This window comes from Oncorhynchus keta, chromosome 13, assembly GCF_023373465.1.
Source record: "Oncorhynchus keta strain PuntledgeMale-10-30-2019 chromosome 13, Oket_V2, whole genome shotgun sequence".
Lineage (NCBI taxonomy): Eukaryota > Metazoa > Chordata > Actinopteri > Salmoniformes > Salmonidae > Oncorhynchus > Oncorhynchus keta.
Window position 1 is genome coordinate 29451744 of NC_068433.1, and position 64026 is coordinate 29515769.

The 64026-nt window shown below is 42.2% G+C and overlaps 1 protein-coding gene and 13 non-coding genes across 15 annotated transcripts; 13 read left to right on the top strand and 1 right to left on the bottom strand.

Moving 5' to 3' along the window:
• Positions 1-23348: 23348 nt before the first annotated feature.
• On the top strand, positions 23349-23422 carry trnan-guu (transfer RNA asparagine (anticodon GUU)). Its single transcript has one exon. It is a non-coding gene; the product is annotated as a tRNA-Asn (tRNA).
• An 871-nt stretch (positions 23423-24293) lies between these two features.
• On the top strand, positions 24294-24367 carry trnan-guu (transfer RNA asparagine (anticodon GUU)). Its single transcript has one exon. It is a non-coding gene; the product is annotated as a tRNA-Asn (tRNA).
• An 872-nt stretch (positions 24368-25239) lies between these two features.
• Positions 25240-25313, top strand: trnan-guu (transfer RNA asparagine (anticodon GUU)). Its single transcript has one exon. It is a non-coding gene; the product is annotated as a tRNA-Asn (tRNA).
• A 1448-nt stretch (positions 25314-26761) lies between these two features.
• trnan-guu (transfer RNA asparagine (anticodon GUU)) lies at positions 26762-26835 on the top strand. Its single transcript has one exon. It is a non-coding gene; the product is annotated as a tRNA-Asn (tRNA).
• An 872-nt stretch (positions 26836-27707) lies between these two features.
• On the top strand, positions 27708-27781 carry trnan-guu (transfer RNA asparagine (anticodon GUU)). Its single transcript has one exon. It is a non-coding gene; the product is annotated as a tRNA-Asn (tRNA).
• Positions 27782-28653: 872 nt separating this feature from the next.
• trnan-guu (transfer RNA asparagine (anticodon GUU)) lies at positions 28654-28727 on the top strand. Its single transcript has one exon. It is a non-coding gene; the product is annotated as a tRNA-Asn (tRNA).
• An 872-nt stretch (positions 28728-29599) lies between these two features.
• Positions 29600-29673, top strand: trnan-guu (transfer RNA asparagine (anticodon GUU)). Its single transcript has one exon. It is a non-coding gene; the product is annotated as a tRNA-Asn (tRNA).
• A 3154-nt stretch (positions 29674-32827) lies between these two features.
• On the top strand, positions 32828-32901 carry trnan-guu (transfer RNA asparagine (anticodon GUU)). The gene has a single exon. It is a non-coding gene; the product is annotated as a tRNA-Asn (tRNA).
• Positions 32902-33773: 872 nt separating this feature from the next.
• Positions 33774-33847, top strand: trnan-guu (transfer RNA asparagine (anticodon GUU)). The gene has a single exon. It is a non-coding gene; the product is annotated as a tRNA-Asn (tRNA).
• An 872-nt stretch (positions 33848-34719) lies between these two features.
• On the top strand, positions 34720-34793 carry trnan-guu (transfer RNA asparagine (anticodon GUU)). The gene has a single exon. It is a non-coding gene; the product is annotated as a tRNA-Asn (tRNA).
• Positions 34794-35664: 871 nt separating this feature from the next.
• Positions 35665-35738, top strand: trnan-guu (transfer RNA asparagine (anticodon GUU)). The gene has a single exon. It is a non-coding gene; the product is annotated as a tRNA-Asn (tRNA).
• An 872-nt stretch (positions 35739-36610) lies between these two features.
• trnan-guu (transfer RNA asparagine (anticodon GUU)) lies at positions 36611-36684 on the top strand. The gene has a single exon. It is a non-coding gene; the product is annotated as a tRNA-Asn (tRNA).
• An 872-nt stretch (positions 36685-37556) lies between these two features.
• trnan-guu (transfer RNA asparagine (anticodon GUU)) lies at positions 37557-37630 on the top strand. Its single transcript has one exon. It is a non-coding gene; the product is annotated as a tRNA-Asn (tRNA).
• Positions 37631-51818: 14188 nt separating this feature from the next.
• Positions 51819-59293, bottom strand: LOC118375087 (SLAM family member 8-like). Of its 2 annotated transcripts, XM_035761579.2 has the most exons (8): positions 58863-59293; positions 58593-58728; positions 56412-56714; positions 55919-56188; positions 55639-55746; positions 55376-55434; positions 55195-55272; positions 51819-55065 (listed from the first exon to the last, which is right to left on the bottom strand). In XM_035761579.2, the coding sequence occupies exons 2-8, from the start codon at positions 58657-58659 to the stop codon at positions 54991-54993; spliced, it is 960 nt and encodes a 319-aa protein (XP_035617472.1). In that variant the 5' UTR covers positions 58660-58728; positions 58863-59293; the 3' UTR covers positions 51819-54990. The 2 variants fall into 2 exon arrangements, with proteins under 2 accessions (XP_035617472.1, XP_052315918.1); XM_052459958.1 differs by having other exon boundaries at positions 58593-59293.
• Positions 59294-64026: the final 4733 nt, after the last annotated feature.

Here is a 64026-nt window from a genome sequence, read left to right on the forward strand (position 1 = left end):
GCAAGGAGTCATCATGTCAGGTCGTCCTGGGGCACGGTCCTTGGGCTCAGGTCCTCCGAGAGAGAGAAAGAAAGAGAGAATTAGAGAGAGCATATGTGGGGTGGCTAGTCCTCTTCCTGCTTATCACAGCGAGTAATTAAAATGTTCCTTTTCATCATCATCGTTTTCTGTCCTCCTCTGACACCAAAGGCCGTCAGAGTGCCTTCCCAGGAGCGCCCCATAGCAGCCGACCGAACACCTGGATATTGGATGTGGGATTGATGTCTCTGGGAAAGAGGGAAATCCTCCACTCTCCTCGCCATTCACAATCTCTTGTTCTCTCCTCAAACTCCCCGAATTGACAATAAATTAAATATCTTCATGAGCTTTGCCGGAGAATGGAGATCAGACAGACAGGATTCTTGAAGATAAGTTATTCATGTCATTGCCCACGGAGACAGCATTTCACAGCGTCCCCGGCAAGTATTTAGGTATTCTTCTGATGGATTGGCATATTTACAATGGTCTCTGTATAATGATTCATGCAGGTGACTCAATGAGCTTTTGCCTATACATAATCTAAATCTGTGATATGAGACAAATGTTTAATCTTGTTTGCTTTTAAAATCTGTGTGCTTTTACTATTTTATTTTCCAACAATATGTAGCAGTTGACTGGGGAAACTATTTTGATGCAAAGGCAATCTTTGTACTGTACTCACGAGCTGTTATTTAATTCCTTGCACTCTTGCTGAGGCCTGTAAAGCTGCCTGACGGGTTATTAGAACGAGAGAGCCTGTCGAGTCCGTTTGAAACTCTAGCTCTTTGATTGAGCGCAGTGCTTTGACAGAGAACCTCTGTAAAACTTTTCCTCATGTAGACTATTGGGTCTGGTAATGTACACTGAACAAAAATAAACACAACGTGCAAAAATGTCAAAGATTTTACTGAGTTACAGTAAATTTTAATAAATGAATTAGCCCCTAATATATGAATTTCACATGACTGGGAATGCAGATATGCATATGTTGGTCACAGATACCTTTATAAAAGGGTAGGAGCTAGTGTCAGGAAACCATTCTGGTGTGACCACCATTTGCTTCGCAGTGCGACACATGCTCAATGGATGACAGTGTCTGGTGTGACAGTGTCTGGTGACTATGGTGACTATGTCTGGTGACTATGCAGGCCATGGAAGAACTGAGACATTTTCAGAATCCAGGAGTTGCGTACAGATCCTTGCGACATGGGGCTGTGCATTCTCATGCTGAAACATGAGGTGATGACGGTGGATGAATGGCGCATCAATGGGCCTCAGGATCTCGTCACGGTATCTCTGTGTGTTCATTGTCTGTAGCTTATGCCTGCCCATACCATAGCCCAACTGACACCATGAGTTCACAACATTGAAATCAGCAAACCGCTTGCCAATACAACTCCATACACGCTGTCTGCCATCTGTTCGGTACAGTTGAAACCGGGATTAATCTGTGAAGAGTACATTTCTCGAGCATGCCAGTCGCCATCGAAGGTGAGCATTTGCCCTCTGAAGTTGGTTACGACGCTAAAATGCAGTCAGGTCAAGACTCTGGTGAAGATGACGAGCAAGCAGATGAGTGTCCCTGAGATGGTTTATGACAGTTTGTGCAAAGATTATTTTGTTGTGAAAACCCATAGTTTCATCATCTGTCTGGGTGGCTGATCTCAGAGGATCCCACAGGTGAAGAAGCTGGATGTGGAGGTATTGGGCTAGCGTGGTTACATGTGGTCTGCAGTTGTGAAACCAGTTGAATGTACTGCCAAATTCTCTAAAACAATGTTGGAGACGGCTTATAGTAGAGAAATTAACATTATATTATCTAGAAACATCTCTGTTGGACATTCCTGCAGCCAGCATGCCAATTGCATGCTCCCTCAAAACTTGAGACATCTGTGTCAGTTTTGTTGTGTGACTGCACATTTTAGAATGGCCTTTTGTCCCCAGCACAAGGTGCACCGGTCTAATGATCATGCTGTTTAATCAGCTTCTTTATATACCCCACCTGTCAGATGAATGGATTATCTTAGAAAAGGAGAAATACTCACTTAAAGGGATGTAAACAAATTAGAGAGAAATAAGCTTGTTGTGCATATGGAACATTTCTGTGATATTTTATTTCAGCTCATGAAAGATCAACACTTTACCTGTGCAGTTATATTTTTGTTCAGTATAATTACTTGTGATGACTCAAATCAATTTGTACGTCTGGACTCTAGCTGTAGAGATGAAGGACAACGCAATGTTTCTATTGACGAGGAGTGCAGTATGCACTGCATGTGGTATCCCATAAGAGCTTCATCAAACCTCCTCTAGACCGCTTCAAATGATTCACAGTACTCTGGATTGCACTCTCTATTTGTCAGTTTGTATCTGAAGTTGGATTCATGGTGTAGTGTAGTGTATTTCTATCTATATTTTTCATTGTGTGGTTTTACTTTATTACAAAGCAAATGATGCAATGTTCAGCAAGGTCACTGGAAATATCTTCCAAAACGAACAAAATATAGTCATTCCCTTTGTTATCAAAGGGGTGTGTCACTTGCATTTCAATGTTTCACTTTAGACCATCTGCAGACCTGCTGCATTGTCTTCTGTTTCGTAAAGACACCACTTTCCTTTGTTGATTCAGTTAACCCCAGGGACACATGATCTCCTGACATAATGCCAGCATGTCCTCCTAACTAACCAGCAGCAGCCTGACTATATAAACCAAATTATATTGTGGCTATATGACTGTAGTGGAACAGAGGGCAGCTGTGGGTCCTCTCAGTGTAACTGACTAGCTGTTATATTTCCTGGCCAGGCCAGCGTGTTTACCAGAAGCTGAAGTGACGGCCAGCTGCAGTTCTGGCGTGTTTCCTGTTAGAGAGAGCACCGAGGCGGGAAGTTGCACCAGATCGCAGACATAAGAGACGTCAGTCATGATGATGCGCTTATTAAAGAGATAATCGTTTGATCCGTGGAAATCTCAGTCGTAATTACTTTGGTGGATTGCAGCTAGGTGGTCGTATGCCGAGTTTAGATCAATCCAATATATATTTATTTATATTAATGCGATGGAAATCTGTTGAGTGTTTCATGAGAAAAAGAAAAAGAAGTTATCAATGTTGTTTGAGGTAATTAATTGTTAGATTGTTTCATAACAATGATCATTAATTAACTTATGAAATCAATCACAAATTCACACCCTTACTAATAAGCATGGTTTAGAATAATTGTTGTTATTTCCCGTGCTTGACTTTAAGCTGATGAAAGCACTAGTCACCAAACATTGAGGGTAGACAGGTCCATGATGCTCCCTGTGCTGTGTTAAGTTGACAACCCATTCCATTCCACTGAGGGCCTCATAAAAGTTATTCATGTTTTGGAGTCCCTAAGCTACTGGCCTGGTTAACATGGTTCAAAAGCAGAAGAGAAAGTAGAGAGTGAAGAGAAAGTAGAAAATGACTAAGTTGTTGCAGCGAAATACATATTTCAGAGGGCAGCATTTTCTTGAGCATCAGAAAGCAGCAAGTGAGGTCCCTTCCATGTATAGACATGAGCTGGAACACATGGTACCAATTGTAATGAATAAAGTGTATGGTGCTATCCTGAACACAGTAGTACCTAGAGTTGCATATAATCTAATTCCTACTGTGTTAATATTTGCCTTCCTACATGTTTTGTTGTTACTGTCACGACTTCTGCCGAAGTCGATCGGTGCTCGGCGGTCGACTTCACCTGTCTTCTAGCCATCATTGATCCATTTTTCATTTTCCATTGGTTTTGTCCTGTCTTCCCATTCATTACCTGTTGTGTATTTAACCCTCTGTTTCCCCTCATATCCTTGTCAGAGATTGTTTGTTGTTCATTTATCGTGTTGTTTGTGTCGGTGCGCGACGGGTCCTCGTACCCACTTTGTTTTGATTATTGTCATGCTTTTGGAGCTATGTTTTTAAGGTATTAAACTACTCAATTTTACCAAGTTCGATTCTCCTGCGCCTGACTTCCCTGCCACTTATACACACGTTTATGACAGAATCTCTGACCCCGGGCATGGAGGTGGAGGAGCGAGTCCAGGAACATACGGAGAAGATTTACCACCTGAGCGCCGCCATGGATCGCGTTGTCCAGAATATGGACCGCTGGGAGAAACAGAGTTTTTCCAGCGCCTCCACCATCACAATCGGGGTCTATCCTGAGCGCACCTTTCCCGCCTGAACACAGTGGGATCCGTCTATCCATGCCACAAGGGTATGACGGAGGTGCTGCCAACTGCCAGGATTTCCTCCTCCAACTAAGCCTTTACCTGGCCACGGTCCACTCAGCTCCATCAGACCGAGGGAAGAGTTTCCCCCTTCTACTCGTGCCTCACCGGGAAAGCCCTGGAGTGGGCCAGCGCTGTGTATGGAGAGGGAGATGCTGCGTTGAGCGCCTCTACCATCTGAGGCAGGAGCCGAGGAGCGCCCAGGAGTTTGCGCTGGAATTTAGGACCCTGGCTGGATGGAGCAACAGGGCCCTGATCGACCATTACTGCTGTAGTCTACATGAGGACGTCCGTCGGGAGCTGGACTGCAGAGACACCACCCTCACCTTCGACCAGCTGGTGGACCTGTCCATCCGGCTGGACAACCTGCTGTTTACTCGCGGACGTCCAGATCGGAGTCTGGTTGTTTCATCCTCCCGCACCCCCTCTCCGATACCCATGGAGCTGGGATGGACAGTGCGCAGGGAGACCGGAAGGGGTTCCCGCTCGTGCACCATATGTGGTCGCAGAGGTCACACTGCTGGTCGGTGCCGGGTTGGTTCCTCCGGGAAACGAGGCAGCAGGCAGGCACTCTGGCGTCACCCCAGGTGAGTAGGCACCATTCTCACCCAGAGCCCTCTGTTGCACATATGTTTGTTTCTGTCACTTTTCCTGACCCCCCCCCACGTTCCCAGCATAAGGCACTAGTAGATTCAGGCGCGGCGGGGAATTTCATTAATAAAGTGTTAGCTCATAGTTTAGGGATCCCTATTGTTTTCCCGTGGATGTGCCTTTCCCTGTTCATGCCTTAGATTGTCGACCATTAGGGTCAGTGTTTATCAGGGAGGCCACCACTCCTTTGAGTATGGTGACGCAGGGGGGTCACACGGAAAAGATTAGTCTTTTTCTTATTGACTCTCCTGCATATCTCGTGGTGCTGGGCCTACCCTGGTTAGCTTGTCATAACCCCACTGCTTCTTGGCCATAGAGGGCTCTCACAGGGTGGTCGTGAAAGTGCTCAAGTAGGTGTTTAGGGGTTTCCGTAAGTGCTACTACGGTGGAAAGTCCAGACCACGTCTCCACCGATTTGGCTCTCGTTTTCTGTAAAAAGAAGGCGACTCAATTATCACTTCATCGACGGGGGGATTGTGCGATAAATCTCCTGGTAGACGCTGAACTTCCAAGGAGTCACGTGTATCACCTGTTGCAAGCGGAGACGGTGGCTATGGAGACATATGTCTCTGAATCCCTGCGTCAGGGGTACATCCGGTCCTCCACTTCACCCGTCATCTCGAGTTTCTTTTTTGTGAAGAAGAAGGATGGAGGTTTGTGCCCGTGCATTGATTATCGAGGTCTCAATCAAATCATGGTGAGGTACAGTTACCCGCTACCTCTTATCGATACGGCAATTGAGTCAATGCACGGGGCGCGCTTCTTCACTAAACTGGATCTCAGGAGTGTGTACAACCTGGTGCGTATCCGTAAGGGAGATGAGTGGAAGATGGCATTTAGTACCACTTCAGGGCATTATGAGTACCTCGTCATGCTGTATGGGTTGATGAATACTCCATCAGTCTTCCAATCATTTGGAGATGAGATTTTCAGAGACTTGCAGGGTGTAGTGATGTATATCGATGACATTCTGATATATTACGCTACACGTGCCGAGCATTTGTCCCTGGTGCACAAAGTACTCGGTCGCCTGTTGGAGCATGACCTGTAAATCAAGGCTGAGAAATGCCTGTTCTTCCAACAGTCCGTCTCCTTCCTAGGGCATCGTATTTCCACATCAGGAGTGGAGAGTGACCACATTGCAGCCGTGCGTAATTGGTCGACACCCACCACGGTGAAGGAGGTGCAGGGATTCTTAGGGTTTGCCAACTACTTCCAGAGGTTTATCCAGGGTTTTGGTCAGGTAGCTGCTCCCATTACCTCACTGCTAAAGGGGGGCCTGGTGCGCTTGCAGTGGTCAGCTGAGGCGAACAGGGCTTTTAGGCACCTGAAGACTCTGTTTACCTCGGCTCCCTCTTTGCCGTTCATAGTGGAGGTGGACCCATCCAAGGCTGGGATAGGAGCTGTGCTCTCTCAGCGCTCGGGTATGCCACTGAAGCTCCGCCCCTGTGCCTTCTTTTCGATGAAGCTCAGCCCAGCGGAGCGAATCTATGATGTGGGGTACCGGGAGCTGTTGGCTGTCATCAAGGATTTGAAGGTGTGGAGACATTGGCTTGAGGGGGCTAAACACCCTTTTCTCATCTGGACTGACCATCACAATCTGGAGTACATCCAGGAGGCGAGGAGACTGAATCCTCTACAGGCAAGGTGGGCCATGTTTTTCACCCGTTTTGTGTTTACCCTCTTACAGACTAGGCTCCCAGAACATTAAGGCAGACGCACTGTCATGGCTGTATGACACAGAGGAGCGGCCCATGGATCCCACTCCCATACACCCAGCCTCTAGTTTGGTGGCGCCAGGTAGGGTGGGAGCTGGACGCGGACATTGAGTGGGCATCACGTGGAGAGCCCGCTCCCCCTCAGTGTCCACGTGGGCGTCTGTACTTTCCGTCTGCTGTCCGCGACCGACTGATCTATTGAGCCCACACGTCACCCTCCTCTGGTCATCCTGGGATCGGTCGGACGGTGCGCTGTCTTGATGGGAGGTACTGGTGGCCCACTTTAGCTAAGGACGTGAGGGTTTGTTTCCTCCTACTCAGTGTGCGCCCAGTGCAAGGCTTCTAGATGTTCCATAACGGCCGTGGTCGCACCTGTCGGTGGATTTCCTTACCGATCTTCCACCTTCACAGGGTAACACCACGATCCTGGTCGTTGTGGATCATTTTTCTAAGTCCTGTCGTCTCCTCCCTTTGCCCGGTCTCCCTACAGCCCTACAAACTTTGGAGGCTCTGTTTACACACGTCTTCCGGCAACATGGGGTGCCTGAGGATAGTGTCTGATCGGGGTCACCAGTTCACGTCAATGGTCTGGAGGCATTCATGGAACGTCTGGGGGTCTCGGTCAGCCTTACCTCAGGTTTTCACCCCGAGAGTAATGGGCAGGTGGAAAGAGTTAACCAGGATGTGGGTAGGTTTCTGAGGTCTTATTGCCAGGACTGGCCGGGGGAGTGGACGGCATTCGTGCCCTGGGCAGAGATGGCCCAGAACTCGCTCCGCCACTCCACCACTCCTCCACTAACCTTTCTCCCTTTCAATGTGTATTAGGGTATCAGCCGGTTCTGGCTCCTTGGCATCAGAGTCAGACCGAGGCTCCTGCGGTGGACAATTGGTTCCGACGCACGGAGGAAACCTGGGAAGCCGCCCACGTCCACCTTCAGCGCGCCGTACTGCGGCAGAAAGTTGGTGCAGACCGTCACCTCAGTTTTGTGGGGCTCTCTGAGGAGAGTGAACGAGTTATGTTAAAGGTTACAGCTGCCCCTCCAATTACCGCATTAACCCCTCGTTCTATGTGTCTCTCCTCAGGCCGGTGGTGGCTGGCCCGCTCCAGGAGGCTGAGGTTGCGGGAGGTTCCTCCATCCCATTGAGGGGGCCCCGGTGTACTCCTGGATTCAAGACGTTGGGCGAGGGGCCTGCAGTGCCTCATGGACTTGGAGGGGTACGGGCCGGAGGAGAGATGCTGGGATCCGGTGGAGGACGTGTTAGATCCTTCACTGCTGCGAGGGGTGGTAATGGCACGGCATCCGCCGAAGTCAATGCCTCTCCTTGTTCGGGCTGTGCTTGGTGGTTGACACCACCAGTCTTCTAGCCATCATTGATCCATCTTTCATTTTCCATTGGTTTTGTCTTGTCTTCCTACACACCTGGTCCCATTCATTCCCTGTCGTGTATTTAATCCTCTGTTTCCCCTCATGTCCTTGTCAGAGATTGTTGTTCATTTATCGTGTTAGTTATTTGTGTGCAACGGGTCCTCGTACCAACTTTGTTTTGATTATTGTCATGGTTTTGGAGCTATGTTTTTAAGTTATTAAACTACTCCTATACACACGTTTATGACACTTACTTGCGGGCAGCCTACGGTTTTAAAAATAATTGACAGGAACGGTTTCACTGAGAGCACAGGATATGATAGGAAATGAAACAATACCAATCATATTAATACCAAAAGGAGGCACTTAATTTAGCATCTAAAGATCACACATGTAGGTTGCAGTCAATGGAAAATCTATTTATTGTTTTGATGGGTATTTGAGCATATGTAATGAAGTCTTAACTGTTCACAGCCGTGCTTTAGGAGAGTGGTTCTGGGGGTTTTGTTCCTTTTTGTGTTGCAACAATCTTTCAAAAATACTTCTATATGATTTCCACACTAATATGCAAATGTGTATTTACTTCCATAACATTTCAGCGCAGTAGCTCCCAGGTAGTGTGTGTGCAAATGTATGTGTATTTGTATATAGCAGTGTTCATCCTTTTGTTGATTATAGTGACAGGCAAATAACCAAAGATTATGTATGGATTCAACACCTTTTTGATTCCCAGGAACAGGAGGATTATGTATCCAAATTATGTTACTCTTCCTGTTTGAAAAGCATACTTCAAGAAGTAAGAGCCCATCTTGAAAGTCATGTATCTGGGGTGAGATCCCTTTTTGAAGTCAAATGGAAATATCTAATTCAGATGCGAAGAGATTAACCTGGTGTCTGTGCATTTGAAGTGTATAGGAGAGGAAGTGAACAACACCGATTTGTCTTTCATCCGTCACCACACACTGCCGTGCCAAAAGCTCTCACCCTTTCCATATCAAGGCTTTTGTGAATCAGTCCATCTCGGCTACACACACACACACACACACACACACACATTGTTGGTTCGCAAAATAATTATTGAATTCAGAATAAGTCATCAAGTCATTTTGTCACCATTTTCCATTGACCAAGGTATTATGTGTCAGATCTCTGTATCCGACCGTGTTATTTTACGTCTTCATTGCACTTCAGTGTTGAGACTTGAGAGCCTCGGTCAGTCTTAATCAATTATCATGGGACTATGATTCTGATGAGACCAACAGAGGGATCATTATTAATGTGCGGGTGAATGTATATAATGTACATCTATTTAAAGGCTTTAATTTTGAACTAATCGTTATTGGGCTAAATCTGAATGATCCTGCCTCATTAGACTAACTCCATATTTAGGGATCAGACATGGCTTTAATAAGGGAGTGTTTAAAAAAAACATATCTTCAGTCCTGATCTCTCCGTTTTTTTAGTTGAGAAGTGGTAGGCTCTCGGTTATTTCCACTTCTATGAGCATTGACATTTATTGAAGGTATGTAAGCCTGTTCAAGAAGATGGAGAGAGAGTAGCCTCTTAAGTTTGACACATCATTTTATCCCCATCTCACAGCATTTTCCACCAGGTGGTTACATGGGGAAACTGTGTGTGTGTGTGTGCTCATGCATGTGTAGCATAGATCTCTCCACTGGCCAGTTCTCTGATGGTTACCTGCCTGTCTTCCTGTCAATGTCTCTTCCTTCATGATGAGGTAAGATGCTAGAATCAATTGCATATCCTCACACACTTTTCCAGGTCCATGACTGATTGATCGAAACACAAGGATTACTTTTTACATCCTCATCCGTCCTCATAGACTGAGACACTAGAATCCGTAACACATTCTCACTTCCCACCAGACAGGGTTGGTCCCTGCCTCTTTCCGTCTCTGAGGTTAATAGGCTCACTGCACTGGTGCACCTACAGAGAATGAACCACTGTTGGTATTTTTACCACTACTTGAGAGATACAGGAAAGGTTTGTTGTGACTAAAGGCAGCCTCATACTTATTTATTACTGGTATAATTTGTTATTTTGCTCTGTAGCAGCATCACATGTTTGTCCCTGGTAGACATGGCTTATCTTTATTTTCCAAGGATCCCTTGGCAACTCATGGTATATGAGGGAGATGAGAAGCAAGAGGCAGCACTCTAGTTTGGGACTCCAATGAATATCATAATGCAGGAGAGGTAGAGCCGACTATTGAGATGGAGCAAATAATTATAGCTGAATGTTACAGAACCCAGAAAATAAACCCCCAACACTCACCATAATCACCCAAAGGTGAATAGGGTCTGTCTGTCTAGTATTCATATTTCCTATATTACCTCTTCTCTGTCCCTGTCTAGCCAACACTGCTACACGGTAACAATTCTCCTCTCCTGCTGCTTCCGTAAATGGGCGTTAGGTGACACTTCTCCCAACAAGGACTCCAACGTAGCTGAGGCCATTCCACAGGCTGAATTACAATATGAATTAGTAAGCAAACACAGCAGGAAAACAACAAAAGAATCAGCTGCTAGTTTTAGCGGCGGTTCACAAAGGAATTGTGGAATACAACTTAAAATGAGTTAAGAGCTATAGTGAAATGCAATCAAAACACTGCAGAGAGGTTTTCTACATGGCCTCCTCTGAAGCTGATCTTATTCTGTGTATACAACCACTCTGGGTAGGCCTCAGTGGGTCACATTAAAGAGCAGTAAGCATGATGTGTATTGCCATGGAAACAATAGAAGAACTGGAAGTTTTGTAACTGTTCACTCCAGGACAACAGGACTCCAACTGATTATAAGGGAGAGTGGGGGAAGTTGAGCCACCCTTATTTCTATGAAACCATACAAATGTACAGTTGAAGTCGGAAGTTTACATACACTTAGGTTGGAGTCATTAAAACTTGTTTTTCAACCACAATCGTTTTGGCAAGTCAGTTAGGACATCTACTTTGTGCATGACATAAAGTCATTTGTCCAACAATTATTTACAGACAGATTATTTCACTTATAATTCACTGTGTCACAATTCCAGTGGGTCAGAAGTTTACGTACACTACGTTGAATGTGCCTTTAAACAGCTTGGAAAATTCCAGAAATTATGTTTGGGTCTCCAAATTATGTCATGGCTTTAGAAGCTTCTGATACACTAGTTGACATAATTTGAGTCAATTGGAGGTGTACCTGTGGATGTATTTCAAGGCCAAGCTTAAAACTCAGTGCCTCTTTGCTTGACATCATGGGAAAATCAAAAGAAATCAGCCATCTGTAGACCTCCACAAGTCTGGTTCATCCTTGGGAGCAATTTCCAGATGCCTGAAGGTACCATATTCATCTGTACTAACAATAGGAAGCAAGTATAAACACCATGGGACCACACAGCCATCATACCGCTCAGGAAGGAGACGCATTCTGTCTCCTAGAGATGAACGTACTGCGGTGCGAAAAGTGACATGCTGGAGGAAACAGATACAAAAGTATCTATATCCACAGTAAAACGAGACCTATCTCGACATAACCTGAAAAGGTCGCTCTGCAAGGAAGAGGCCACTGCTCCAAAACCGCCATAAAAAAAGCCACACTACGGTTTGCAACTGCACATGGGGACAAAGATTGTACTTTTTGGAGAAATGTCCTCTGGTATGATGAAACAAAAATAGAAATGTTTGGCCATAATTACCATCGTTATGTTTAGAGGAAAAAGGGGGAGGCTTGCAAGCCGAAGAACATCATCCCAACCGTGAAGCACGGGGTAGCAGCATCATGTTGTGGGGGTGCTTTGCTGCAGGAGGGGCTGGTGCACTTCACAAAATAGATGGCATCATGAGGTAGGAAAATTATGTGGATAAATTGAAGCAACATCTCAAGACATCAGTCAGGAAGTTACAGCTTGGTCACAAATGGGTCTTCCTAATGGACAATGACCCGAAGCATACTCCCAAAGCTGTGGCAAAATGGCGGCTAGGGGTTCCGCTAGCGGAACGTTTTGACATCATCCGGTAAAATTGCAGAGCGCGAAATTCAAAATAAATTATTAGAAATATTTAACTTTCATACAATCACAAGTGCAATACACCAAAATACAGTTTAACTTCTTGTTAATCCAGATTTCAAAAAGGCTTTACGGCAAAAGAAAACCTTGTGAATATCTGAGGATAGCACCCCATCAAACAAACACATGACAATTATATTTCAACACGCCTGGCGCGACACAAAACTCAGAAATAACGATACAATTCATGCCTTACCTTTGAAGATCTCCTTCTGTTGACATTCCAATATGTCCATTAAACATCACAAATGGTCCTTTTGTTCGATTAATTCTGTCGTTATATCCCCAAAATGTCAATTTATTTGGCGCATTTGATTCAGAAAAACACCGGTTCCAACTCGCCTGACATGACTACACATTATCTAATAAATTATGTGTAATCTTGGTCCAAACATTTCAAACAACTTTCCTAATCCAACTTTAGGTATTTTAAAACGTAAATAATCAGTCATATTTCAGACGGAATAAACTGTATTCAATAGCAGATAAAATTAAAGTGGAGCGAGTGCCAGGTAGCGCGCCAAACACAACAGTACACTAGACTCGACACTCAGTCTGAACAGCTATACTTCTTCATTACTCAAAAGAAAAACATCAACCAATTTCTAAAGACTGTTGACATCTAGTGGAAGCCCTAGGAACTGCAACCAGATCGCTAGATTCCCATAGAAAAGTAATTGAAAACACAGTCACCTCAACAAAAATAGAATCCTGGATGGTTTGCCCTCGGGGTTTTGCCTGCCAAATAAGTTATGTTATACTCACAGACATAATTTTAACAGCTTTTGAAACTTTAGAGTGTTTTCAATCCGAATCTACAAATTATATGCATATCCTACTCATGACCTGAGTAGCAGGGAGTTTACTTTGGGCACGCTTTTCATCCGGAGGTGAAAATACCGCCCCCTATCCCAAACAGGTTAAGGACAACAAAGTCAACGTATGGGAGTGGCCATCACAAAGCCCTGATCTCAATCCCATAGAAAATTTGTGGGCAGAACTGAAAAAGCGTGTGCGAGCAAGGAGGCCTAAACTTCTGACCCACTGGGAATGTCATGAAAGAAATAAAAGCTGACATAAATCATTCTCTTGACTATTATTCTGACATTTCACATTCTTAAAATAAAGTGGTGATCCCAACTGACCTATGACAGCAATTGTGAAAAGTTGTGAAAATGTACTTGGCTAAGTTGTATGTAAACTTCCGGCTTCAACTGTATATATTTTTAAACCAAATATTTAGGAACAGATCATAATTTCATGGAGCCATGGAAAAAGTGGTAAGCAAGTTAGGTCCAAAAAAACAGATTCTCACCAAGTCAAATTTCCTTTGTCTTAGATGTTTCGTCATGTTTGTATCTAAACCAAAGTAGATCATGTTAAGATCGTTCTCTACATCAGTTTGGGTCTCTGTAAACTTCAGTATGAGGTCCTAAACCTAATATGAAAGTGCATCCTTGTAGCTGTGTGGGCTAATATAGTCAAAATGTTTCCCTTTGGTTAAATTGAGTCAATGTTTGAGCCAATGGCAAGTTGAGAAAATGTAAGTGTTTTCTTCCCAGGTGTAATGCAAGGCATTATCGCTGGGATATTTGTTTATTTGGATCCCCATTAGCTTTTTCAGAAGCAGCATCTACTCTTGAGGTAACAACATTATCACACCCTGGTCTGTTTCACCTTTCTTGTGCTTGTCTCCACACCCCACCAGGTGTCCCCCATTTGTCCCCATTATCCCTGGTGTATTTATACCAGTGTTTTATGTCTGTCTTTTGCCAGTTTGTCTTGTCCCGTCAAGTCTTACCAGCGTGTTTTCCCATTTTCGAGTCTTTCTAGTTACTGTTTTCTAGTCTTCCTGGTTCTGACAATTCTGCCTGCCCTGAGCCAGCCTGGCGTTCTGTACCTAATTGACTCTGCTCTGGATTACTGACCTCTGCCTGCCCTAGCCTGTCCCCTTGTATAATAAATATTATGAGAACTGTACTATCCACATATTGCGTCTGAATCTAGGTCATATCCTGAGTTGTGATAAACAGGGCCTGTAATATGTTAACAGTGTTTGTTTAGCCTGCGTTATAAGCTACTTAAATGACTAAAATACAAAAAAAGGTGATTGTGATTGTTGAATTGTGTTTAAGGTAATATTTAATTCAGTACAGAAATTAACTTAATTTACCCTTATCCCATTCCAGGGATAAGTTGTGCAGAGGGACCACTTTTTTGTGGTTTTCAACACAGTAATGTTTACATGAATTCTGATTATTTCCAGGGATACACAACATCCTAAAATATATGTAGATATCTTTGTGAGAAATAATACTATCTTTTTCTTGATGAAGTGATCCTGAATGTAAAACATTTTACCCCACTCTCCTTTTTATGGAACACAGCAAAACAGTGGCAGACAGTGTTAGGAGCCCTATCTACAGTTTAACTGTGTTTCAGACACATTCGTTTAAGCAATTGCCTGTGTGAGGGACATATGGTAAAACTATTGCCTTTTAATGGAGACAATTTTAGTCCTGGCTCAAGCATGTGCTCTTTCTTATTTCCTCTACTGCTACCAAGCTCTCTATAAACGCTACCAAGTGCTCTACAAATTCTGCTCGACTTGATTGATGTCAGTGTCATCATAACTGTATTGATCATAATAACCATCGTCATCATAGGGATTCATTTGCGTTCATTATAAAGATTGGACGCCGTCTATTCTCAGGATATGATGCCATATCCAGCTGACTCATCTCAATCTGGTTGATTGAGCTGCGGTGAGATACTAATAACATGCTCCAGGTCACATCCATCCATCTCAGCCTTTGTCTGGCATATTAACCTCGGCCAGGACAGGGTGAACCATCACTCACCACTGAAGGCTGGTCTCCCAGACCTGGGTCTGTCTCTGGCCAGGCTGACTCATCAGTCTTATTAGCCTGTATTAACATGTGAATGTCCATGATGATGAATGCCTCTATCTCTATAACTCACATACTGGCAGTGGAAAAAGGAAATGAATTGATCTCCCTCTGTGTGTGTCTGCTGTTACTGCAGTACAGTTGTACTAATGACCTACACTACAGCATACTGTAAGACCCTGGCGTGGGGATGAGGAGGGGGGAGTCAGAGCAGGCTCTGCTGTACTGCACTGTACTGGGCCTTGTCACTGTTAATGAAAAGGTCAATGTAGTATTAACTTAGAGTATAGGACCCTGTGGGGGAGCATGCTCTACTGTACTGCACTGTAGGCAGTGTTGAAGGAGAAAAAAAACAGGGAGCAAGAATATAGAAATTGGAATGGAATTTGAACAATTAGGTAAGTACAGTATGTGCTTACAGGTAATTATTTTTTGTCTTCACTTCTTCTTATATATTATTCTCGTAATCTCAAGCCCTACACACTGAGACATGCAAATAGCCCAAATAGACTGATTCACCTTGGACCCAGACAGAAGAAGAAAAACATTGAGAATAATTCCTCATTGATGTGTAACATGGCAAAATGAGTCTGACAGGATGCAGAAGGACTGGGGATGATATAAAGACGAATAGTCTTTCAAGCATATGTCACATTGAGTCATACATGTATGAAACCCCGGTGGACTTCAGAACTTGGCCTCAAAGGCCTGCTGAATATGTCTCTCTATGAAGATATAGCGAGATCAGTGACTGCTTTGCCATTCCATCCCACAGCTAATACACAGCTCTGTTTTAGTGTGGAGTCTGAGAAGTTGTTTAGAACAGGTCACAGGTATTCAAATATGTATTTATTTTAGTGTGAGAAAAACGGCTATCAGGTTGGTTACAGATCAGAGGGCCGCCAGACAGGATTTGGCTGAAATAGATATTGCGTGGCCTCCAGCTTCCCAGTCTTGTTAAATCTGTTACAAAGTATGCTTTCAGTCTCGCTCTTAATGTTATTCTATTCCATCTGTGAGGTTCTCCATTTTCCAAACTGGAGAGGATCACAGTCGGGATTCATCCCTAAAGGAGAATAAATGGAAAGAAAATAAACAAAGAAAATTATTCAGATTTGCCTGCTTAACAAGAAGGCAAGCAGTTGTTTAATATCAATTTGCCGTCAGTTGTTTATACTGACAGGAATCTAGATACATTCAGTCAACTCTTCTGAAACATATTCTCTTTGCTTGGACAAAATTATTACATATGAGATTACAGTGATGCAATTTCATTTTGTGAAGACAACTAAAGACAGGGTAGACCTTGATCTGCACACCAAATGTGCTGAGAAGACGATTCAATATGCAACTCGTAAGACTGCAACAAGGGCATCCTTGACAAAAATGGATATAAAGTTACAGAGTGTTTTCAATGATAAGAAAGAGATAGAATGGAGTATATAAAGCCCCAGTCAATATGGCATAATATTTTCACCATGACAGAGTTGATCAACTTTAACAATTCATTTGCTGTCTTGATATAAATAGGATTCATTTTATTTTCTGACTTCATAGTGTACTATGGGGGTAAACAAATTCTTAAACTTTATTGAAAGTTTATGAAAAATGTTTTAAAAAAGTTGTATTAAAATGTATTTATTATTGTACTTTTACCATCTTTTTCCAATAATGAACATTTCATAAAAATATATGTTTTCACATTGTCCAGTAAGTCCCACTAAATGTTATAGATAGTACCTCTCAATAGGCATGGGGGCCATTTATGCCCTATTTAAACTGAATAATGGTGAGGAATGGACCTTACAATGTGTCTACATTACAAGTCACAGGATGAGTGTTCCAGCTTTTGTTCAGAGCAAAACCCTTTTAATCGAGGTCAACAATTAATTTTGTGCTCAAATAATCACAAAAGAACTTCACCTAAACTTCTATTATAAGTATACTGAACAAAAATATAAATGCAACATGCAAGAATTTCAAAGACTTTACTGAGTTACAGTTCATATAAGGAAATCAATTGGCTTCTGCACCACTCTGATCCTGGTAACCCGCTCTTACGTCATTTCTGGTCACAACTTGTAGACTTGTTAATGTGCTGCTGTGCGTTTTGTTGCTAACCTTACTTTGCTACCTGACAACTTTGGTGGTTCGTCAGGACCTCCACCAGTCGAAGTTAAGCAGTAACATTAACATGATGCCTTGTAATTGCAGTCACTGTACTCATAATATACAGGAGAACGATCACCTTACGGCGAGGATAGATGTGCTGCAAGCCCAGCTTCAGACGCAATCGTTAGGCAAGGGTAATTTAAGTATAGGAAAGAATGAAACAGCGTCGGTGCAACCAGTAAGTACAGATAGTAGTATAAATCCCCTGGCACAGTCCCCGCAGCCGGACAACTTTCTCATGGCTACAGGAAGGAAATGCTGTAGGAATGATCAACCGGTGTCGCTCATTCAGCTGACAGAAACTTTCAACTGGTTCTCCCCATTTAGCAGCGAGTCGGAGTCAGAGGCCGAGCCTTCTCTGGTCTCTACTCCTCCCGTTACGGGGTCTGAGACGCCGAAGCTTCCCACCATTAGCTCTGACAAATTGAAACCCCTAGTCATTGGCGACTCCCTTACCCACAGTATTAGACTTAAAATTAATCATCTAGCAATCATACACTGTTTACCAGGGGGCAGGGCTACGTTAAGGCTAATCTAAAGATGGTGCTGGCTAAAGCTAAAATTGGTGAGTGTAGAGAGTATAGGGATATTATTATCGGCACCAACGATGTTAGGATGAAACAGTCAGAGGTCACCAAGCGCAATATAGCTTCAGTGTGTAAATCAGCTAGACAGATGTGTCGGCGTCGAGTAATTGTCTTTGGCCCCCTCCCAGTTAGGGGGAGTGATGAGCTCCACAGCAGAGTCTCACAACTCAATCGCTGGTTGAAAACTGTTTTCTGCCCCTACCAAATGATAGAATTTGTAGATAATTGGCCCTCTTCTGGGACTCACCCACAAACAGGACCAAGCCTGGCCTGTTGAGGAGTGATGGACTCCATCCTAGCTGGACGGGTGCTCTCATCTTATCTACAAACATAGACAGGGCTCTAACTCCCCTAGCTCCACAATGAGATAGGTTGCAGGCCAGGCAGCAGGCTGTAAGCCCACCTGCCAGCTTAGTGGAGTCTGCCACTAGCACAGTCAGTGTAGTCAGTTCAGCTATCCCCATTGAGATCATGTCTGTGCCTCGACCTGGGTTGGGGAAAACTAAACATGGTGGTGTTCGCCTTAGCAATCTCACTGGAATAAAGACCTCCTCCATTCCTGACATTATTGAAAGAGATTGTGATACCTCACATCTCAAAATAAGGCGACTTAATGTTAGATCGTTCATGTCCAATGCAGTTATAGTCAATGAACTAATCACTGATCATAATCTTGATGTGATTGGCCTGACTGAAACATGGCTTAAGCCTGTTGAATTTACTGTGTTAAATGAGGCCTCACCTCCTGGTTCCACTTGTGACCATATCCCCTGCGCATCCCGCAAAGGTGGAGGTGTTGCTTACATTTACATTAGTAAATTTAAATTTACACAAAAAAACGAAGTTTTTGTCTTTTGAGCATCTAGTCATGAAATCTATGTAGCCTACTCAATCACTTTTTATAGCTACTGTTTACAGGCCTCCTAGGCCATATACAGCGTTCCTCACTGTGTTTCCTGAATTCCTATCGGACTTTGTAGTCATGGCAGATAATATCAAATAGAAAAGTCCCCAGACCCACTCAAAAAGGCTTTTGGAGCCATCATCAACTCATCGTGGGTTTTGTCCGACATGTCTCCGGACCTACGTACTCACTGCCACAGTCATACTCTGGACCTTGTTTTGTCCCATGGAATAAATGTTGTGGATATTGTTTTTCCTCCTAATCTTGGACTATCCGACCACCATTTTATTACGTTTGCAAAACTTCAACAAATAATTTGCTTAGACCCCAACCAAGGATCATCAAACGTTCAAAAGTGCTATAAATTCTCAGACAACCCAAAGATTCCTAGAAACCCTTCCAGACTCCCTCCACCTACCCAAGGGCATCAGAGTACAAAAATCAGTTAACCACCTAACTGAGTTACTTAATTTAACCTTGCACAAAACCCTAGATGCAGTCGCACCCCTAAAAAAACAAAAACATTTGTCATAAGAAAATAGCTCCCTGGCATACAGAAAATACCCAATTTCTGAAGCAAGCATCCAGAAAATTGGAACTTAAATGGTGCTACACCAAACTGGAAGTCTTCCGACTAGCTTGGAAAGACAGTACCATGCAGTATCGAAGAGCCCTCACTACTGCTCGATCATCCTATTTTTCCAACATAATTGAGGAAAATAAGAACAATCCGAAATGTATTTTTGTTACTGTCGCAAAGCTAACTAAAAAGCAGCATTCCCTAAGAGAGGATGGCTTTCACTTCAACAGTGATAAACTCATTAACTTATTTGAGGAAAAGATCATGATCATTAGAAAGCAAATTACGGACTCCTCTTTAAATCTGCGTATTCCTCCAAAGCTCAGTTGTCCTGAGTCTGCACAAATCTGCCGGGACCTAGGATCAAGGGAGACACTCAAGTGTTTTAGTACTCTCTTGACACATTGATGAAAATAATCATGGCCTCTAAACCTTCATGCTACATACTGGACCTTATTCCAACTAACTGAAAGAGCTGCTTCCTCTGCTTGGCCCTCCTATGTTGAACATAATAAACGGCTCTCTATCCACCCGATGTGTACCAAACTCACTAAAAGTGGCAGTAATAAGGCCTCTCTTGAAAAAGCCAAACCTTGACCCAGAAAATATGAAAAACTATCAGAATCTCGTCACGGTATCTCTGTGCATTGAAAATGATCCCGATAAAATTAAACATTTGTCTGTAGCTTATGCCTGCCCATACAATAACCCAACCGGCACTCTGTTCACAACGTTGACGCCATACTTGCTGCCTGCCTTCTGCCCGGTACAGTTCAAACCGAGATTCATCCTTGAAGAGCACACTTCTCCAGAATTCCAGTGGCCATTGAAGGTGAGCATTTTCTCACGGAAGTCTGGTCAAGACCCTGGTGAGGACAACGAGCATGCAGATGAGCTTCCATGAGACAGTTTTTGACAGTTTGTGCAGAAATTATTTGGTTGTGCAAACCCACAGCAGTTTCATCAGGTGGCTGGTGAAGAAGCCGGATGTGGAGGTCCTGCTCTGGCGTGGTTACACATGGTCTGCGGTTGTGAGGCCGGTTAGGCATACTGCCAAATTGATGTTGGAGACGGCTTATAGTAGAGGGATAACATTACATTCTCTGGCAACAGTTGTGGCTGCTTCACGTGATGTATTGTTGTCTTTTGTGCTGTTGTCTGTTCCTGATAACGTTTGTACCATGTTTTGTGCTGCTACTATGTTGTGCTGCTGTCATGTTGTGTTGCTGCCATGCTATGTTGTTGTCTTAGGTCTGTCTTTAGGTGTCTTTTGTCTTATATTTTCATTATTTACATTCCTGCAGTCAGCATGCCAATTGCACACTCCCTCAAAACTTGAGACATCTGTGGCATCATGCTGTTCAATCAGCTTCTTGATATGCCACACCTGTCAAATGGATGGATTATCTTGGCAAAGGCTCCCTAACAGGAATGTAAACAAATGTGCCAAATATTAGAGAAAAAAAAAGTTTTTTGTGCGTCTGGAAAATTTCTAATATCTTTTATTTGATCAATCTCAGATTATCCTTAGATGTGGCATAATAATGTCGATCAACCTTGTGGTGCTTGGGTTATTGTTTCCTGCCAATCTTCTCTATTTGGAATGGCAGTTTAGGGTAGACAAAGAAGGCAAAACATTTTGACATTCGCCATATGGTTAGTGAGAAAGTCCACATTGCAAATGTACAGTCCCTTACTAGACGTCCGAAAACGTTTCTAAAATTCTGCAGTTATCTTTGAAAGACAGGGTCCTGAAAAAGGGACGTTTATTTTTTTGCTGAGTTTAGTTAGTTAATTAGATAAATTACAGTCTTCATATTGATGTTACCATTCCGCTGAAAATGAATTGTGCGAAATTCAAAAATATTTTTTTAGATATATGTAACTTTCACACATTAACAAGTCCAATACAGCAAATGAAAGATAAACATCTTGTTAATCTACCCATCATGTCCGATTTCAAAAATGTTTTACAGCGAAAGCACAACATATGATTATGTTAGGTCATAGCCAAGTCAAAAAAACACACAGCCATTTTTCCAGCCAAAGATAGGAGTCACAGAAAGCAGAAATATAGATAAAATTAATCACTAACCTTTGATGATCTTCATCACATGACACTCAGAGGACATCATGTTACACAATACATGTATGTTTTGTTCGATAATGTGCATATTCATATCCAAAATTCTCAGTTTACATTGGCGCCTTACGTGCAGTAATGTTTTGATTCCAAAACATCCAGTGATTTTGCAGAAATACTCATAATAAACATTGATAAAAGATACAAGTGTTATTCACATAATTAAAGAGAGACTTCTCCTTATTGCAACCGCTGTGTGAGATTTCAAAAAAACTTTGGAAAAAGCATAATCTGAGAACGGCGCTCAGAGTCCAATACAGCCAGAGAAATATCCGCCATTTTGGAGTCAACAGAAGTTAGAAACAACACCATAAATATTCACTTACCTTTGATGATCTTCATCAGAAGGCACTCCCAGGAATCCCAGTTCGACAACAAATGACTGATTTGTTCCATAAAGTCCATCATTTATGTCCAAATAGCCACTTGTTGTTACCATGTTCAGCCCACTAATTAATCTCCCCGAGGCGCAAGCACTTCGTCCAGACAAAAACTCAAAGTTCCGTTACAGTCCTTTAGAAACATGTCAAACGATGTATGGAATCAATCGTTAGGATGTTTTTAACATAAAACATCAATAATGTTCCAACCGGAGAATTCCTATGTCTAAAGAAAAGCACTGGAATGAGAGGTAACTCTGTCGGGAGCGCGTCATGAGACCAGAGCACTCTGCCAGACCACTGAATGAAAGAGGTCTCATGAGCCCCTCCTTTATAGTAGAATCCTCATTCAAGTTTCTAAAGACGGTTGACATCTAGTGGAAGCTGTAGGAAGTGCAACTTGACTCAATAGACACTGTGTATTCGGTAGGCCAAGCTTTGAAAAACTACAAACCTCAGATGTCCCTCTTCCTGGTTGGATTTTTCTCAGGTTTTCGCCTGCCATGTGAGTTCTGTTATACTCAGACATCATTCAAAACAGGTTTAGAAACTTCAGTGTTTTCTATCCAATACTAATAATAATATGCATATATTAGCATCTGGGACAGAGTAAGAGGCAGTTCACTCTGGGCATGCTACTCATCCAAAAGTGCAAATGCTGCCCCCTATCCCAAACAGGTTAATGGGTGCATGCTTATTGGTAACTGGAATAAGACATTTCATAAATATGTCAAGTACAGTGTCGGGTTGCTCCTCATTACACCACAGACCAGCAAATATTCTTTACATCATCAACATAGGAATCAATACAAAACGTATTGTATGAAATCTTATACACTACATTAGGCCCAGCCTTTGGAACTTGGTTTGAAGCTTTTTCTTGAGTGGGCAGCTTGATGATAGCCAGGCAATATTGAAATCACCCAGAAAAAAATATACCTCTCTGTTGATATCACATACATTATCAAGCATTTCAAATATATTATCCAGATACTGACTATTAGAACTTGGTGGTCTGTAGACGTTTCCCACAAGAATGGGCTTTCGGTGAGGCTGATGAACCTATAGCCATATTACTTAAACAGTATTTAACATGGGATCCTCTAAGTTTGACAGGAATGTGGTTCTGAATATAGACCGCAACATTGGTATTGGTCTCTTCTGTGGATGTTATAAACATGTATTGCTACCACTGTATCATATTATCTAAGTGAGTTTGAGATGTCATCTATTACTAGCAAATTATTGATTTCATGAACCTTCTTTCTTAGGCTACATATGTTAATGTGGGCTATTTTAAGCACTTTTCTGGGATGCTGGAAAGTGACTAGCCACTTCATCATTCTTCCAGAGTCAGTCCCCTTATTATTTTGAATGGGCTTGGCGATTATATATTACATTTGTGAAAATGCAGTTGTTTAAAATATATATTTATCAGAATATATTTGAGATTGTGGCTGAATTTACTCCTGCCAGATGCCTTTCAATATAATGTTGCGCTGACGAACACTGGGAACAAAGTGTTGTTGTTTCGTAAACTCCATGTACAGTTGGATGAGAGCACAAATGGCCAGCGATCAAGCGTCAGGGTCAAATACACCACAAGTCTCTGTGGCGCAATTGGTTAGCGCGTTAGACTGTTAATCTAAAGGTTGGTGGTTCGAGCCCACCCAGGGACGACAGTTCTCAGTTTGTTGTGCTCCATGATGTGGATATGACAAGTCTCTGTGGTGCAATTGGTTGTTGAGTTAGACTCTTAATTTAAAAGTTGGTGATTTGAGCCCACCCAGGGATGCTGTCTTTCTGTTTCTAGTGATATGGAAGACCTTCCTGGCCTTACAGTCAGCTTGCTTTTGACCTGCTGTGTTTCCTGTTGTCACATGTGATTGGTGTGTTGTTGAAATGAAAGATGACAAGTTGCTATACCTACTGGTAAAATGGCTGTCAATGGTCTCTGATCTTCTGTTACTCAATAGCTTGATCATTCTGTGTTCTCCAAGGAACATATAATTTATTCTTATTAATCTGGATAGTATGACAACGTAAATGATGTCAATCTGGCATGAATAACCTTAGCATTTATATTTATCTCGCGAGAAGGACAATGTTTGTCCAGTGTGTTTGTGTGTGTATGTACGCCTATACGCCATGAAAGTGACTAGCCACTTCATCATTCTTCCAGAGTCAGTCCCCTTATTATTTTGAATGGGCTTGGCGATTATATATTACATTTGTGAAAATGCAGTTGTTTAAAATATATATTTATCAGAATATATTTGAGATTGTGGCTGAATTTACTCCTGCCAGATGCCTTTCAATATAATGTTGCGCTGACGAACATTGCGCTACATTTTTGCCCTTTTAAGGCCATTCAAAAAGCTAACAAATATTAGAAAACTACAGGTCTACTTCCTTGAAAATGTTGCTGCACCTTCGATGCACGTTAACACAACCATTGGAACAAAGTGTTGTTGTTTCGTAAACTCCATGTACAGTTGGATGAGAGCACAAATGGCCAGCGATCAAGCGTCAGGGTCAAATACACCACAAGTCTCTGTGGCGCAATTGGTTAGCGCGTTAGACTGTTAATCTAAAGGTTGGTGGTTCGAGCCCACCCAGGGACGACAGTTCTCAGTTTGTTGTGCTCCATGATGTGGATATGACAAGTCTCTGTGGTGCAATTGGTTGTTGAGTTAGACTCTTAATTTAAAAGTTGGTGATTTGAGCCCACCCAGGGATGCTGTCTTTCTGTTTCTAGTGATATGGAAGACCTTCCTGGCCTTACAGTCAGCTTGCTTTTGACCTGCTGTGTTTCCTGTTGTCACATGTGATTGGTGTGTTGTTGAACATGAAAGATGACAAGTTGCTATACCTACTGGTAAAATGGCTGTCAATGGTCTCTGATCTTCTGTTACTCAATAGCTTGATCATTCTGTGTTCTCCAAGGAACATATAATTTATTCTTATTAATCTGGATAGTATGACAACGTAAATGATGTCAATCTGGCATGAATAACCTTAGCATTTATATTTATCTCGCGAGAAGGACAATGTTTGTCCAGTGTGTTTGTGTGTGTATGTACGCCTATACGCCATGAAAGTGACTAGCCACTTCATCATTCTTCCAGAGTCAGTCCCCTTATTATTTTGAATGGGCTTGGCGATTATATATTACATTTGTGAAAATGCAGTTGTTTAAAATATATATTTATCAGAATATATTTGAGATTGTGGCTGAATTTACTCCTGCCAGATGCCTTTCAATATAATGTTGCGCTGACGAACATTGCGCTACATTTTTGCCCTTTTAAGGCCATTCAAAAAGCTAACAAATATTAGAAAACTACAGGTCTACTTCCTTGAAAATGTTGCTGCACCTTCGATGCACGTTAACACAACCATTGGAACAAAGTGTTGTTGTTTCGTAAACTCCATGTACAGTTGGATGAGAGCACAAATGGCCAGCGATCAAGCGTCAGGGTCAAATACACCACAAGTCTCTGTGGCGCAATTGGTTAGCGCGTTAGACTGTTAATCTAAAGGTTGGTGGTTCGAGCCCACCCAGGGACGACAGTTCTCAGTTTGTTGTGCTCCATGATGTGGATATGACAAGTCTCTGTGGTGCAATTGGTTGTTGAGTTAGACTCTTAATTTAAAAGTTGGTGATTTGAGCCCACCCAGGGATGCTGTCTTTCTGTTTCTAGTGATATGGAAGACCTTCCTGGCCTTACAGTAAGCTTGCTTTTGACCTGCTGTGTTTCCTGTTGTCACATGTGATTGGTGTGTTGTTGAACATGAAAGATGACAAGTTGCTATACCTACTGGTAAAATGGCTGTCAATGGTCTCTGATCTTCTGTTACTCAATAGCTTGTTCATTCTGTGTTCTCCAAGGAACATATAATTTATTCTTATTAATCTGGCTAGTATGACAACGTAAATGATGTCAATCTGGCATGAATAACCTTAGCATTTATATTTATCTCGCGAGAAGGACAATGTTTGTCCAGTGTGTTTGTGTGTATATGTACGCCTATACGCCATGAAAGTGACTAGCCACTTCATCATTCTTCCAGAGTCAGTCCCCTTATTATTTTGAATGGGCTTGGCGATTATATATTACATTTGTGAAAATGCAGTTGTTTAAAATATATATTTATCAGAATATATTTGAGATTGTGGCTGAATTTACTCCTGCCAGATGCCTTTCAATATAATGTTGCGCTGACGAACATTGCGCTACATTTTTGCCCTTTTAAGGCCATTCAAAAAGCTAACGAATATTAGAAAACTACAGGTCTACTTCCTTGAAAATGTTGCTGCACCTTAGATGCACGTTAACACAACCATTGGAACAAAGTGTTGTTGTTTCGTAAACTCCATGTACAGTTGGATGAGAGCACAAATGACCAGCGATCAAGCGTCAGATCTTCTGTTACTCAATAGCTTGATCATTCTGTGTTCTCCAAGGAACATATAATTTATTCTTATTAATCTGGATAGTATGACAACGTAAATGATGTCAATCTGGCATGAATAACCTTAGCATTTATATTTATCTCGCGAGAAGGACAATGTTTGTCCAGTGTGTTTGTGTGTGTATGTACGCCTATACGCCATGAAAGTGACTAGCCACTTCATCATTCTTCCAGAGTCAGTCCCCTTATTATTTTGAATGGGCTTGGCGATTATATATTACATTTGTGAAAATGCAGTTGTTTAAAATATATATTTATCAGAATATATTTGAGATTGTGGCTGAATTTACTCCTGCCAGATGCCTTTCAATATAATGTTGCGCTGACGAACATTGCGCTACATTTTTGCCCTTTTAAGGCCATTCAAAAAGCTAACAAATATTAGAAAACTACAGGTCTACTTCCTTGAAAATGTTGCTGCACCTTCGATGCACGTTAACACAACCATTGGAACAAAGTGTTGTTGTTTCGTAAACTCCATGTACAGTTGGATGAGAGCACAAATGGCCAGCGATCAAGCGTCAGGGTCAAATACACCACAAGTCTCTGTGGCGCAATTGGTTAGCGCGTTAGACTGTTAATCTAAAGGTTGGTGGTTCGAGCCCACCCAGGGACGACAGTTCTCAGTTTGTTGTGCTCCATGATGTGGATATGACAAGTCTCTGTGGTGCAATTGGTTGGTGAGTTTGACTCTTAATTTAAAAGTTGGTGATTTGAGCCCACCCAGGAATGCTGTCTTTCTGTTTCTAGTGATATGGAAGACCTTCCTGGCCTTACAGTAAGCTTGCTTTTGACCTGCTGTGTTTCCTGTTGTCACATGTGATTGGTGTGTTGTTGAACATGAAAGATGACAAGTTGCTATACCTACTGGTAAAATGGCTGTCAATGGTCTCTGATCTTCTGTTACTCAATAGCTTGATCATTCTGTGTTCTCCAAGGAACATATAATTTATTCTTATTAATCTGGATAGTATGACAACGTAAATGATGTCAATCTGGCATGAATAACCTTAGCATTTATATTTATCTCGCGAGAAGGACAATGTTTGTCCAGTGTGTTTGTGTGTATATGTACGCCTATACGCCATGAAAGTGACTAGCCACTTCATCATTCTTCCAGAGTCAGTCCCCTTATTATTTTGAATGGGCTTGGCGATTATATATTACATTTGTGAAAATGCAGTTGTTTAAAATATATATTTATCAGAATATATTTGAGATTGTGGCTGAATTTACTCCTGCCAGATGCCTTTCAATATAATGTTGCGCTGACGAACATTGCGCTACATTTTTGCCCTTTTAAGGCCATTCAAAAAGCTAACAAATATTAGAAAACTACAGGTCTACTTCCTTGAAAATGTTGCTGCACCTTCGATGCACGTTAACACAACCATTGGAACAAAGTGTTGTTGTTTCGTAAACTCCATGTACAGTTGGATGAGAGCACAAATGGCCAGCGATCAAGCGTCAGGGTCAAATACACCACAAGTCTCTGTGGCGCAATTGGTTAGCGCGTTAGACTGTTAATCTAAAGGTTGGTGGTTCGAGCCCACCCAGGGACGACAGTTCTCAGTTTGTTGTGCTCCATGATGTGGATATGACAAGTCTCTGTGGTGCAATTGGTTGGTGAGTTTGACTCTTAATTTAAAAGTTGGTGATTTGAGCCCACCCAGGAATGCTGTCTTTCTGTTTCTAGTGATATGGAAGACCTTCCTGGCCTTACAGTAAGCTTGCTTTTGACCTGCTGTGTTTCCTGTTGTCACATGTGATTGGTGTGTTGTTGAACATGAAAGATGACAAGTTGCTATACCTACTGGTAAAATGGCTGTCAATGGTCTCTGATCTTCTGTTACTCAATAGCTTGATCATTCTGTGTTCTCCAAGGAACATATAATTTATTCTTATTAATCTGGATAGTATGACAACGTAAATGATGTCAATCTGGCATGAATAACCTTAGCATTTATATTTATCTCGCGAGAAGGACAATGTTTGTCCAGTGTGTTTGTGTGTGTATGTACGCCTATACGCCATGAAAGTGACTAGCCACTTCATCATTCTTCCAGAGTCAGTCCCCTTATTATTTTGAATGGGCTTGGCGATTATATATTACATTTGTGAAAATGCAGTTGTTTAAAATATATATTTATCAGAATATATTTGAGATTGTGGCTGAATTTACTCCTGCCAGATGCCTTTCAATATAATGTTGCGCTGACGAACATTGCGCTACATTTTTGCCCTTTTAAGGCCATTCAAAAAGCTAACAAATATTAGAAAACTACAGGTCTACTTCCTTGAAAATGTTGCTGCACCTTCGATGCACGTTAACACAACCATTGGAACAAAGTGTTGTTGTTTCGTAAACTCCATGTACAGTTGGATGAGAGCACAAATGGCCAGCGATCAAGCGTCAGGGTCAAATACACCACAAGTCTCTGTGGCGCAATTGGTTAGCGCGTTAGACTGTTAATCTAAAGGTTGGTGGTTCGAGCCCACCCAGGGACGACAGTTCTCAGTTTGTTGTGCTCCATGATGTGGATATGACAAGTCTCTGTGGTGCAATTGGTTGGTGAGTTTGACTCTTAATTTAAAAGTTGGTGATTTGAGCCCACCCAGGAATGCTGTCTCTCTGTTTCTAGTGATATGGAAGACCTTCCTGGCCTTACAGTAAGCTTGCTTTTGACCTGCTGTGTTTCCTGTTGTCACATGTGATTGGTGTGTTGTTGAACATGAAAGATGACAAGTTGCTATACCTACTGGTAAAATGGCTGTCAATGGTCTCTGATCTTCTGTTACTCAATAGCTTGATCATTCTGTGTTCTCCAAGGAACATATAATTTATTCTTATTAATCTGGATAGTATGACAACGTAAATGATGTCAATCTGGCATGAATAACCTTAGCATTTATATTTATCTCGCGAGAAGGACAATGTTTGTCCAGTGTGTTTGTGTGTGTATGTACGCCTATACGCCATGAAAGTGACTAGCCACTTCATCATTCTTCCAGAGTCAGTCCCCTTATTATTTTGAATGGGCTTGGCGATTATATATTACATTTGTGAAAATGCAGTTGTTTAAAATATATATTTATCAGAATATATTTGAGATTGTGGCTGAATTTACTCCTGCCAGATGCCTTTCAATATAATGTTGCGCTGACAAACATTGAGCTACATTTTTGCCCTTTTAAGGCCATTCAAAAAGCTAACAAATATTAGAAAACTACAGGTCTACTTCCTTGAAAATGTTGCTGCACCTTCGATGCACGTTAACACAACCATTGGAACAAAGTGTTGTTGTTTCGTAAACTCCATGTACAGTTGGATGAGAGCACAAATGGCCAGCGATCAAGCGTCAGGGTCAAATACACCACAAGTCTCTGTGGCGCAATTGGTTAGCGCGTTAGACTGTTAATCTAAAGGTTGGTGGTTCGAGCCCACCCAGGGACGACAGTTCTCAGTTTGTTGTGCTCCATTATGTGGATATGACAAGTCTCTGTGGTGCAATTGGTTGGTGAGTTTGACTCTTAATTTAAAAGTTGGTGATTTGAGCCCACCCAGGAATGCTGTCTCTCTGTTTCTAGTGATATGGAAGACCTTACAGTAAGCTTGCTTTTGACCTGCTGTGTTTCCTGTTGTCACATGTGATTGGTGTGTTGTTGAACATGAAAGATGACAAGTTGCTATACCTACTGGTAAAATGGCTGTCAATGGTCTCTGATCTTCTGTTACTCAATAGCTTGATCATTCTGTGTTCTCCAAGGAACATATAATTTATTCTTATTAATCTGGCTAGTATGACAACGTAAATGATGTCAATCTGGCATGAATAACCTTAGCATTTATATTTGTCTCGCAAGAAGGACAATGTTTGTCCAGTGTGTTTGTGTGTGTATGTTTATTTTAATTTTATTTATTTTATTTCACCTTTATTTAACCAGGTAGGCTAGTTGAGAACAAGTTCTCATTTGCAACTGCGACCTGGCCAAGATAAAGCATAGCAGTGTGAACAGACAACACAGAGTTACACATGGAGTAAACAATTAGCAAGTCAATAACACAGTAGAAAAAATGGGCAGTCTATATACAATGTGTGCAAAAGGCATGAGGAGGTAGGCGAATAATACAATTTTGCAGATTAACACTGAGTGATAAATGATCAGATGGTCATGTACAGGTAGAGATATTGGTGTGCAAAAGAGCAGAAAAGTAAATAAATAAAAACAGTATAAAAACAGTATGGGAATGAGGTAGGTGAAAATGGGTGAGGGTATTTACCTATAGACTATGTACAGCTGCAGCGATCGGTTAGCTGCTCGGATAGCTGATGTTTGAAGTTGGTGAGGGAGATAAAAGTCTCAACTTCAGCGATTTTTGTTGCTCCAGTCACAGGCAGCAGAGTACTGGACAAGGCGGCCAAATGAGTGTTGGCTTTAGGGATGATCAGTGAGATACACCTGCTGGAGCGCAGTGTCTACGGATGGGTGTTGCCATCGTGACCAGTGAACTGAGATAAGGCGGAGCTTTACCTAGCATGGACTTGTAGATGACCTGGAGCCAGTGGGTCTGGCGACGGATATGTAGTGAGGGCCAGCCTACTGGAGCATACAAGTCTGTCAGTGGTGGGTGGTATAAGGTGCTTTAGTGACAAAACGGATGGCACTGTGATAGACTGCATCCAGTTTGCTGAGTAGAGTGTTGGAAGCCATTTTGTAGATGACATCGCCGAAGTCGAGGATCGGTAGGATAGTCAGTTTTACTAGGGTAAGCTTGGCAGCGTGAGTGAAGGAGGCTTTGTTACGGAATAAAAGCCGACTCTTGATTTGATTTTGATTGAGATGTTTGATGTGAGTCTGGAAGGAGAGTTTGCAGTCTAGCCAGACACCTAGGTACTTATAGATGTCCACATATTCAAGGTCGGAACCATCCAGGGTGGTGATGCCTAGTCGGGCATGCGGGTGCAGGCAGCGATCGGTTGAAAAGCATGCATTTGGTTTTACTCGCGTTTAAGAGCAGTTGGAGGCCACGGAAGGAGTGCTGTATGGCATTGAAGGTTTGGAGGTTTGATAGCACAGTGTCCAATGACGGGCCGGAAAGTATATAGAATGGTGTTTCGTCTGCGTAGAGGTGGATCAGGGAATCGCCCGGATCAGCAAGAGCAACATCATTGATATATACAGAGAAAAGAGTCGGCCCGAGAATTGAACCCTGTGGCACCCCCATAGAGACTGCCAGAGGACCGGACAGCATGCCCTCCGATTTGACACACTGAACTCTGTCTGCAAAGTAATTGGTGAACCAGGCAAGGCAGTCATCCGAAAACCGAGGCTGTTGAGTCTGCCGATAAGAATATGGTGATTGACAGAGTCGGCCTTGAGGTCGATGAAGACGGCTGCACAGTACTGTCTTTTATCGATGGCGGTTATGATATCGTTTAGTACCTTGAGTGTGGCTGAGGTGCACCTGACCGGCTGTTACCAGATTGCACAGCGGAGAAGGTACGGTGGGATTCGAGATGGTCAGTGACCTGTTTGTTGACTTGGCTTTTGAAGACCTTAGATAGGCAGGGCAGGATGGATTGATAGGTCTATAGCAGTTTGGGTCCAGGGTGTCTCCCCCTTTGAAGAGGGGGGGATGACTGCGGCAGCTTTCAATCCTTGGGGATCTCAGACGATATGAAAGAGAGGTTGAACAGGCTGGTAATAGAGGGTTGCGGGAATAATGGCGCAGATAGTTTCAGAAATAGCGGGTCCAGATTGTCAAGCCCAGCTGATTTGTACTCCAGGTTTTGCAGCTCTTTCAGAACATCTGCTATCTGGATTTGGGTAAAGGAGAACCTGGAGAGGCTTGGGTGAGGAACTACGGGGGGATGGAGCTGTTGGCCGAGGTTGGAGTAGCCAGGCGGAAGGCATGGCCAGCCGTTGAGAAGTGCTTATTGAAGTTTTCGATAATCATGGATTTATCGGGGAGACCGTGTTTCCTAGCCTCAGTGCAGTGGGCAGCTGGGAAAGAGTGCTCTTGTTCTCCATGGACTTCACAGTGTCCCAGAACTTTTTCTGTTGGAGCTACAGGATGCAAACTTCTGCCTGAAGAAGCTGGACCTTAGCTTTCCTGACTGACTGGATGTGATTGGTTCCTGACTTCCCTGAACAGTTGCATATCACGGGGCTATACCTACTGGTAAAATGCAGTCCGCCACAGGATGTTTTTGTGCTGGTCGATTCACATTCTTCCAGAGTCAGTCCCCTTATTATTTTGAATGGGCTTGGCGATTATATATTACATTTGTGAAAATGCAGTTGTTTAAAATATATATTTATCAGAATATATTTGAGATTGTGGCTGAATTTACTCCTGCCAGATGCCTTTCAATATAATGTTGCGCTGACGAACATTGCGCTACATTTTTGCCCTTTTAAGGCCATTCAAAAAGCTAACAAATATTAGAAAACTACAGGTCTACTTCCTTGAAAATGTTGCTGCACCTTCGATGCACGTTAACACAACCATTGGAACAAAGTGTTGTTGTTTCGTAAACTCCATGTACAGTTGGATGAGAGCACAAATGGCCAGCGATCAAGTGTCAGGGTCAAATACACTATAAGTCTCTGTGGCGCAATTGGTTAGCGCGTTAGACTGTTAATCTAAAGGTTGGTGGTTCGAGCCCACCCAGGGACGACAGTTCTCAGTTTGTTGTGCTCCATAATGTGGATATGACAAGTCTCTGTGGTGCAATTGGTTGGTGAGTTTGACTCTTAATTTAAAAGTTGGTGATTTGAGCCCACCCAGGAATGCTGTCTTTCTGTTTCTAGTGATATGGAAGACCTTCCTGGCCTTACAGAAAGCTTGCTTTTGACCTGCTGTGTTTCCTGTTGTCACATGTGATTGGTGTGTTGTTGAACATGAAAGATGACAAGTTGCTATACCTACTGGTAAAATGGCTGTCAATGGTCTCTGATCTTCTGTTACTCAATAGCTTGATCATTCTGTGTTCTCCAAGGAACATATAATTTATTCTTATTAATCTGGATAGTATGACAACGTAAATGATGTCAATCTGGCATGAATAACCTTAGCATTTATATTTATCTCGCGAGAAGGACAATGTTTGTCCAGTGTGTTTGTGTGTATATGTACGCCTATACGCCATGAAAGTGACTAGCCACTTCATCATTCTTCCAGAGTCAGTCCCCTTATTATTTTGAATGGGCTTGGCGATTATATATTACATTTGTGAAAATGCAGTTGTTTAAAATATATATTTATCAGAATATATTTGAGATTGTGGCTGAATTTACTCCTGCCAGATGCCTTTCAATATAATGTTGCGCTGACGAACATTGCGCTACATTTTTGCCCTTTTAAGGCCATTCAAAAAGCTAACAAATATTAGAAAACTACAGGTCTACTTCCTTGAAAATGTTGCTGCACCTTCGATGCACGTTAACACAACCATTGGAACAAAGTGTTGTTGTTTCGTAAACTCCATGTACAGTTGGATGAGAGCACAAATGGCCAGCGATCAAGTGTCAGGGTCAAATACACTATAAGTCTCTGTGGCGCAATTGGTTAGCGCGTTAGACTGTTAATCTAAAGGTTGGTGGTTCGAGCCCACCCAGGGACGACAGTTCTCAGTTTGTTGTGCTCCATAATGTGGATATGACAAGTCTCTGTGGTGCAATTGGTTGGTGAGTTTGACTCTTAATTTAAAAGTTGGTGATTTGAGCCCACCCAGGAATGCTGTCTTTCTGTTTCTAGTGATATGGAAGACCTTCCTGGCCTTACAGAAAGCTTGCTTTTGACCTGCTGTGTTTCCTGTTGTCACATGTGATTGGTGTGTTGTTGAACATGAAAGATGACAAGTTGCTATACCTACTGGTAAAATGGCTGTCAATGGTCTCTGATCTTCTGTTACTCAATAGCTTGATCATTCTGTGTTCTCCAAGGAACATATAATTTATTCTTATTAATCTGGATAGTATGACAACGTAAATGATGTCAATCTGGCATGAATAACCTTAGCATTTATATTTATCTCGCGAGAAGGACAATGTTTGTCCAGTGTGTTTGTGTGTATATGTACGCCTATACGCCATGAAAGTGACTAGCCACTTCATCATTCTTCCAGAGTCAGTCCCCTTATTATTTTGAATGGGCTTGGCGATTATATATTACATTTGTGAAAATGCAGTTGTTTAAAATATATATTTATCAGAATATATTTGAGATTGTGGCTGAATTTACTCCTGCCAGATGCCTTTCAATATAATGTTGCGCTGACGAACATTGCGCTACATTTTTGCCCTTTTAAGGCCATTCAAAAAGCTAACAAATATTAGAAAACTACAGGTCTACTTCCTTGAAAATGTTGCTGCACCTTCGATGCACGTTAACACAACCATTGGAACAAAGTGTTGTTGTTTCGTAAACTCCATGTACAGTTGGATGAGAGCACAAATGGCCAGCGATCAAGCGTCAGGGTCAAATACACCACAAGTCTCTGTGGCGCAATTGGTTAGCGCGTTAGACTGTTAATCTAAAGGTTGGTGGTTCGAGCCCACCCAGGGACGACAGTTCTCAGTTTGTTGTGCTCCATGATGTGGATATGACAAGTCTCTGTGGTGCAATTGGTTGGTGAGTTTGACTCTTAATTTAAAAGTTGGTGATTTGAGCCACCCAGGAATGCTGTCTTTCTGTTTCTTTTGATATGGAAGACCTTCCTGGCCTTACAGTAAGCTTGCTTTTGACCTGCTGTGTTTCCTGTTGTCACATGTGATTGGTGTGTTGTTGAACATGAAAGATGACAAGTTGCTATACCTACTGGTAAAATGGCTGTCAATGGTCTCTGATCTTCTGTTACTCAATAGCTTGATCATTCTGTGTTCTCCAAGGAACATATAATTTATTCTTATTAATCTGGATAGTATGACAACGTAAATGATGTCAATCTGGCATGAATAACCTTAGCATTTATATTTATCTCGCGAGAAGGACAATGTTTGTCCAGTGTGTTTGTGTGTATATGTACGCCTATACGCCATGAAAGTGACTAGCCACTTCATCATTCTTCCAGAGTCAGTCCCCTTATTATTTTGAATGGGCTTGGCGATTATATATTACATTTGTGAAAATGCAGTTGTTTAAAATATATATTTATCAGAATATATTTGAGATTGTGGCTGAATTTACTCCTGCCAGATGCCTTTCAATATAATGTTGCGCTGACGAACATTGCGCTACATTTTTGCCCTTTTAAGGCCATTCAAAAAGCTAACAAATATTAGAAAACTACAGGTCTACTTCCTTGAAAATGTTGCTGCACCTTCGATGCACGTTAACACAACCATTGGAACAAAGTGTTGTTGTTTCGTAAACTCCATGTACAGTTGGATGAGAGCACAAATGGCCAGCGATCAAGCGTCAGGGTCAAATACACCATAAGTCTCTGTGGCGCAATTGGTTAGCGCGTTAGACTGTTAATCTAAAGGTTGGTGGTTCGAGCCCACCCAGGGACGACAGTTCTCAGTTTGTTGTGCTCCATGATGTGGATATGACAAGTCTCTGTGGTGCAATTGGTTGGTGAGTTTGACTCTTAATTTAAAAGTTGGTGATTTGAGCCCACCCAGGGATGCTGTCCTTCTGTTTCTAGTGATATGGAAGACCTTCCTGGCCTTACAGTAAGCTTGCTTTTGACCTGCTGTGTTTACTGTTGTCACATGTGATTGGGGTGTTGTTGAACATGAAAGATGACAAGTTGCTATACCTACTGGTAAAATGGCTGTCAATGGTCTCTGATCTTCTGTTACTCAATAGCTTGATCATTCTGTGTTCTCCAAGGAACATATAATTTATTCTTATTAATCTGGATAGTATGACAACGTAAATGATGTCAATCTGGCATGAATAACCTTAGCATTTATATTTATCTCGCGAGAAGGACAATGTTTGTCCAGTGTGTTTGTGTGTATATGTACGCCTATACGCCATGAAAGTGACTAGCCACTTCATCATTCTTCCAGAGTCAGTCCCCTTATTATTTTGAATGGGCTTGGCGATTATATATTACATTTGTGAAAATGCAGTTGTTTAAAATATATATTTATCAGAATATATTTGAGATTGTGGCTGAATTTACTCCTGCCAGATGCCTTTCAATATAATGTTGCGCTGACGAACATTGCACTACATTTTTGCCCTTTTAAGGCCATTCAAAAAGCTAACAAATATTAGAAAACTACAGGTCTACTTCCTTGAAAATGTTGCTGCACCTTCGATGCACGCTAACACAACCATTGGAACAAAGTGTTGTTGTTTCGTAAACTCCATGTACAGTTGGATGAGAGCACAAATGGCCAGCGATCAAGCGTCAGGGTCAAATAGACCATAAGACTCTGTGGCGCAATTGGTTAGCGCGTTAGACTGTTAATCTAAAGGTTGGTGGTTCGAGCCCACCCAGGGACTACAGTTCTCATTTTGTTGTGCTCCATTATGTGGATATGACAAGTCTCTGTGGTGCAATTGGTTGGTGAGTTTGACTCTTAATTTAAAAGTTGGTGATTTGAGCCCACCCAGGGATGCTGTCCTTCTGTTTCTAGTGATATGGAAGACCTTCCTGGCCTTACAGTCAGCTTGCTTTTGACCTGCTGTGTTTCCTGTTGTCACAAGTGATTGGTGTGTTGTTGAACATGAAAGATGACAAGTTGCTATACCTACTGGTAAAATGGCTGTCAATGGTCTCTGATCTTCTGTTACTCAATAGCTTGATCATTCTGTGTTCTCCAAGGAACATATGATTTATTCTTATTAATCTGGATAGTATGACAAAGTAAATGATGTCAATCTGGCATGAATAACCTTAGCATTTATATTTATCTCGCGAGAAGGACAATGTTTGTCCAGTGTGTTTGTGTGTATATGTACGCCTATACGCCATGAAAGTGACTAGCCACTTCATCATTCTTCCAGAGTCAGTCCCCTTATTATTTTGAATGGGCTTGGCGATTATATATTACATTTGTGAAAATGCAGTTGTTTAAAATATATATTTATCAGAATATATTTGAGATTGTGGCTGAATTTACTCCTGCCAGATGCCTTTCAATATAATGTTGCGCTGACGAACATTGCGCTACATTTTTGCCCTTTTAAGGCCATTCAAAAAGCTAACAAATATTAGAAAACTACAGGTCTACTTCCTTGAAAATGTTGCTGCACCTTCGATGCACGTTAACACAACCATTGGAACAAAGTGTTGTTGTTTCGTAAACTCCATGTACAGTTGGATGAGAGCACAAATGGCCAGCGATCAAGTGTCAGGGTCAAATACACTATAAGTCTCTGTGGCGCAATTGGTTAGCGCGTTAGACTGTTAATCTAAAGGTTGGTGGTTCGAGCCCACCCAGGGACGACAGTTCTCAGTTTGTTGTGCTCCATAATGTGGATATGACAAGTCTCTGTGGTGCAATTGGTTGGTGAGTTTGACTCTTAATTTAAAAGTTGGTGATTTTTTTCCCACCCAGGGATGCTGTCTTTCTGTTTCTAGTGATATGGAAGACCTTCCTGGCCTTACAGAAAGCTTGCTTTTGACCTGCTGTGTTTCCTGTTGTCACATGTGATTGGTGTGTTGTTGAACATGAAAGATGACAAGTTGCTATACCTACTGGTAAAATGGCTGCTTTTTGCCCTTTTAAGGCCATTCAAAAAAGCTAACAAACATTAGAAAACTACAGGGCTACTTCCTTGAAAATGTTGCTGCACTTTCGATGCACTTCAATAACTCTACCTACATGTACATACTACCTCAACTAATCGGTACCCACACACATTGACTCTGTATCGGTACCCCTCTGTATATAGTCTCGCTGTTGTTGTTTTACTGCTGCTTTTTAATGACCTGTTACTTTTATCTCTTAATAATCTTATCTGTTATTATTTTAACTGCCTTGTTGGATAGGGGCTCGTAAGTAAGCATTTCACTGTAAGTTCCACACCTGTTGTATTCAGCTCATGTGACTAATAAAATTGGATTTGATATGATTTCAGAATTAATCTGTATCAAATCTAATCCATTGAAGGGTTTACGTAAACTGTCTGGGAGGTATGAGAGGTTTAAGTGCATTTTTGGAGTACATTAATGTCGTCAACAGACATGATGTTGAGATTCTTTAACAAAGGAGCAGATGGAGCCAGGTAATTACTGGATGTGGCTAGTCTTGCAAATGTATTTTGTCTGATGAGTAATTTGTGTAGGTAGGAGGTATATGTCCTGGCTCAGACAATATTACAGTAAATTCGAAATGGTTAAATTAAGCTATAGTTAGGACGCAATCCTGATGAACCAAACCACTAATCTTTCTGATAATACCACCAGATTTCATCACTTTGCTCCAGACAAATAGAATATGATCTTTCCACGATAACTTTTCATCAATTAGAACTCTGAGGAATCGAGTTGTCAAGTCTTCTCCCGCTCGTCCCCTCCGGTGTTCGACATTGTTGGTTTACTAACCACCGGCCCTGGCAACCATCGTTACGCGCACCTGGCACCCATCATTACGCACACCTGGACTCTATCACTTGACTGATTACCTCCCCTATATCTGTCACTTCCTTAGTTCCATTCCCCAGGGAGTATTGACTGTGGTTCATGTTGATATACACAACTTGTGGTTCATGCACTTGCGGTCTGACTCCCAGCTATATGTTACACTAGTGGATGTGAGTTGTTCCATTTCATTACCACCAATTGAGATTCTGGTTCTTTAAAATAAATATATATTTGTTATTCTTACTGGTGAATACAATAACATGAGATATTTTTTAAATATTTACATATTATTTATTTATCTGGAAACATTCAGAAATGTTGGCCATAGACAATTGGAAGGAGGGTAGAAGACACAGCAGCAAGGTCATTGAATTAGATCAGGAATAAAAAAAAGTCCCAATTATCGAACCCTGTGGGACGCCACAGGATATCTTGGCCCTGGTAGATAAACATCCGTTTGCATGAACAAATTGTTCTCTATCATAACCATAACTATGTAACCAATTATATGTCTAATCATGAAAACCGTAATAATGCAATTTTGAAAGTAATATTTCATGATCAACCGCGTCAAATGCTTTGGATAAATCTAAAGAGATTCCAAAAGTGTATTCATTGTTGTTAAGGGGTGTAAAGATGTATCTGTCTAGTTATTGTGGGTGCAACTTGAAACAAACATCTACACATTCTAATATCAAACCACAAGCTCTGATATCATCAATTCAGGTCTTAATTCTTCCAATAATGAGGAAGGAACCAGTGGGAGACCATGTAGCCAACTGTAAGGAGAAATTGGTCAGAATATAAACACGCTACTATTTTTTTCTCAGTCTTTTTATGTCTCTTGAATCTTTCTCTCTCTGTTTTTGTGTTTGACGGTGAAGAGGCGTGATCTAAGCAGACCGTACTTACCTAGTAGCAAACAGAGCAAGGTATGCTCAATTCTGTTCTCACAGACAAGTGACTTTCTCTACAACTACAGTCCTTCTGACAAACCCCTCTACTTCCTATATGATGACAGAGTTAGTGTGTTTGTTTATGAACAAAATTACCTAATTTACTAAGAATGAATTAATTACCTGATTTACTAAGACATGAATGGAAATGAAGATAGTTTCATGCTTTAGATTTGTTTTCGTTTTTTTATCCTTATTGAGAAAACAGTGCAAAACCTTACTAAACGGCACTAAAAGGAAATTGCAGCAAATATGGTAGAGATATGAAGTAAGAATGTGACCACCCTACATAGATGTTGCATCACTGTGAGAACCTAAGATTGTATAGCCGATGCCATGCAGACCTGGTTAGTGTGTTGGTGTGCATTTAACCAGGTCATTACCCAGGAACTAAAGATTGATGCTAACTCAATGCTTCTAAAAATGTGCTGACAACCACAATAAATACAAAATGCTATATTTGTTGGATGTGTTGTAGTATCAAGTTGTGATTATTGTAAATGTTTGAGGGTTCCTTCGCTACAGTGAGATAAATTTAAGAGATTAATGAGTGGTGATTTTGTGTTCAGTGGAGAGTCTGTCACTCTCAGTTGTAACATTACATTTACATTTAAGTCATTTAGCAGACGCTCTTATCCAGAGCGACTTACAAATTGGTGCATTCACCTTATGACATCCAGTGGAACAGCCACTTTACAATAGTGCATCTAAATCTTTTAAGGGGGGTGAGAAGGATTACTTTATCCTATCCTAGGTATTCCTTAAAGAGGTGGGGTTTCAGGTGTCTCCGGAAGGTGGTGATTGACTCCGCTGTCTTGTAACATACATAGGGGAGAAGTCACTGACTGGAAATACACATGGAGCAAGGATAGTGTAGACTTCCTTAGTAGGAAGCATGAATATGAGATCAGTGAGGTTAAGAGTTCAGACAGTGGTTACTACAAGTGTCGGAACACATATTGATCAGAAGAAGCATTCTGAGTTTGGTGATTCAGTCAGACTGATGGTGACAGGTATAGGGTACTAAGAATATACTTTTAACTGATTGATGCACTAACTGCATTTGTCTTCAATGAACTGTTTCCACAGCTCTGCCAACAGCCTCAGTGAAGATAGTCACTACCCCGGAGACACTGTCAAGCTGCAGTGTGAACTATCAGACGACACAGACTGGATTTACTACTGGTTAATAAATGAAGAACAGCTTTCAAGTCAGACCAGTAAAACCACCACCACCTCCCTCTCTGACCAGGCTGGTCAGTACCAGTGTGAGGGGACAAGGACAAGACCGCCCCATAATTCATATCTCAGCTTATCTTTCCACATCAGCGTCACTGGTGAGCTCACTATTTATCTTCAATCACTATCTGGACTTTCTAAATTCTGAGCCAAGGAGGATTAATGTAAATACCGTACTGTAAACAGTGTAAATTCTAACTGAATGGAGTCAACATAGAGTATGTAAACTCAACTTCAATCAAAACTTAACTGCAACGGATACATTATTTTACATGACCAAGCATGTATCCAGATGTTTTTGATTTTCTGCTCTCTGTTTTCTTAGCTCTTCCTGAAACTGCACTGACCGTGAATCCAAACCCGGCATACACTGGAGAGACAGGAACTCTGACGTGTTCAGTCGGTAGTGGCTGGAGCTATACATGGTAGAAAGACAACACTTAGAAAGTAGAGACCTTGTCTGGCAGACACACTACAACAGGAGCCACCTTCACCACCAGTAGAGCTGCTGAGTCAGACCAGCGTCTCTACTGGTGTCAGGGAGAGATCCAGTTCAGATCCATATCATCAATCATCAGTGATCCTGTCACTATCACTGTGAATTGTGTTGTGTGTGTGTGTGTGTGTGTGTGTGTGTGTGTGTGTGTGTGTGTGTGTGTGTGTGTGTGTGTGTGTGTGTGTGTGTGTGTGTGTGTGTGTGTGTGTGTGTGTGTGTGTGTGTGTGTGTGTGCGTGCGTGCGTGCCTGTGTAGAAATTTTACTTTATTTATTTTCTACAACTACCTCAGAGTCTGACGGTGATTTGCTGTTCTCTCTCCAGGTGTAACTCCTGGACCCTCTACATCAGTCCTAGTAGGAGTGGTTGTGGGCCTGGTTGTTGCTGGTGTTCTACTGGCCATTCGGCGCTCCTAGTGGCCGGGGACTTTAATTAATTTTTATGTCACATGTGCAACCAGGGAAAAAAAATCCTAGACAACCTTTACTCCACACAAAGGGATAGACACAAAGCTCTCCCCCGCCCTTCATTTTGTAAATCTGACCACAATTATTACATCCTGATTCCTGCTTACAAGCAAAAACTAAAGCAGGAAGTACCAGTGACTCGTTCAATACGGAAGTGGACAGATGATGCAGATGCTACACTACAGGACTGTTCTGCTAGCACAGACTGGAATATGTTCCAGGATTCATCCAATGGCATTGAGGAATACACCACCTCAGTCATCGGCTTCATCAATAAGTGCATCGATGACGTTGTCCCCACAGTGACTGTACGTACATATCCCAACCAGAAGCCATGGATTACAGGCAACATCTGCATCGAGCTAAAGGCTAGAGCTGACGCTTTCAAGGAGCGGGAGATGAATCCGGACACTTATAAGAAGTCCCGCTATGCCCTCACATGAACCATCAAACAAGCAGAGAGTCAATACAGGATTAACTTGTTGACGCTACCCATCCCAGTAGCGGGGTAATTGTCATCAGCAACCGCTGAATAGCATAGCGCCACAGTCAAATAATATTGTTTTTTAAATAATTATATTCATGAAATCACAAGTGCAATATAGGAAAACACAGTTTAACATTTTGTTAATCCACCTGTCGTCTCAGATTTTGAAATTATGCTTTACTGCGAAAGCAATCCAAGCGTTTGTGTAAGATTATCGATAGCATAACATAACATTATGTACACTAAGTATTGTGTAGCTAGGTCACGAAAATCTGAAAAGCAATCAAAAAATTGCTTACCTTTGATGATCTTCGAATGTTTTCACTCATGAGACTCCCAGTTACACAACAAATGTTCCTTTTGTTCCATAAAGATCATTTTTATACCCAAAATACCGACGTTTGTTTGTCGCGTTATGTTCAGAAATCCACAGGAAAGAGCTGTCACCACAACGCAGACGTATATTCCAAATAATATCTATAATGTCCACAGAAACATGTCAAACATTTTTTATAATCAATCTTCAGGTAGTTTTTAAAATATATATTCGATATTATAGCAACCGAATGTGTAGCTTTTTCAATAACAGTGGGAGGAACAATGGCGTATTTACTTGCGCAAAACTCACTTTGAGAGCCCCCACCTATCCACTTACGCAATGTCATCCTTCACGCTAATTTTTCAAAATAAAAGCCTGAAACTATGTCTAAAGACTGTTGACACCTTAGGGAAGCCACAGAAAAGGGAATCTGGTTGATATCTCTTTAAATGGAGGATAGGCATGCATAGGAACAGAGGTTTCAAAATAAGAGGCACTTCCTGATTGGATATTCCTCAGGCTTTCGCCTGCAATATCAGTTCTGTTATACTCGCATACAATATTTTGACAGTTTTGGAAACTTTAGAGTGTTTTCTATCCTAATCTGACAATTATATGCATATTCTAGTTTCTGGGGCTGAGAAATAGGCAGTTTCAAATATTGTTTTTTGCCAAAAACCAAAATACTGCCCCCTACACTCAACAAGTTAAGATTGAAACCTACTACACCGTCTCTGATGCTCGTCGGATGTGGCAGGGCTTGAAAACTATTATGGACTACAAAGGGAAACCCAGACGCGAGCTGCCCATTGACGCGAGCCTTCGAGGCAAGCAACACTGAACCATGCACGAGAGCACCAGCTGTTCTGGATGACTGTGTGATAATGCTCTCGGTAGCCGATATGAACAAAACCTTTAAGCAGGTCAACATTCACAGAGCCACAGGGCCAGATGGATTTCCAGGACGTGTACTCAAAGCATGCGCGGACCAACTGTAAAGTGTCTTCACTGACATTTTCAACCTCTCCCTGACCGAGTCTGAGTCTGTAATACCTACATGTTTCAAGCAGACCATCATAGTCCCTGTGCCCAAGGAAGCGAAGATAACCTGCTTAAATGATTACCTCCCCGTAGCATTCTCGTTGGTAGCCATGAAGTGCCTTGAAAGGCTGGTCATGACTCACATCAACAGCATCCTCCCGGACACCCTAGACCCACTCCAATTCGCATACCACCCCAACAGATCCACAGATGACGCAATCTCAATCGCACTCCACACAGCCCTTTCTCGAGAATGCTGTTCATCGTCTACAGCTCGGCTCACACTGATCCTTAACACTGGGGCCCATCAGGGGTGTGTACTTAGTCCCCTCCTGTATTCCCTGTTCATCCACTACTGCTTGGACAAACACGACTCCAACACCATCATTAAGTTTGCTGATGACACAACAGTGGTAGGGCTGATCACTGACAACGATGACATGGCCTATAGGGAGGAGGTCAGAGAACTGGCGTTGTGGAGGACGCCAGGACAACAACCAATCATCTCGTTTGTCTTGATCATGGACTACAGGAAAAGGCAGGCCGAACAGAGTTTCAAGTTCCTTGGTGTCCACATCACCAATGAACTTTCATGGTCCAAACACACCAATACCCTCTCCCCCTCTGGAGACTGAAAATATTTGGCCTGGGTTCCCAGATCCTCAAAAGGTTCTATCACCGTCTGGTATGGCAACTGCTCGGCATCTGACCGTAAGGTGCTACAGAGGGTAGTGTGAATGGCCCAGTACATCACTGGGGCCAAGCTTCCTGCCATCCAGGACCTATAATAGGCGGTGTCAGAGGAAAGCCCATAAAATTGTCAAAGATTCCAGTCACCCAAGTTATAGACAGTTTTCCCTGCTACCGCACGGCAAGTGGTACCGGAGTGTCAGTCAAGTCTGGGACCAAAAGGCTCCTCAATAGCTTCTACCCCCAAGCCATTCGACTGCTGAACAATTCCTAAATATCGCAACCAGACAATTTACATGACCGCCCCCCTTGTGTACTGCTGCTACTCGCTGTTTGTTTGTTACCTATGCATTGTCACTTCGCCCCCACCTGTAAAGATTAAGTCACCTAGCCTGTACACTGAGTTGGTACCAGTACCCACTGTATATAGCCTCGTTATTGTTATTCTTATTGTGTTTATTTTAGCCTACTCTTGAACTGCACTGTTGGTTAAGGGCTTGTAAGTGAGCATTTCACTGTAAAGTCTACACTTGTTATATTCGGCGCATGTGGCAAATAAAGTTTGATTTGATTCAAATTTTGTGGTCGGGCCATACAATGAACAAATGATCCGTCTGTTCCAGCCAGTGCCTCCATTCCTTCAACGCCATCATCACTGCGAGAAGCTATCGATTCCCCACATCGTAATATTTCTCCATGGCTTTGAGGGGATGGGAGAAGAAGGCACAGGGATGTAGCTTCAGGTCCAGGGCAGAACACTGGGACAGGACCGCCCCCACTCCTACATCAGAAGCATCGGCCTCCACCATGAACTGAAGGGAAGGGTCAGGATGAACCAAGATGTGAGCAGTGGTGAAGTGGTGTTTGAGGTCCCGGAACGCCCGGTCAACAGCAGGGTACCACGTGAACGGAACCTTGGGAGAGGTGAGTGCTGACAGTGGGGAAGCCAGGGTGCTGTAACCCAGGATGAAGCGGCGATTAAAGTTGGCGAACCCCAGGAAACTTTGCATCTGCACCCTGGCCAATCCACTACCACTCTCACCTTCCCGGAATCCATCTGGACACTCCCAGCGGAGATGATGTACGACAGAAAGGGGATGGTGGAGCGATGCAACTCGCACTTCTCTTCCTTAACAGCTAACAGCTGATTCTCCAGGAGGCGTTGAAGAACCTGTCAGACATGGAGCGGAGCACATGTTCTTGGGGGGAGCGGGAGAAGATTAGGATGTCATCAATGTAGACGAAGACGAACCAGTTCAACATGTCACGGAGAACATCATGTATCAAAGCCTGTAACACAGCAGGGGCGTTGGTGAGGCCAAATAGCATGGCCAAATACTCACAGTGGCCACTGGCCGTGTTGAAGGGGGTCTTCTACTCATCCCCTTCCCATATCCGCATTTGGTGGTAGGCATCCGTAGATCCAGTTTGGAAAACACGGTGGCCCCCTGGAGCGGCTTGAAGGCTGAGGAGATGAGTGGTAGCGAGTAGCGGTTCATCACCGTAATGTCATTGGGTCCCCGGTAGTCGATGTACGGGTGCAGGGTCTTGTCCTTCTTCTCCACAAAGAAGAACCCTGCGCCAGCAGGAGAGGAAGACGGATGGATAAACCTGCGGGTAGGGAGTCCCCAATGTAGGTCTCCATAGCCTTGGTCTCGACAGCGAGTACAGTTGTCAAACGGGGCGGAGTGGTGCTAAGGAGAAGGTCAATCCCGTAGTCATATGGTCGGTGCAGTGAAATGGCCCTTGCCTTGTTGAACACCTCCCGATGATCCTGGTACTCCGCGGGAATGGCGGAGAGGTCCGGGGCACCTTCCGAGCCCCCAGGAAGATGTCCCGGGGCAGGTTGCGCTGACTTCAGACAATGGGCATGGCATCACAGACTCCAGCCTATGATGGCACCAGTAGACCAGTTGATGAGGGGATTGTGTTGCTGGAGCCAGGAGATTCCTAAAACCACGGGAATCTGAGGAGACTTGATGAGCAGAAATGGAATAGTTTCAGTGTGATTCGCTGACACAGGGAGTGGTATTATGAGTGACCCGGCCAATGGAGCTCACATCCAGTGCCCTAACATCCATGGGAATGGAGAGGGGCTGAATGGGGATGTTCAGCTCGGAAGCCAGGGTAGTGTCCAAAAAGCTCTCGTCGACCCCAGAGTCAATGAGCCCCGGGAAGATTTAGACTGGTTTCCCCACAGCAGAATGGCATGAAAAGGGGTTCGATCAAGGGAAGCAGAAAAGTTCTCCATATGGCCCACCGGAGTACTCGCTCCTACCGGTGAGCCTGGTCTTTTTAAAGTACAAGAAGACACAAAATTACCAAGAGTCCAGGAATACAGACAACTCTTAGTGTTGATCCTGTATTGCCATTCAGCTGGCGAAAGCCCAGCTCTGCCTAGTTGCATAGGCTTTGAAAGTGGTGACTCAGCCGTCTTCGGCAACTCTCCGGGGAGGTCGGGAAGCCTCGGGTTCTATCGGCAATGGGACCATCGGGGACTTCCGGGATGACTCGGAGGCAAGGTGGAATCACTGGACGTGCGAGCGAAATCAAATGAACTCTCCCTATGTCGTTCCCGTAATTACCAATTGATTCTGATGGTCAATGCGGGGAAGGAATCGAGATCAGTTGGTAACTCCCGAGCAGCAAGCTCGTCCTTGACCTCCTCCGAAACCCTGTGCAGGAACATATCGAATAGCGCTTCCTGGTCCCAAGCACTCTCCGCTGCCATCATGTGGAAATTCACTGCATTGTCTGCCACACTGAAGGAAGTCCTGCCGAAGCTGGATTATTTTACGGGCAGCTTCTCTCCCAGAGAGAAGCATCAAAACCACATCTTCACGTCACCCAAGAACACCTCCAGACTAACACATATGGTCGGTTGTTGTTCCCATACAGCGGTAGCCCAGGTGAGAGCCCTCCCGGAAATCAGCGTAATGAGGTAGGCCATCTTGGATCAATCCGAGGGGAAGGAGGAGGGCTGAAGCTCGAAGATGAGGGCACACTGAGCTAGAAACGCCTGACAGGTGCTCAGCTCTCCACTGAAGCGTTCCGGGGGAAGTAAGCGGATCTCCCGAGAAGGTGGAGTGACCAATGAGACGACGCTGCTAACAGCTGAGTTACTCAGGGGCTGTGAGGTTACCACCGTGGTAGGCTGTCTCCCAGGCAAGCCGCGGAATTGCTCCAGCAAAATGTCCAACGCCCGTTCATGGTGTTCAGCCAACGTTTGGACCCCTTCTATAAGGCCACAAAGCAATTCCTCATGAGTGCAGATGGTGGCTCATTTGGAGGAGATGGCTTTGAGCAGTTGGCCCCGGGTCTGCTGGGTCAGTCATGGCCAGTTCATACTATTACGTTTCAGGTAAGACCCAGATGCAGACAATGTCGAAGTAACAACAGTTTATTAATCCAACAGGGGCAGGCAAAAGACAGGTCATGGGCAGGCAGGGGTCAGTAATCCATATAGGTGTGGAAAAGGAACAGGACAGCATGCAGGCTCAGGGTCAGGGTAGGCAGAGGTCAGTAATCCAGAAAGGTGGGGCAAAGGTACAGGATGGCAGGCAGGCTCAGGGTCAGGGCAGGCAGAATGGTCAACTCCAGGGAAACAAGAAAACAGGAACAATCGAGAGACAGGAGCAGCGTGAAATCCTCTGGTAGGCTTGTAGAAACAAAACGAACTGGCAACAGACAAACAGGAAACACATGTATAAATACACAAGGGATAATGGGAAAGATGGGTGACACCTAGAGGTGGTGGAGACAATCACAAAGACCGGTGAAACAGATCAGGGTGTGACACAAAATATTATACTGCTAGTCAATATGCGTCAGAGGTGTGAGGTTTTGATAGGGGGAATATGAAAGGAGGGATGTCCAGTCGTACTTTTCTTCTTCTTGGCTTTGGCCTTCTGTTTAAGGTCAACCTCAGCATAGGTCGCATCAACATCAAGTCAGTTACTGCTTATAATTGAGTAAAAACACTGCTACATTTTGTATTAATTTACGTGACAGTGGAGAAGTACTTATCTTTTTCTTGTCCAAATTTTTGAGTTGAATCTGTGCGTACGTGACCTCACTTGGTCCAGCAGTAGCAGCACCAGCATCTGAAATATACAGGTAATACACTAATATCTCTACTTACTGTTAGTATGTCAGTAATATTAAACATATGAAGAACAACTGCAACAACAACTCTACGCTGTATTCATGCTAAACTTTAAGATAGTGTACAGTACCACTGTCATTATTGTCTGATGGAGTGATTGTATCATAGATGTTAGCGCCACCTGTTGGTCAAAGAAGAGAGTGAAAGATTTATTGGACGGTTTTCCCTCAGCTTGCCTAGGGACATAGAGTATGGTAACATGTTGTACACAAGTGGATGGTGAAAAGTCAGTGTGTGAGGTTACAGAGAGGGTAGAGTGGTCTGGACTAAGAGACTGACCATGCTGCGGATGTTTATACCCAGCATCAGGAGCTCGTCCCTGGGTAGATCATTGGTCCTGTTGGGGGTTCAGGTTAGTCCTCTGGGGCTGGGGGGGCCTACAGGGAAATAGAGAGTCATGGAACACACAGATTAGATTTTACTGTACGAAAAGGAACATAGTTGAAAGACAGGTGTACTCGTGAGAATATTCTGTTTCAACATGAACCTGTAATGAGAAATGCATACTGTTTTAAACTTTTGTAATTAGACATTTATATCCTAAACATTAATGAAAAAGTTACATGAGAAATTATAAAATCTCACCTTTGGAGTTTTTATATCGACACAGCAGTACCGGGAGAATGGCCAGTAGAACACCAGCAACAACCAGGACCACAACCACTCCTACTAGGACTGATGTAGACGGTCCAGGAGTTACTAGAGAACAGCAAATCACCGTCAGGTTCTGAGGTAGTTGTAGAAAATAAATAAAGTAGTACACATTTCTACACAGACACGCACGCACACACACACACACACACACACACACACACACACACACACACACACACACACACACACACACACACACACACACACACACACACACACACACACACACACACACACACACACACACACAACATCCTTCACAGTGATAGTGACAAGATCACTGATAAATGATTATGTGGATCTGGACTGGATCTCTCCCTGACACCAGAAGAGACCCTGGTCAGACTCAGCAGCTCTACTGATGGTGAAGGTGGCTCCTGTTGTAGTGTGTCTGCCAGACAAGGTCACTACTTTCTTACACGGAACACAAACCGGCTCCGCGCATGAGCCATTGTGCGCTATCGTGCATAAATGTATTTTGTCCCCTTACCCCAAACGCGATCACGACACACAGGTTAAAATATCAAAACAAACTCTGAACCAATTATTACATTAATTTGGGTACAGGTCGAAAAGCATTAAACATGTATGGCAATTTAGCTAATTAGCTTGCAATTGCTAGCTAATTTGTCCTATTTAGCTAGCTTGCTGATGCTAGCTAATTTGTCCTGGGATATAAACATTGAGTTGTTATTTTACCTGAAATGCAGAAGGTCCTCTACTCCGACAATTAATCCACACATAAAACGGTCTGTAACGGCGTTCGTCTGTTGAAGGAAGAGAGTCGGACCGAAATGCAGCGTGTTTGTTACTCATGATCTTTAATGAATGAAAACGGAACGATACATGAAATAACTCAATACAAAAACAACAAACGAAACGTGAAACCTATACAGCCTATCTGGTGAACACTACACAGAGACAGGAACAATCACCCATGAAATAAAAGCGAAACTATGGCTACCTAAATACGGTTCCCAATCAGAGACAACGAGAATCACCTGACTCTGATTGAGAATCGCCTCAGGCAGCCAAGCCTATACAACACCCCTAATCAGCCGCAATCCCAAATAATACAAACCCCAATACGAAAACAACATATAAACCCATGTCACACCCTGGCCTACCCAAACATATAACAAAAACACAAAATACAATGACCAAGGCGTGACACGGTCAACCTAATCGTTTCTAGTCATTTCTCCAGTGTGGGTGCAATAATTGAATAACGTATATTTCTAAATGTATTTTGTAACGCTCACGCACACGACGTGTCCGGTCTGGTCAGCATGTTAGCGTTGTCTTTGTACCATTGTATAGCTCCAGCCACTGTCAGACCTCACTGAACACGTCAGAACAACTGTCTCTCCAGCGTATGCAGGGTTTTGTGTTATGGTCAGTGTAGTTTCAGACAGAGCTAAGAAAACAAAGACCAGAATGTCAAATCTGGATACATGCTTGTTTATTTAAAATCCTTTATCTGTTGGAGTTAAGTTTTGATGAAAGTTGAGTTTACATACTGTAGGGGTATGTTGACTCCATTCAGTTAGAATTGACAGTGTTTACAGTACGGTATTTACATTAACCCTCAATGGCTCAGAATTCAGAAAGTCCAGATAGCGTCAACAGTGACGTTGATGTGGAGAGATAAGCTGAGATATGAATTTTGTGGAGGTCTTGTCCTTGTCCACTCAAGCTGGTACTGACCAGCCTGGACAAAGAGAGATGGTGATGGTTTTACTGGTCTGACCTGAAATCTGTTCTTTATTTATTAACCAGTGGTACGTCCAGCCTGTGAAGTCTGATATGTCACAATACAGCTTCTATCAGATACAGAGGTACCATACTCTGGAATTCTTATCTTCACATTGTCAAAACCTCATCATCCCTCAATAACTTCAAGCGAAGACTGGGGGTCAGCCTGATGAACCAAACTACCCAATAATCCCCTTCATGTAGCCTAACTGTCACTCACACCCACAAACATGTGTACCCACATATAATCAAATATGTTTTTCTTGTTTACTGAATATATTATGTACACTTAGAATTCACTTGCTTTGTTTAACTGATTGAAAAAAGAAAAAAAAACGTATATTTGTGGTGTGGTTTTCAAATCAGCCCTTTTGGGCTTCTAACCTCAATAAATAAAAGATAGATAGATAGATAGATAGATAGATAGATAGATAGATAGATAGATAGATAGATAGATAGATAGATAGATAGATAGATAGATAGATAGATAGAACATCTGGGGTTTCTTATCGCCCAGTTCAGGACAGACCTGTAACTACTCCACTATCTTGTGGATCACACTATAGAAACTAAGATGTGATTGGTCACATAGCAACAACATAACCCCTCAGTCTACTGGGTCTGTCCCCTTACTCCTTCCTCTCTCTATGTCATCATATTAGTGTATATTATATATTTCTCAGGCTCATGCTACAATCTGATTGAAAAGCTGTAGTGACCAACACCTCCATTACTCTGTAGTCAGAAAACACAGTGTAACCAAACAACATCATCATCTGTTGCCACATTTATTGTGCATATATGACATACTTCATGTTCTATGAATGAAACTTTTTCTTGTCCAATAAAGGAAATAGTTAGCTAACAATATTCAAAATACAGAGAAATACATGAATCATCACCATCGCAGAGTTGCACATAAAGTGTACTCCATTCTAAGCCTCTGGCAAGTCCTCCGGACCCCGACAGTTCCTGCGTCTGTGACACGAATGGGGCTTTGACACAATTAGAAAGGTGCATGAAGAGAAACAGAAAAAATAGCATCTTATGTCATGTTCATCTCTACACCACTTCCTCTTACTGTAAAAGTAAATGGACACATCAACACTGTGGTCTTTCTGTGGGAGGAAGAGAGAACTATAGTATATATCAGAGAAAGAAACTTAGTGGATAAGACATAGTTGTACAAAAAGTGAAGTCAATATTGCATTTACCATACCTGGTCATGTTGACATTTTCAGTACAATCTTTAATGTCACTCAGAGAGGTGTCAAAGGTTTGAGGTCATGGCATGTTTATCATTTGGTTTATGTCGTAGCTATTTGGAGGTCAACTGCATGTAGATGTTCTTGAGTTACAGTCTGTCAACTGTTCGAAGTAATAACCCAGGAAAGTAGTGATCACAGTGATAGATTGAATGTAAAAGAGAGGAATTAACAAGTGAACTACAGAAAATGTTTGATGCAGGAACATTGTCATTCTTCTTTCTGAAAAGGACGAATCCCTGCACAACTTTACATGTGTACTCAACAGCCCAGCAACAAGGTTTTCACAGTTTTTTGCATATGATTACAACCATTTCTCTATTTGACTCTCTGATCACAGCGGGAAAAGACATCTTCACTGAGTGCCTTCCTTCACAAACGCACACTGCTAAAGATGAAGAGAGCAAACCATGACCCCTTAACTATGACAAACAAGTGACCTAATGTGAGGTTCCTCGGGCTTTTAATTTCATACACTTTGCACTGGAAAAAGTCAAACTTAACCAATTGCTTAATTAGCATTATTATGCAAGTTGAGTGGACTTAAAAATGACAAGACTTTGAGCCAATGTGTTAAATCAACAAACTCTGCTTGAAGTCAGTTGTATTTGAACAAGCTTGTTGAGTAAAATACATAATTAATGTTTGCTCAAAACAACTCAAAACGACACCAATCATCATCATTATCATTATTCCAGCATGAACTCTTGCAGATTGATTTTCACAACGGTTTGTTTCAATACCTTTTGTATTGGTGTGGGGGCTGTGCTTTGGCAAAGTGGGTGGGGTTATATCCTGCCTGTTTGGCCCTGTCTGGTGGTATCATCGGATGGGTCCACAGTGTCTCCTGACCCCTCCTGTCTCAGCCTCCAGTATTTATGCTGCAGTAGTTTGTGTCGGGGGGCTAGGGTCAGTCTGTTATGGAGTATTTCTCCTGTCTTATCTGGTGTCCTGTGTGACTTAAAGTATGCTCTCTCTAATTCTCTCTTTGTTTCTTTCTCTCTCTCTCTGAGGACTTGAGCCCTAGGACCATGCCTCAGGACTACCTGGCATGATGACTCCTTGCTGTCCCCAGTCCACCTGGCCGTGCTGCTGCTCCAGTTTCAACTTTTCTGCCTGCGGCTATGGAACCCTGACCTGTTCACCGGATGTGCTACCTGTCCCAGGCCTGCTGTTTTCAACTCTCTAGAGACACTCTGAATGATCCGCTATGAAAAGCCAACTGACATTTACTCTTGAGGTGCTGACCTGTTGCAACCTCGACAACTACTGTGATTATTATTATTTGACCATGCTGGTCATTTATGAACATTTGAACATCTTGGCCATGTTCTGTTATAATCTCCACCCGGCACAGCTAGAAGAGGACTGGCCACCCCTCATAGCCTGGTTACTCTCTAGGTTTCTTCCTAGGTTTTGGCCTTTCTTGCGAGTTTTTCCTAGCCCCCGTGCTTCTACACCTGCATTGCTTGCTGTTTGGGGTTTTAGGCTGTTTGGGGTTTTAGGTTTCTGTACAGCACTTTGAGATATCAGCTGATGTAATAAGGGCTATATTAATCAATTTGATTTTATTTTATATTTACTATGACTGGTTGATGAATCTTATGCTACACAAACATAGATAACATCGATTTTTCTCAACTATTCCAACCTGTTAGTAGTTGGACTTATTTCACCCATTACTGATCTGTTTGTTCCAGTTTATATGATTTAGAAATTCTCAAAATCAATCTTCCCTACCCCAACAGTCATTCTGAATGCAGGTTGCGTGTGACTGAAAGTTTAAATGGTTGGATATCCTAACTCTGGCTGGATTCCAATAGAAATGACACATCCCTTTGCAAGCCGACATAATTTGACTAAACCAGGAGTTTCAGACCAGTGTGTTAGGGTGTAACTAGGCCCTCAGGGGCTTTATGATATATGTAATGTGTTGTCATGATGAGTTTAATTTTAAAGATAACATATCCACTTAGACATTCACTTGGTGAAGGCTACAGTACTGAAAACATTCAATACAGCAATCATGTCTCTTTCGCTAACAAATACAGTCATGAGAGTTAATTACAATTCACTCTAAATGCAAGGCACTCAAGGCATGCAAATTGGGTATAATTATTTGTTTTTCTCTGAACAGCATATTTGTTTTTAGAATGAACTGAATTACATCTGGTAATTGGGACAGACATGAATGCCATTTTGGAAATGCTGACAAATCAAATAAGACCATCTACAATCAACACGCAACCAAGGCTCTAGAGCATATACTCTCTGATTACAACCTCATTGATGCCTGGCGAGCACATAATAATAACGCAAAAGAGTACACAGGCATAAATCAACCTCACTAATCAATGTCCTACTATTTTTTTTTCTATCTAAAACAATTGTCTTTCATCTAGAAAATAGAGATTTGACATGAGCTTGTCTGATTACCACGCCTTCTACTACCTATTACACATTTCCGAATCTTCTAATTGTATCTAGGCCTTCAAAGGAACATATAAGGCCTTAAGATATACTGTATATATGAGAATCATCAAAGGGAGAAGGAGATAGTGTAGTTTGTGATGAAATTTAACAGTAACATCTAGGCCTATCTACAGAATATACACGTGTAAGTTGCAGAGGATTCAGAGGGTTACATATCTATGGAAGGCCCAACCTATGACCACATCCTGTTCAGTTCACAGTACATTCTGGTAGGGAGACTGGGGGCCTTCTGGGCGTCCAAACGCGATCTTGTCATACAGAGTCTGTGGCTACATGTGACAGATAATCAAGAAGAAACTGTTTCAGCATCAAGAAAGGTAGTGACTTTTCTCAAAGTAGACTTCATAGTCTTCCATTCAATCACATACATTTTACCATTATGACCATTTATATCTTACCTTGTTCAATCTTGGGATAACCAGATCATTGACAGTTTCATAGATGGATATTGGGTTTAGATGACTGTTTGATCTTGTCTGGAATCAAAATACAGCCCATTACAATACAGTACGTCTGCTAAATGACTTAAATGTAAATGTTTAACACATTCAGATACATAATAACGGCATTGATACTTACATCTCTACTTCTTGTGTTGTCCATAATATCAGCATATATTGCGTTATCAGTTTGATCTTCTGTGTTTTATAAGAACAAAATATCAACCAATCAGAAACATTTTATACAGGATATCAACAAACATACTCAGGAATTAATGAGGGGTCTCACTCTTTTTCTAATTTCTAGCAAATCCCCCCAAAAATCAAACCAGCTGAAGAATACTTCTAGAACCACCTGAAATGCCACTTTAAGTATAGTTGAGGCCCCTAAGCTGTACATACCTGTGTTACTTCGGCCCCTGCAGTAGCACACTGCCACAGCTACAGTGAGGATCAGCACCACAGCGCCTCCTACTGATATTCCGATGTACATGGTATACCACGCCAGTCCTGTCACATATTGTACAACACACATGATTAGACTATACCATATGATAAAGATTAAATGGCTCTATATCATATACATCCAATGTAATCACATGCATTACATATTATATTTGACAACATAAGCCTATAAGCACACTGAACGTGTATGGAAGGGATTATTATGATATCTAGGTACCTGGGGTGGTTGTGTCATTACTACACTTTACTGTCGCAGAGGCAATTTTCCAACTGACTAGGTTGGAGGCGTTGCACTTTACACTGATGTCTCTCTCTGCTGGTGAGAGAGAGAAGTGAATCTGCTGGCCATCCCCGTAGATCTCATTGTCTCTCTCCCAGGTGTAGCTAATGTTGGGGTAGGAGGACACATTGCACACCAGCAGCACCATACAGGAGTGGTTGGCCAAGAGCTTGATGTCTGACTGGATCACCACCTTGGATATAGGCTCTGACCAACCAGGAGAGAGATAGAGACTCATAATCAGTCCTGCCATAGCCATACCACCAGGAGAAAGACTTGAAAATATGATGGATATTTAACAAAGCATGGTGAGTTAGGTCAGTATGAAACTACAAAATCTATGTTATAGTTTAAAGACCATCAGCCATGGTTATGGATATAAATTAGAATTATATCAAAATTGGATGCAATAATGGTATTAATAGCCTACCGTGGACCTTCAGAGTGATGGTCTTACTGTCAATCTGACCTTTGTCCTCTTCACCTGTAAGTAGAAAATCCCCAGAGTCTTGCAGTGTCAGTTCTCTGACTGTTAAACTGTAGTTTTTGGTGTTCATCTTTAGTCTCCCCTCAAACTGGGATGCAGGTGAATATACAACATCTGAATTGAATTCTGCAATATCCTTTCCCATATACTTCCACTCCAAGGATTTGAAATGTCCCGTCTCTAAGCCTGCCAGCAGCTCCACGGAGTCCCCCACTCTCTTGTTGATGATCAGAGGAACACCTACACCTGCAACACACAAATACACACCTTATTCTGACATCAATCAATGGTTGCACACTATATTACAATGATAGTATTACTGTGTAATTATTCATGTAGTACAATGTAGCAAGTGTTGTAATTACTTATTGTTACACTGTAATAATTGTTACAGTGTGCCTACATGAATAATTACACAATAATAGACTGAAATGCAGAGTCTTACCTAATCAATAATGTATTGTGTTTTATGAGCACGTTTCCAGGTTTCATTTCGTGCTGTACGTGGCAATTTACATATTTTCACATTATATCTTTACATATCTGTGTGTGGGTCCTTTTTGACGTCATTAAAGTCCACTCCCCCCCCCCACATTCAGTAGAACAGGATGAGATGACAGGAAAAGAGAAGTGGGGGTGGATCTGATAACCCCTCCTCAGCTCATAAGTACAAATACCAATGTGTTTAATGTGTAATTATTCACCAGAAACGCATCATATACTGCATGGGCAACATTATAATTACATATCAGTTTGAAGTAATGTTTAATAAACCCTTGTAAAAAAAAAAACGTCATTCATGAATTAAGAAAAAAACACAGTTACAGGTCATTGAAGTATTTAAGACATAAATGCAGTTTTCCCAGTCGGACAATGTATCATATTATGTAATAGAAACACTCATTTGATACAGTCCCATATCCCCTTAAATGTATTGAATGACAGCCATTAGGCGCAGGGTTGTTTGGTCTGTTGCGTTCTAGAAGCACTGCAACAGCTGCTGACCCAACCACACCATTGGCACTCATTCAAAACTGCAGAATACACACATCATGATATGTTCCTGAATATAGGTATTATGTAGGTGTTATCAAACAGTAATAAAGCAAACATTTTGAGATATCCAACCAATCACTGATGATTAGGCATGCTTACAGGCAACACATATAATGTAAAAACCAACAAGGAAGTTAGAGAAAGCTGACGGTTTTCCTTATCATGCAAGCAAGCTCATGCAATAAGATCCTGTTTGGGGATGATTCTACCCTCTTGGTTTCACATTAGAATAAGGAGACCGTTGAAAAGACCCTAAGCAGCCAATTGACTAAAGTCAGTAAGTGGTTATGCATTTAGACAAGACAGAATGTATCCTGTTTGGTTCCAAAAACAAAGTGATCAACTCTTCCAACTTCTTGGTCAAGTTTAATGGCGGTGAAGGAAAAATGTTCGGTTTCGTACATTGTGATGTGAACTGGACCAACATGTGAACTTATGGCTCTGAAGGACATTGGGAATGTTCACTTCAAGACAAAGTTCCTGGATATAGAGACTATTGAGGACCCTGGCAACATGTCTGATACACTGGCTCTAGTGTGACGGCTATGAGAGTCTGTAATAAAATTAAAATAACCAGACAGGTAAGTGGGGGAAAGGCATGTATCACTTTAAAAACCATCAACAGTTTGATCTGCACCACCACCAGATCAACTGGAAGCCAGTTCAGTTCCCTGAAATGATTAGGACCAGCGTGTGTCTCTATGGCTGAGCTTGAGTATGATTCTTATTAGTTTGTTTTGGGCCATTTGAAGTTTGTCCTTCAGATTTTTTGTTATGCAACACATACAAGCATAGTTCATGGTTCAGTAGCATAACAAAAACTCTGAATATCTAAGGTCAGAGCGTGACAGAACGTTACTTGGTTATCTATTTTATTCCTTTTACGGTTTCCTCCCTATTGATGAGATGTATTTGAGATATGTTATCTTGTTTATATTTTTGTTTTCATGTATTTTCAAGAGGACCGCAATGGGGATATGTTTTTAAACTTGTGTCATCCTCATTGATGGTTGTATTGCAGTTGTATTTTGTTAAAATGTTAAAATAAATAATAGTTACAAAACTTACCATATTGGAAGATGGAGCCGAGAAGAAGTAGTATTCCGTGTTTGGAGAAGAAGGGACCAGCAGACATCTCTGTAAGGCGTTGACTGTTTTCTCCGGCTGTATGTTCTTATCACTGGCACTGACAGCTAGCAGTTGACTAACCAAAACACACAGAGAAGATAGAGAGAAGAAAGACAAGAGACTTACTTTTGAGGGCTGCTGTTCTATTTCATTTTTACTGTATGTTAGTTGAAAAGGAAGTCACATTCTATAGTTGCTCTCTGAAAATACCCCTTCACTCAGCTTGAGCGTTAGACGATGAGGTGTGGTTGGGGTCTGGTGGTGGTTTTGGAGCCTGTGTTTTCAGGCTGCTGCTGGTTGAGTGGTTAATGGTCATGGTGTTCACAGATACCGGAAGCTTTCTTACTTTATGAGCAAACCACACAATCTTTCAGAGAAATAGGGAGATAGAGGGCTCGGGATTAAAGAGAGATAGACAGAACGATATTGAGACAGAGAGAGCGAGAAAGAAAGACAGAGGGGGGAGTACGCAGAAATGTCATAACAGTGCCCGTGCAGTTTCATCTTGGCTTCATATGCCCGCAGAAGTGTTTGCATGACCTATTCCGCATTCTCATAGGTCAGTGTGGATGAGGGACATGAAACCCTTTTTGAGAGGAAGTGATACAGTACCAGTACTAACCAGCTCCTCAGAACTCCAGCAGAGTATATCACATCATTAAACTGAGAAGAACTGTTATTTTCAGGCACACTCTTCCCCCTAAAGTCATTCTGAAAATCTCAATGGGTCTTCAGCTGATGGGGTGCAACTTTTGAACTATGCTCATGGGGAATTGATGTTATATTCAAGATTTGGTACATATGATTAGGTCCAAAAATGGATTTAGCAATAGTATAATCTCTCTACTAGGCTTAAAGGAGGTTTGACCAAATTAGGTTCTATGGACATTTTGATGACAATATCCATTTACTGTAAGAAACCACTCATGCCATCTGGTGGGTAAAAGACAGTTTATTAAAAAAGTACAATGCAAAGATAATGTAAATGTGCAGGCCATTAGAAGAAAATGTGAATAGTACTTACAATATTTTGGAAATTCACATAAGTTATTCTATCATCTGAATAACAGACATAATAAATCAAATATAATACATTTACAACAAAACAATATAATTCAATACACAACAAGTAGACAATTTCTGTAGCTGCAGATAAGAGCCGACATTATTACACCATATAATTAGATAAAGCTGTTACAGTAATACACTAAACCTTAAATGAATATATTTGTTGGTAAGTAAAACAATAAAAAAAAATCCTGAATGTACAAGATTTTATTGAATTTTAGTGTGTATACAGGGCTGGGTGTGTGTTTGCGTGCATTGAACATGCATAATCCATGTTAAATGGTTCCATCTGCTCCTCCTTTGATGGTGTCCCTACCTCCCTCCATCCATCCATCCCTCCCTGCCTCCCTCCATCCATCCCTCCCTGCCTCTCTCAAGGACATGCAACATGTCACCACACAAAGTTGTTTAGGACATGCAGTCAAACTCTTAAGAATCAAACCAAGATACATACTTTAAGTAGATACATTATACTTTGATATCAGATATCAGATCATTAGTTCCATATTAAATATCAATAGCATATGGCTATTAGTCTTACCCAGGGCTATTCCAGGCTTCATTTGAGAATAGACTGAATCCGTCTCAGGTAGGTTTGCGGTTTCTTTAAGGGGTGAGGATAATACAGTAATATAACAGTTATATACAGAATAATTATACACCTCGTCAATATGGGGTCAAAGAGGTGTGAGGTTATGATAGGGGGAATATGGGGGGGATCGATGTCCAGTCTTACATTTCTTCTTCTTGGCTTTGTCCTTCTGTTTAAGGTCAACCTCAGCATAGGTCACATCAACAGGCCCAGTTGCTGCTATTTTTTGGTTGTTGAAATTTCCAGTCAACAACTTTAAGGAATTAGTTCGTTGTATATTTTATGCTTCTTCATCAAAACTCGAAATTCACAAGTTTAGATTTGACTGCCAACCTGTTAAATGGATATTACCTGTGGCCTTCCCTGTCTTGACCTCAGAGTAGACTGGATTTTCTTTTGGATCAGCTGTTTTTTTTTATTAAGGGAGGAGGAGCCACTCCAATGTAAGTTGCCGGAGAGGAAGGAAAACGCTCAGGTATTTCACCATGAGGCCAATGGTGACTTTAAAAACAGTTTTATGGCTGTGATAGGAGAAAACTGAGGATGGAGCAACATGGTAATTACTCCACAACACTGACCTAAATTACAGAGTGAAAAGGAAGCCCGTACAGAATAAAAATATTCCAAATATGCACATTGTTTGCAATAAGGCTAAAGTAAAACTACAAAAATGAATGGCTTCATGTACTGACATTAAGCTTTATGTTTGGGGCAAATCCAACTCAACACATCACTGAGTAACACTCTTTATATTTATCTTCAAGCACGGTGGTGGCTTCATCAGTTTTATGGGTATGCTTGTCATCGACAAGGACAAGGGAGTTTTAGATTAAAAAGAAACAAAATAGAGCGAAGCACAGGGAAAATCCTAGAGGAAAACCTGGTTCAGTCTGCATTCCAACAGACACTGGGAGACAAATTCACCTTTCAGCAGGACAATAACCTAAAACACAAGGCCAAATATACACTGGAGTTGCTTACCAAGACAACATTGAATGTTTTTACAGAAATCAGCTTGAAAATCTATAGTAAGACTTAAAACTGGCTGTCTAGAAATATTCAACTAACAACTTGAAAGAGCTGAAAGATTTTTTTTTTAAATGTACAAATATTGTACAGTCCTGGTGTGCAAAGCCCTTAGAGACTTTCCCAGAAAGACTCACAGCTGTAATCATTTACATTGATAGAGTGGGGATTGGAACCAGGTGTGTGTAATGATGACGAGACAGGTCCGGGGTTGATGAGTGAAGGACGTTTGCCAGCAGCAGGTTCGGCAGCAACTAGAAAGCTGGCGATGCCGAAACGACTGAGCTGGACAGGAGGGAGAGCCAAAGCGAAGGCTGGTGTGACATCACTGCCGAAGGTGATTCTAACATGTATTGACTCATTTACTTATGTAAATGACATATTTCTATATTTCATTTTCAATAGATTTACAAACAGTTCTATAAATATGTTTTCACTTTGTCATTATTATTGTGTGTAGATTTGGTGAGATTAATCAACTTTAAATTCAGACTGTAACACAACAAAATGTGGAATAAGTCAAATGGGTATGAATACATTCTGAAGGCACTGTAACTACCGACTCTCTAAAATGTCAGGAAACAACTTTCCTGACATTCACTTTCACTTTCCTGTGGATATTTTGTCTCAAATTTAGAGTGGCTGAAGAACAAACCGCACAATCAACCGGTAGAGTAAGTTCAAATGTCATTTTATTCAACATTCTGGCTTGTAAGGAACATTTACACCATTTTGCACTCCAATGTTTCAGGCTGTATATACCAATGAAATTGTGTATTACAGTCTAATTAATCAGACTAAGGTAACCTCTGCTCCTCCAAACTCCCCGCAGCTCTCTTTCCCTGTTTCTGAAGAAGAGGTTCCCCCTGAGCAGGAGCACTGTGAGCACGAGTGGAGCCCCTGTCTGGGGCAGGAGGACCCAAAGCCCACACACATTAAACAGGAACATGAGGAACTCAGGACTAGTTAGGGGGAAAAGCATCTTCAAGTGCTCTTCGATTTGTATTATTCCTGTATGAAAAGGGAATGTGATCAGGAGGACCTACTTTTGTCCTTGACTCTTCCCCAAACCCAGATTGTGGAGAACAGAGAGACTAAACCAGTGGATCTCACACCTTTTGTCACTGTGACTCATGCCACTCCCTGTGACCCTCCAGACAGCGGCAATAATGTTTCCAACCACAACTTCGCCATACCCAGTAGGACTTGACAGCAGCCCACCATTGGATCCCAGCCCACCATTGGATCTCAACCCACCATTGGATCTCAACCCACCATTGGATCCCAGCCCACCATTGGATCCCAGCCCACCATTGGATCCCAGCCCACCATTGGATCCCAGCCCACCATTGGATCCCAGCCCACCATTGGATCCCAGCCCACCATTGGATCCCAGCCCACCATTGGATCCCAGCCCACCATTGGATCTCAGCCCACCATTGGATCCCAGCCCACCATTGGATCCCAGCCCACCATTGGATCCCAGCCCACCATTGGATCCCAGCCCACCATTGGATCTCAACCCACCATTGGATCCCAGCCCACCATTGGATCCCAGCCCACCATTGGATCCCAGCCCACCATTGGATCTCAACCCACCATTGGATCCCAGCCCACCATTGGATCCCAACCCACCATTGGATCCCAGCCCACCATTGGATCTCAACCCACCATTGGATCCCAGCCCACCATTGGATCCCAGCCCACCATTGGATCCCAGCCCACCATTGGATCCCAGCCCACCATTGGATCTCAACCCACCATTGGGGGAACAATCTTCTAAACCCAACACCACATCTAGAAAAACTCACCACTGCCGTGAATGTGGTGAAATATTTGCTCAGAAAGCTGACCTCCAGAGGCATGTGATTCTCCCCAAGAAGAGACCCAGGGAATGCCACTTCTGCAAAAGACGCTACAACTCCACCTGTAAACTGAAGACCCATGTTCGACTCTGTCATGGTGGGGAATCCTGTGCCTGCCTCTTTTGTGACAAGACCTTCGAACAAAAAGGACATTTATCCGGGAACATGATGAGGTTTCACACAGGAGAGAAAGTAATTAGCTGTGGTGACTGTGGGAAAAGCTTCAGCCAGAAGGGGACCCTAACCATGCATAAACTGACTCACACAGGAGAGAGTCCTTTTAGCTGAGGTGACTGGGGGAAAAGCTTTGGTCAGAAGGGGATGCTTACCAAACATATACTTTGGTTAGTCTTCAGGAAAACCTACTCAAGCACCTAAAAAATATCCAAAAAAAAAAAAGAATTATAAGAAATATGGGTGAAAAAAGGCAGGATGTGGACAACACTCTTAGGGCGCTTTCACATAGTGTATATTTTGTATTATCCGAGTCCATTTGGCATCCTTATCCACGTTATATGTGAAACCTCCATAGGCAAGCAAAGCCACTGGAATAGATGTGTGATGGATTTACCTTTGTAAAATGTTCTTTGTAAATCAAGTATGATTTGGACGATGATGCAATGTTCAAACAGTACAGAGTATTGTTGGAAGCTCACAGGCCAGCTGTTCAAAGTATGTACATTTCTTCAGGTAAGTGGAAACAGGAATTTCTGATTATTTGATTTGAAATGTCTCTCAGGGTGATAATAGAATGATCAGACTGGTGTTATTGATGCATTAAAAACGTATCATTTTCAGAAAAGATCTCCATCCCATTTGGCCA

Excerpts from the sequence above, each read along its gene's own strand:
- LOC118375087 (XM_035761579.2), bottom strand. The coding sequence starts at position 58,659 with ATGTCTGCTGGTCCCTTCTTCTCCAAACACGGAATACTACTTCTTCTC. Across the intron at positions 55,435-55,638 it reads CAGGGGCCGAAGTAACACAG|AAGATCAAACTGATAACGCA; the intron begins GTATGTACAGCT and ends TATAAAACACAG. Across the intron at positions 55,066-55,194 it reads TTATCCCAAGATTGAACAAG|CCACAGACTCTGTATGACAA; the intron begins GTAAGATATAAA and ends TGTCACATGTAG.